This window comes from Triticum aestivum, chromosome 1A (assembly GCF_018294505.1).
Source record: "Triticum aestivum cultivar Chinese Spring chromosome 1A, IWGSC CS RefSeq v2.1, whole genome shotgun sequence".
NCBI classification, from domain to species: domain Eukaryota; kingdom Viridiplantae; phylum Streptophyta; class Magnoliopsida; order Poales; family Poaceae; genus Triticum; species Triticum aestivum.
The window spans coordinates 491,648,317-491,720,405 of NC_057794.1; the positions used below are offsets into that span (position 1 = coordinate 491,648,317).

At 45.6% G+C, this 72,089-nt stretch overlaps 2 pseudogenes; one reads left to right on the forward strand and one right to left on the reverse strand.

Annotated features, from left to right (window-relative positions):
- The first annotated feature begins 13,495 nt into the window (after positions 1-13,495).
- Positions 13,496-17,057, forward strand: LOC123190143 (uncharacterized; annotated as a pseudogene).
- Positions 17,058-32,151: 15,094 nt separating this feature from the next.
- On the reverse strand, positions 32,152-32,290 carry LOC123072683 (uncharacterized; annotated as a pseudogene).
- Positions 32,291-72,089: the final 39,799 nt, after the last annotated feature.

The window sequence follows — 72,089 nt, forward strand, 5'->3', positions numbered from 1 at the left end:
CTAAAGCTTTTCTAATGTCAAGTATCATTTCCTTAGATCATGAGATTGTGCAACTCGCGGATACCGTAGGAATGCTTTGGGTGTACCAAACGTCACAACGTAACTGGGTGGCTATAAAGGTGCACTGCGGGTTTCTTCAAAAGTGTCTCTTGGGTTGGCATGAATCGAGATTGGGATTTGTCACTCCGTGTAACGGAGAGGTATCTCTGGGCCCACTTGGTAGGACATCATCATAATGTGCACAATGTGACCAAAGAGTTGATCACGGGATGATGTGTTACGGAACAAGTAAAGAGACTTGTTGGTAACGAGATTGAACGAGGTATCGGGATACCGACGATCGAATCTCGGGCAAGTATCGTACCGATAGACAAAGGGAATTGTACACAGGATTGATTGAATCCTTGACATCGTGGTTCATTCGATGAGATCATCGTGAAGCATGTTGGAGCCAACATGGGTATCCAGATCCCGATGTTGGTTATTGACCGAAGAGTTGTCTCGGCCATGTCTGCATGACTCCTGAGCCCGTAGGGTCTACACACTTAAGATTCGATGACGCTAGGTGAAAGTGCAACTATCCCTACGTGGTTTTGGTAATTCATAACAACATATAGCTCATTGAGCTAATGCTATTCCAAGATGACTATTTCAGGAAAGCTCAATGATTGGCATGGCATGGATGTGAAAGTGGAACCCTCAAAATGCTAAGGACAAAGGATTAGCTCAAGCTCAAAAGCTCAAGACTCTTCATTTTACATTTTAGTGATCCAAGATCACATTGAGTCTGTAGGAAAAGCCAATACTATCAAGGAGGGATGAGGTGTTGCTTAATGAGCCTCTTGCTTCATGTGCTTAGTGATATGCTCCAAAACCCTCAACTACTTTCCCATATCCACATATGACCTAAACCCTAAGCCAAACTCGGTCCTACCGATTCTTTCTATCCGGCGCCACCGAGTTTCACTTGTCATAAGCCACTGCCAAAACCTAGCAATTCGGTTCTACCGATAGGGATCTCGGTCTCACCGAGATGGGATTGCAAACTCTCTATTTCCCTTTCGTAACTTTTCGGTCTCACCGAAAGAGCGGATCGGTCCCACCGAGATTGCAATGTAAATTCAGTGTTTCCTTTTTGTAACTTTTCGGTCTCACCGAAAGAGCAAATCGGTCCCACCGAGTTTGCCTGACCAACTCTCTGGTTAGCTAATTACCAAATTCGGTCTCACCGAGTTTGTGTAATCGGTCTCACCGAGATTACGTTATGCCCAAACCCTAACCATATCGGTCCTACCGAGTTGCATGTCAGTCCCACCGAAAATCTCTAACGGTCACTAGGTTTACATTTTCGGTCCGACCGAGTTTGTTGATTCGGTCCCACCGAGATTGGAAAACTGTGTGTAACGGTTGGATTTTGTGTGGAGGCTATATATACCCCTCCACCTCCTCTTCATTCGTGGAGAGAGCCATCAGAACACATACACAATTCCAACTCATATGTTCTGAGAGAGAACCACCTACTCATGTGTTGAGACCAAGATATTCCATTCCTACCATATGAATCTTGATCTCTAGCCTTCCCCAAGTTGCTTTCCACTCAAATCTTCTTTCCACAAAATCCAAATCCTATGAGAGAGAGTTGAGTGTTGGGGAGACTATCATTTGAAGCACAAGAGCAAGGAGTTCATTACCTACACACCATTTGTTACTTCTTGGAGAGTGGTGTCTCCTAGATTGGCTAGGTGTCACTTGGGAGCCTCCGACAAGATTGTGGAGTTGAACCAAGGAGTTTGTAAGGGCAAGGAGATCGCCTACTTCGTGAAGATCTACCGCTAGTGAGGCAAGTCCTGTGTGGGCGATGGCCATGGTGGGATAGACAAGGTTGCTACTTCGTGGACCCTTTGTGGGTGGTTGCTTCTTCGTGGACCCTTCGTGGGTGGAGCCCTTCGTGGACTCGCGCAACCGTTACCCTTTGTGGGTGGAGCCCTCCGTGGACTCGCGCAACCGTTACCCTTTGTGGGTTGAAGTCTCCATCAACGTGGATGTAGGATAGCACCACCTATCCGAACCACGGGAAAAACATCCGTGTCTCCAATTGCGTTTGAATTCTCCAAACCCTTCCCTTTACATTCTTGCAAGTTGCATGCTTTACTTTCCGCTGCCAATATACTCTTTGCATGCTTGCTTGAATTGTGTGATGATTGCTTAACTTGTCCTACAATAGCTAAAATCTGCCAAGAACTAAAATTGGGAAAAGGTTAAGTTTTTATTTGGTCAAGTAGTCTAATCACCCCCCCTCTAGACATACTTTCGATCCTACAAGTGGTATCAGAGCTTTGGTCTCCATTTGCTTTGATCTCCATAGCTTTTGGTGGTCATAGCCTTGGTTTCACAACCTAGGAGAGTATGGCGTCTAGCGAGGGAAATTATCACCGTAGAGGTCCTTACTTTGATGGTACTAATTTTGCTAGTTGGAAGCATAAAATGAAAATGCATATTCTTGGACATAACCCCGCCGTTTGGGCTATTGTGTGTGTTGGTTTGCAAGGTGACTTCTTTGATGGGAAAGAACCAAACCGTGAAGCTACCGCGGATGAGTTGAAGATGTTGCAATACAATGCTCAAGCTTGTGATATTCTCTTCAACGGATTATGCCCCGAAGAATTCAACAAAATCAGCCGTCTTGAGAATGCAAAGGAAATTTGGGACACTTTGATTGATATGCACGAAGGTACCGACTCCGTCAAGGAATCCAAGTTGGATGTGCTTCAAAGTCAACTTGACAAGTTCAAAATGAAGGATGGTGAAGGTGTCGCTGAAATGTACTCTAGGCTTGCTCTCATCACAAATGAGATTGCCGGCTTAGGAAGTGAAGAGATGACCGATAGATTCATCATCAAGAAGATTCTAAGAGCCTTGGATGGAAAATATGATACCGTGTGCACATTGATCCAAATGATGCCCAATTACAAAGATCTCAAGCCAACGGAGGTGATTGGAAGAATTGTTGCTCATGAGATGTCACTTAAGGATAAAGAGGAACTTCACAACAAATCAAGTGGTGCCTACAAAGCCTCATGTGAAGCCCCTACATCATCAAGTGAGAAACAAAACTTCAATGAAGAATTGAGCTTAATGGTGAAGAACTTCAACAAGTTCTACAAGAGTAGAAGCAAAGATAGAAGCTTCAAGTCAAGGTCCTACAATGACAAAAGATCTTCTAGTCGAGAGCGAAACTGCTACAGTTGTGGAAGACCCGGACACTATTCCAATGAGTGTACGGCTCCCTACAAGAGAAGAGAAGATTCTCCAAAAAGAAGAAGCAAAGAATCACCACCAAGAGAGAGAAGGAGTAGAGATGATCGTTATGAACGAAGATACTCACGGAGAAGCAAGGATTCGGAAAGGAAGGAAAAATCATCAAGGAGCTACACAAAATGAAGACATCAAGCTCATGTTGGTGAATGGGTATCCGGCTCCGACTCCGACAGCCACTCCGAGAGAAGTTATCACTCCGACTCCGAAGATACTCAAGATGAAGGTGTTGCCGGTCTAGCACTTGTGTCAACCAACTCCTACGACATATTTGACTCACCAAATGAAGGAATTGGAAGATGCTTCATGGCCAAAGGTCCTAAGGTAACACACCCCGAGTATGTTGATTTCAATAGTGATGAAGATGACTTGTTAGGTGATGATTTGCTTGTTGACAACTCTAGTGATGAATACTATGATGAAACGTCAATTAATCATGCTAATCAAGATAAAACGAATGACAATGATAAGGAGAAGATTGAGGCTCTAACTAAAGAACTAAACACTCTTAAGTTAGCTCATGAAACTATCTTCGAAGATCATCGAGAACTTTTAAGAGCTCATGAGAAATTACGCTTTGAAAAGCTCAATCTTGAGCAAGAGCATGAGTTCTTAAAAGCAATCAATGATGATCTCCGCAAGAAAAGTTCTTCTTACATTGCCAAGCGTTTACTCTTATCCACTTACATGCCTCAAGTCAAGTCTAGTAACAAGAACAAGAAAGATTCTTCCTCTAGCAGTAACAATGATCATGCTAAATCCAATATTGTTGCTTCTAGTAGTTCTCTTGATTCCACTAATGATTCTCTTAGCCAAGTTACACTTGAGCAAGAAAATAGCTTATTGAAGGGAATTATAGAGAAAGGAGTGTACAAAAGCCTTGCCGGGAGTAAGCAATTCGAGGAAATTGTGCGCAAGCAAGGAATGCACCGGAAGAATCAAGGTGTTGGTTTTGAACGAAAGTTCAATGCCAATGGAGTTGAGTGGGAAGAAGATCAATACCCCAAGACAAAGTTTGTTCCTCAACAAGAGAAGTATGATACTTCTTTCAAGGGGACACAAGCTCAAGATGATCTTCCACCACAAGACTACAAGCAAAAAGGCAAGGACAAGCTTCAAGAGGAAATTGATGCATTTGAAGAAGCTCCTAAGACCTTAGTCAAGTGGATTCCCAAGACTACTTCAAGTTCCACTTCATCAAGTACGACTACAACTCCAAGGATTCCCATCAAGATGATGTGGATCCAAAAGAAGAAGAACTAGAGAGTTCTTGAGGGTGACTCCGCCAACATACTTCACTCTTATCATTTTGGCAAGAACAAGTGCAATCAACTTCCACATCTTGCACTAGTTCAAGGAGTCACAAACCCTCTTGTTGGTAAGACAAGGGACAAGGTAACCTAAAAGTTTTCATGGACATCATCTTGTGTGTGCATCACTCTATGTCTATGGATATCCTTGTTTGTTCCTTGTGGGACTAACCCATGTAGGTATTGAAAGTGCAATTCACTCAAATGGATAGCTCCAAGTGATCTACATCAACATTGAGCATCCACATCTTCAACATCTACATGAAGTCATCATCGACAAAACCCGAGGTTAGTTCATCCCTCTAAGGGGGGATATCACATCTAGGGGGAGCTTTACTCTAAGACTTGAGCTAAAGCAACTCTAAAGATGTGAACACAACAATGCTTTATGTAAAAGTGGTAACCCCACTTGAGCTTAAACGATGAGTATGACCTATGATCAAGTGTTCTCACTTGACTCCTAAGTCAATATACTCATATATAGATGACCTTGTCATCGCAAATTGCTTGATAGATGCTAGAATTGGTTGTGCATGCCTTGTCACATATTTCATTTGCCATCTTATTGTGTGAGCATGCTGGTTGCATATTTTACTCATTCGAGGACATCCACTTGTTGTTTTGATTGTTTGGTTTTATTTCCTTTTGCCAAGTGGATGGACAAGAATGCCTAAGAACCTCCTCTAGCTATCTATGCTTTTCTCGTCTCAAACTCTATTCATGCTACATCACAAAATTTGATCAAGTCAGATTCGAACCACTCTGTGTGAGGAGCGCTCGGAGTCCCCGATTCGTCATAGACTTAAACTTCCAAAACCTCTTTATGATTCTCGGTCTGACCGATACCCCACTTTCGGTCCTACCGAGATCATTAAGTTGATCTAGGTTTTCGATCTCGGTGCAACCGATTTGAACCTTTCGGTCACACCGAGTTTCAGTAACTGCTTGCAGTTATGAATCTCGATGCCACCGAGTTGTTCCACTCGGTCACACCGACAGGGTCGGGCTATATATAGTCACGGGCAAAATTTTGGAAATTTCTCCAAACCCCTTCGCCCGCGCAATAGCCTGCTCTGCCAACTTGGTCTCCGGATCGTCTCCTCGCCGCCAGCCGCCTCCAGTCGCTGGTCTCCGTCGCCGTCAACGGAATTCTACCCCGCCGTTGCCGCCGTAGCGAGTCTCCGCCGAACTAGGGTATGGGCTCGATCTTTGTGCTATTCTCCAATCTGATTCTTAGCACATTGTGATCATCATGATTCTTGCCACGATTGAAACACTCCTATCCAGTCAATGCGTTCGTAGATTAGTTTTGATTCGAAAATTTTAGGGTTAGGTTTCTGCCGAAACCATCTCGGACCCACCGAGTTGGAAAACTCGGTCCCACCGATTTGGCTTATGCCATTGCACAAGTGAGACTCGGTCTGACCAAGAATTACTTATCGGTGTGACCGATTTTGGAACTCTGTGAAACCCTAGCAGTCTCGGTGCCACCGAACTGTGACTCGGTCTGACCGAGTTCACTAGTTTAGGTTCTAAAACTGCTTCGGTATCACCGAGTTTAAAAATCGGTAGATCCGAGATGATTTCAGTGGGAAACTAAAACTAAGTTTTTGGATCATTCTTTTGCAAAAATCTCTGCATTTTGTGATGCTCATCTATTCTACCTCATCTATAAACTGTTCACAGGGTCAGCAGCCAGCTTGTTCATCATGTCAGACTAGAGTGACAGCCAGAATGTGTCAGAACAGCAGGTGCACATGAGTGAGGGCACTAGTCCCTCCAGCTCTTCAGATGATGGCAGCAGAAGTACTCCTAGCAATCTGCCAAAAGCTGCCACCAGACAGAGGAAGAAGAGAACTTCAGATTCTGAAGACGAAGATTATGTGGCAGAGGAATAGGCCACATCAAAGAGAGTTGAGCCAGCTCAAGGGACAAATCCAGGGATGAAAATTAAAAGGCCAGCAGGCAGGCAACCTATGTCAAAGGCCAGAGCTTCAACTGAAAAGCCTGCACCCATAGAGCCAGTTGCTGCTGAAGGCAAGAAAAGGAAGGAAAGTGTCAAGAAGACCGTAGCTAGAGTGCTTGGAAAGGCTTCCATCATGGAAGAAGAGGAAGAAGAAGAGGTTGCTGCACCAGCACCTAAGGCACCTAAGCTTATGGGTGATGCTATCAGGACAGGGGCTGCCACATCTAAGCCCAAAGAAGCACCCAAAGCTGCCTCCAAGCCCAAGTCTGCACCAAAGAGGAATACAAGAAGCATACCTGCTGCTGAGAAGAACAAGGCCCCAGTGCCTGAAGCTGCAGAAGAAGATGATGAAGAGCAAGTTCTCAGAAAACTCAAGCCCAAGATCCCAGACCACAATGATGCTCATCCTGTGGCTGAGGATATGAAGCTCAGGAGAGACTCAGGGCTGAGGAAGTGGAGAGGAGCAGACCCGTATGCTTCAAGGAGAAGGACTGCTGTGGATTACAGATTTCACACCAAGGAACAGCAAGATTTCTATGAGACAGTGCTGCTTGATAAGAAGCCAATAGTCTGTGACATGAGATGGATTGATTGGGAGTACATCAAGGACAACGAAGAACACTACCCTGGAGTGTATGACAGCTTTAGTGCTTGTGGAGTTGCAGACTTTGTTGGGCAGAAGCTCACAAAGTGGAACGAGGAGCTTATCATGCAGTTCTACTCCACAGCACACTTTTATCCAGATGGTAGGATAATTTGGATGTCAGAGGGTACGAGGTACCAGTCCACAGTTGCTGAATGGGCTCAGCTCATAAATGCCCCAGAGGAGCAAGCAGATGATTTGGACATTTATGCCAAGAAGAAGATGGACCACAACTCAATGTCCAATATGTACAAGGAAATTCCAAACGAGGCACTTGACACTTTCAAATTTGGCTCAGTGCATTATCTTCTATCAGGGCTGCCAACCATAAATTGGATACTGAGGCACACCTTATTGCCCAAGTCTGGAGATCACAAGATGATCAGAGGCCATGCAATCAACTTGCTACATATCTTTGATGTGCCACAGAAGTTCAAGATGATGAGCCTTATGGTAGAGACAATCAAGAGGACAGCGGCAGACCAGAAGAGGAGCTGTGGGTATGCCCCACAAATTCAGGAGCTCATTAACTCCAAGATGGGCACATGCATATACTTGTTGGACAAGGAACACTTGCCCATCCATCTAGATTTTGAGGATAATCAAGTTGTTATGACTGAGAATGAGCCATCATCTGCCCAAGCACAAGCCAAGAAGGAGAAGGCAAGGAAGGAGAAAGCTGTCAAGATGCCAACTCAAGAGGAGGCATCTGAATATTTCCTGAAAACCAAACAAGAGCAGCTTGGTTACCTGATTGCATCCACCCTGCGGATTGAGAAAGGACTAGCCACCCTAACTCAGAACCAGGCAAACCTAGAGAGGATCATGGAACAAAAGTTCTATGACTTGGATGTCAAGGTGACAGAGATTCAGACTGCCGTGGAGCAGCTCCAGGATGACATGCAGGAGAGGAGAGGCAAGACTACAACTGATGCCTTTGCCAGAGTGCCACGAGGTCCGAGGTCGTCTGCCGTGCCAGTTGTTGACCCCAGAGCCACCACGTCTGCACCAGCTACAACCTCAGTTCCACCAGCTCCAGCATCTACTTCAGCCTCGACTCCGACCACGTCTACAGAAGGCTTCGTCCTTGGAGTGCTCCGGACTCCACCACCACCAGAAGATCAAGCCTGAGTGTCGATCTAGCACTATGCATTTTCTAGGAACTTTTTGGTAACTTGTTGCCAAAGGGGGAGAAAAATGTATAGATCATAGGCTTCGAGAGAGAGAGTGCTGCTTGTTTCTCTCTTGCTTTATTTGGTGGTTTTTCGAACTTTATTTTCTTTTGAGTGCTTGAGATACTATGTCATTGCTCGTGAGACATTGATGATCATGTGTTTGATCATAAGCTACACTTAATGTTTGCTTAATATTATCATCTTATCTATCTTATGTGATCATTCACTATTCTTGGTGATGAGTGCATGTATTTCATTCTTATCATTTTAAGCGCTCCACCAACATGTATGTGACATGGAAGAGTATCCCATGACTCTAACTCTTTGTGCATTTGCAGTCCAAAGCAAATTTTAAATATGCACAAATTTAGGGGGAGCTCTTACTTGTCACATACTTCTCAAAGCGACGATATATTTCATGCTTATTATCATTTGTCGAAGCTTTGATCTATATGTTGTCATCAATTACCAAAAAGGGGGAGATTGAAAGTGCAACTATCCCTAGGTGGTTTTGGTAATTCATAACAACATATAGCTCATTGAGCTAATGCTATTCCAAGATGATTATTTCAGGAAAGCTCAATGATTGGCATGGCATGGATGTGAAAGTGGAACCCTCAAAATGCTAAGGACAAAGGATTGGCTCAAGCTCAAAAGCTCAAGACTCTTCATTTTATATTTTAGTGATCCAAGATCACATTGAGTCTTTAGGAAAAGCCAATACTATCAAGGAGGGATGAGGTGTTGCTTAATGAGCCTCTTGCTTCATGTGCTTAGTGATATGCTCCAAAACCCTCAACTACTTTCCCATATCCACATATGACCTAAACCCTAAGCCAAACTCGGTCCTACCGATTCTTTCTATCCGGCGCCACCGAGTTTCACTTGTCATAAGCCACTGCCAAACCCTAGCAATTCGGTTCTACCGATAGGGATCTCGGTCTCACCGAGATGGGATTGCAAAACTCTCTGTTTCCCTTTCGTAACTTTTCGGTCTCACCGAAAGAGCGGATCGGTCCCACCGAGATTGCAATGTAAATTCAGTGTTTCCTTTTTGTAACTTTTCGGTCTCACCGAAAGAGCAAATCGGTCCCACCGAGTTTGCCTGACCAACTCTCTGGTTAGCTAATTACCAAATTCGGTCTCACCGAGTTTGTGTAATCGGTCTCACCGAGATTACGTTATGCCCAAACCCTAACCATATCGGTCCTACCGAGTTGCATGTCAGTCCCACCGAAAATCTCTAACGGTCACTAGGTTTACATTTTCGGTCCGACCGAGTTTGTTGATTCGGTCCCACCGAGATTGGAAAACTGTGTGTAACGGTTGGATTTTGTGTGGAGGCTATATATACCCCTCCACCTCCTCTTCATTCGTGGAGAGAGCCATCAGAACACATACACAATTCCAACTCATATGTTCTGAGAGAGAACCACCTACTCATGTGTTGAGACCAAGATATTCCATTCCTACCATATGAATCTTGATCTCTAGCCTTCCCCAAGTTGCTTTCCACTCAAATCTTCTTTCCACAAAATCCAAATCCTATGAGAGAGAGTTGAGTGTTGGGGAGACTATCATTTGAAGCACAAGAGCAAGGAGTTCATTACCTACACACCATTTGTTACTTCTTGGAGAGTGGTGTCTCCTAGATTGGCTAGGTGTCACTTGGGAGCCTCCGACAAGATTGTGGAGTTGAACCAAGGAGTTTGTAAGGGCAAGGAGATCGCCTACTTCGTGAAGATCTACCGCTAGTGAGGCAAGTCCTTGTGGGCGATGGCCATGGTGGGATAGACAAGGTTGCTACTTCGTGGACCCTTTGTGGGTGGTTGCTTCTTCGTGGACCCTTCGTGGGTGGAGCCCTTTGTGGACTCGCGCAACCGTTACCCTTTGTGGGTGGAGCCCTCCGTGGACTCGTGCAACCGTTACCCTTTGTGGGTTGAAGTCTCAATCAACGTGGATGTAGGATAGCACCACCTATCCAAACCACGGGAAAAACATCCATGTCTCCAATTGTGTTTGAATTCTCCAAACCCTTCCCTTTACGTTCTTGCAAGTTGCATGCTTTACTTTCCGCTACCAATATACTCTTTGCATGCTTGCTTGAATTGTGAGATGATTGCTTGACTTGTCCTACAATAGCTAAAATCTGCCAAGAACTAAAATTGGGAAAAGATTAAGTTTTTATTTGGTCAAGTAGTCTAATCACCCCCCCTCTAGACATACTTTCGATCCTACACTAGGGTTATAGGGAAAGTATGTATGTGGTTACGGAATGTTGTTCGGAGTCCCGGATAAGATCCGGGACGTCACGAGGAGTTCTGGAATGGTCCGGAGGTAAAGATTTATATATGGGAAGTCCCAATTTGGCCACCGGAAGTGTTCCGGGCATCACCGGTAAGGTACCGGGACCACCGGGAGGGTCCCGGGGGTCCACCAGGTGGGGCCACCAGCCCCAGAAGGCTGCGTGGGCCAAGTGTGGGAGGGGACCAGCCCCAGGTGGGCTGGTGCGCCCCCCACCAAGGCCCAAGGCGCGTGAAGAGTGGGAAGGGGGCAAACCCTAGGTCCAGATGGGCCTTAAGGCCCACCCTAGCCCCCCTCTCTTTTCCTCCCCTTGGCCGCAACCCTAGATGGGTTTTGGGGCTGCCGCCACCCCTAGGGAGGGAACCCTATATGGGGGCGCAGCCCCTCCCCTTCCCCTATATATACTTGAGGTATTGGGGGTTGCCCAACACATGATTTGATCTCTCTCTTGGCGCAGCCCTACCTCTCTCCCTCCTCGTCTCTCGTAGTGCTTGGCAAAGCCCTGCAGGAGTACCGTAGGACATCATCATAATGTGCATAATGTGACCAAGGAGTTGATCACGGGATGATGTGTTACGGAACGAGTAAAGAGACTTGCCGGTAACAAGATTGAACAAGGTATCGGGATACCGACGATCGAATCTCGGGCAAGTATCATACCAGTAGACAAAGGGAATTGTATACGGGATTGATTGAATCCTTGACATCGTGGTTCATCCGATGAGATCATCGTGGAACATGTGGGAGCCAACATGGGTATCCAGATCCCGCTATTGGTTATTGACCAGAGAGATGTCTCGGTCATGTCTGCACGATTCCCGAACCCGTAGGGTCTACACACTTAAGGTTCGATGACGCTAGGGTTATAGGGAAAGTATGTATGCTTTTAGTGAATGTTGTTCAGAGTCCCAGATGAGATCCCGGACGTCACGAGGAGTTCCGGAATGGTCCGAAGGTAAAGATTGATATATAGGAAGTATGGATTCGGCCACCGGAAGTGTTCCGGACATCACCAGTAATGTACCGAGACCACCGGAAGGGTTCCGGGGGTCCACCGGGAGGTGCCACCAGCCCCGGAGGCTTTCGTGGGCCAAGAGTGGGAAGGGACCAGCCCCTAGGTGGGCTAGGGCGCCTCCCACCAAGGACCAAGGCGCCCTTAAGAGGAGAGGGGGCAAACCCTAGGGGCAGATGGGCCCTAAGGCCCACTCTAGGTGCGCCCCCTCTCTCTCCCCCTTGGCCGCCACCCAGATGGGATCTGGGGGCTGCCGCCACCCCTAGGGAGGGAACCCTAGGTGGGGGCGCAGCCCCTCCCCTCCCCCTATATATAGTGGAGGTCTTGGGCTGCCCAACACGCGAGTCTCTCTCCCCCAAAGGCGCAGCCCTACCTCTCTCCCTCCTCGTCTCTCGTAGTGCTTGGCAAAGCCCTGCAGGAGTACCGCGCTCCTCCACCACCACCACGTCATCGTGCTGCTGCTGGACAGAGTCTTCCCCAATCTCTCCCTCTCTCCTTGCTGGATCAAGGCATGGGAGACGTCACCGGGCTGCACATGTGTTGAACGCGGAGGCGCCGTTGTTCGACGCTTAGATCGGAATCGACCATGATTTGAATCACCACGAGTACGACTACCTCATCCGTGTTCTTGCAACGCTTCCGCTTAGCAATCTACAAGGGTATGTAGATGCACTCCCCTTCCCTTTGTTGCTAGATTACTCCATAGATTGATCTTGGTGATGCGTAGAAAACTTTAAATTTCTGCTACGATCCCCAACAGTACTCACTGGCGCCGCCGCGTGGTACTGATGAAGGTGGCGGCGGGGATCCAGGCGTCTCCTCCTAGGGCGGGGAGCCTCGGATCCATGGCGGCGGCCCTGGCTGGTGGCACGCGGCGCAGCCTGGCGGCAGGCGGCACCGGCGTGGATAGGTGGGCCACTTCCCTGGCCATGTGGATGGCGGGGAGGTGGTGGGCTTCGGCTGCGGCGGCGGTTCCTCGCTGGATGTTGGTGGCCATGGTGATGTTCGTTCTCGAGCCCCGATCTACTCCGATCTGCAGCGGATCTGGCCCTTGATGGCTTCCGTCACCATTCTTGGGTGCTGGCCTTGCAGATCCGGTGGCTGGAAGGGTTCCGAGGGAATATCTTTGCCGGCGTGGCGGCCACTCCGATGGCAGTGCCTTTGGGTGTTGCTTCCCTCGTTGGAGGCTTCGGAGAGGACCTCCTTCCTTCCACCCCTCCCAGGAGCTCAAGTGAAAACCTCAGACCCCCCTGTTCCAAGCGACGATGACACCACGGTGGCGTGCTCCTTCCTGAAGGCGTTGCTCAGGGGTTGCTCAAGCGGCGGTGGAAGTGGTGGCGGTTCGGTGTCTACACATGCATTCTGGTCAGCTTCATCTTGGAGGCTACGGCGACGTATGCGACACTCGTCCGGTGGAGCTACTGCCGATGGTCGAGGCATCGTCGGCAGTCTGCGCCATCAGGCTCGGGGTGCTCAGGGGGGAACCCCAGATCTGGGTCTTCCGGATCGGATGATGATTGCGTTCTATCGCTTTCCCTTCTAGGGGCATCGTTTTGGAGCAAGTGATGGCTGGAGGGATGGTGGAGCGGTGCTTCATATCACACATTGATGGCGGCGGAGATCGATGGCATGGCGCTGTGGAGACTCGGCGTCCGATGCGCGGAGATGGGCTCGCGCAGGAGGAGGTTGTTGTCTGGCGTCATGGTGACGTCGATGGCAGAGTGGCCAGACAAGGTAGAAGCCTCAATATGATCTGAAGACCTGTGGAAGATGGCGGAGATGACACACGAGTACGTCTGACCGGATTGTGCCCCAGACCTGGTATGTGGCTCGGTTGGAGCTTCCGAATGAGTTTCGGCTTTCGGCTTTTGATGTTAGACTTAGGTGAGTGGTTTGGGTAGTGGCCCAGCTAGCACCCCTTCATCATATTGGATAGGAGTAGCGGCATATGTTGCCAAGATGATGGATTCAGGCACATTGTTGTAATACTTTGTACGGTCCTCGAGAATAATCAATAAAGTGGTCGTATGCATCTCCCAGATGCAGAGGCCGGGGGTCATCCACCTTTTCTAAAAAAACGGATGTATATAGACATATTTAGAGTGTAGATTCACTCATTTTGCTTAGTATGTAGTCACTTGTTGAAATCTCTAGAAAGACAAATATTTAGGAACGGAGGGAGTATGTAATACGGCCTTCAAAATTTCCTTGCATATGGCACCCATATGTCCTTGGCTAACTATTTCTTCTTCAATTCCCCACCCAAGCACAAGATGCAAATTCATTGAAATATAATTAAAAATGATTCACTCAACTAGAACTACAAATGATTCATCGAACTACATTTCATTCATATACAAGGCAGAAAATGAGCCGCACTATGACTTAAATACATATAAAAAATAACTAAAGCGGGACTCGTTGCCGGACTTGTCGGTGCATGACGCATCGACGCGGGCATCGGCAGGAAACACGACATTGTGGGTTTAAGTTTTAGTATTTGAAACTTGTTGAATTCATTCTCCGTTGTAGTCAAGTTTGAACAGTTGAAAGTTGATGAAGATTTTAAAACTTATCAAAAGATATTCAAAAGTGGTCTTGTTTCAAAGGCCTCGTCGCAAAAAAGACTAACATGCAAATGAAACATAAATTGACCCGCACAAAAACATAAATTAGACTGCGATTCAAAAACATAATATATTTAAATATAAAAATCAAAGGAAAAAGTATGGATTGTACCTCGCTAGTAGCCCACTTGAATGTCTCAGCCCCTTCTCAATTTGAACCTTTCAGACTGATGCAGCTACCTCGACGAGATGGGCGATCGTGGGGAGAGATCATGTTTAGTCTAGGTGTAGAAGCACCAAAACTACTCTCTCTGTTTCAAAATACTTCATCCGTCCCATAATATAAGAACATTTTTTACACTAATGTGAAAAACGCTCTTATATTATGGGACGCAGGGAGTAGATGACTCAATTTTATACTAATTTTACAATGCATCAAAAAATGAGGTCCATTTGAATCTTTGAGCCCCATCTCCCCGATTTGAATCTTTCGTTCAACTACCACGATAGAAATTGCCGGTCCATAAAGTTGGGCAGTTGGGACAGACATAGGCCACGCGAGGAAGCTAAGCTAAACTGACAATGGAAAAGAAAGCCTGATTGTCAGAGCCTCAGAGCTGCGGGAACCAGTGCTCGTCAGCATCTCCTTCTCCTTCGCCCGGGCCCCCGCCGTCTCCTACGTCACCATCCCCATCTTCGGCCGGGCCTTCATGTCGAAGCCTCCCCCGGACGGCCGCGTGTACTCCGACATGCTCCGCAGCCGCGCCCTCGCCGCCAGCGCCCACGGCTTCCTCCTCCTCGGCACCCTCAAGTCCCGCTACAGGGCTCACCCGCTCTCCGGCCTGGACCTCCCCGCCGAGGTGCTCCTCAAGGTCGCCCCTTTGGAGCTCCTCTACCGCAAGTTCACGCGCTTCGTCTGCAATCCGGCCAGCTGTTCCGCCTCCCGGAGTTCGAGGAACCGGAGGAGGAGACCTTGACGTTTGCAGACGGCATGGCGGGCATGTGCCTCCTGACCCAAGCCGACGGCGATGGCCTCAACGGGCCGCCCAAGAGGTATGCCGCTGCTCAGCTCACCGAGGTCGACGGCGGGCGGCGCCTCCTGCTGCGCCGGTTCTCCTCCGAGACAGGGGATTGGGACGAGCAGGTGCTGCCGTCCCCGCTGCCGCCTCAGCGGCGGATGCACCTGGGCCACGAGGTGCTGGACTTCGGAGGCCGGCTCTGGTGGGTGGACGTGAGCTGGGGCGCCGTCTGCGTCGACCCTTTCAGCGACCGGCCCGAGCTCTGCCCCGTCGAGCTCCCTCCTGACAGCATGCTTCCGAACCAACAGGGCGAGACAGAGATGGAGCAGCTTGTGCAGCGCCGGCACATGGGGGTCAGCGCCGGCCGGCTGCGCTACGCCGAGGTCGACCCCTTACACATCAGGTCCTTCGTGCTCGACAACCACCAGAGCGGCCGCTGGACACTGGAGCACCAGGTGTCTGTTCCCGATCTCTGGCGCAATGGGGGCAATGCCAAGGCGACGCCTTCGATTGCTGCTATCGACCCACTAAACGCTGATGCTCTGCATCTCAGCGTGGACCAAATCCATGTTAGTTTGGACATGCGCAAGAGGATGATCGAGGGTTCTGTGATTCTTGATGCAAGCCAGTTGGGTTCAGGTTGTTATCTGCCATGTCTGCTCCCGTCGTTTCTCTGGTCTAGCACAATTCCAGGTGATACATTTTATGTTCCTGTTGTACATAGATGCATTGTACATTTTATGAGTATAAGATAGTTATGTTCCAAGTTCTTGTATCTTGATCAACGAACTTTTTGCAGGCAAGAACAAGACTTTGGACACCGCGAAAAACAAGACTCTGGCGGATGTTTTGGTTCGTTCAGACAAACAGCAGGCGAAATGAAGGTGACAAAGTTACCATCCAATGTATCTCTGGTACTGTTTCCTATGTCATGCTTATATTGCTCCACTATTAGATGCATGTCATCCGTTCACATGTTTAGGATGTTGTATTTTCTTAGATATATCTCCTACTCAGTCTATATGCAGTTTATGATCTGTTGAAATAATGTTCTGCTCCTTTTGCGAATCACAACTAGTATGTATTGCTTATATATCATCATCCTCCAGTAAAATAGAAATGTCGTCGTTTTTAAAGTTAGCCTGTAATTGGTTAAGTTCTAAGTTAGTGTTGCAGTGGAACTAGTACTAATATTTATTTATTATAAGCATGCTCGAACTAACAATCGGCACAGGCCGCTCTGTTGAATGCTAGCAACTTGAACTTGTTCCTCCAGTCGTAGTCCTGTGGTAGCAACTTGCAATTCTACTAACAAATATCAACATGTCTTTTAGCATGGACCCTTCATCTAGTAGTATAGTGTTTTCTGAACTAGCTTCCATTATCTGAAGAAAGAAGCGGTTTCTGTCTGCAGCACTAGCTATCATGATAAACAGATAAAGTGCAGAACTATATATTGTGAAACACATTATATCATCACCAATAGATCAAGTCTGAATCTGAAGCTGAAGTGTCATCATAATTTCCAATTGACCATTTTCTTATTATTTTCCTGAAATATCATCACCAATAGATCAAGCCTGAATCTGAAGCTTGTGGTGAAATACCAACACCAACTGATCACCAATGCATGCTCATCTCGGAGCCTAATTATTTTTTCCCGCAATCTCGCTGCCAAGACATGCGTGTCATCGAGGCATACTTTGATTTTTCCATCTCTTTTTTCGCTATGGTGCATTATCTTTACATGTCCTTTATCTTCAGGTTTCTTAAGACTAACAATGAGGTAGCAGCTGATGGCGGGACTCTGAATTTGCGGAAAATATGGAGATGTTTGGGTTTGTGGAAGTGACTTATCTCGTTTTGGGGAAAATCTAGGAGTTAGTTCAGAGTCATAACTAAGGCAAAAGGTGGATGCATCCACATGTTTAACTCACTTGTGAGGAACTTATTTGTATGAGGCATGTGACGAATTGATGATGAGCGTTTCAGTACTGTGCTTATTTATATTCTTTAGTTGCTTAGCTAAAATTCGAACACTTAAAATCTGATCATTTGGTTTTCCTTTCCATTATTTTGGTTTTGTATGAACAAAAATATATATTAAACTGCTAGTTTTGTATATTATGGCTAGTTGCCCCTTTTTTCCTGATCTACCATTCACTTCATTTTACCTGCAAAACATGTTTTGAAGGCTGCACTCCTCCTGGCTTATATTGTTTAGAATGGAGATAACCAATTATTTAGTTTCAAGTTTTGATTTTCATTTGGAGAGGGCTGATGAGAGGATGTGTTAAGACAATCGCAATCGATCCAATCCAGTCTGCTATTTGTGAGTAGAAGCTGATCTGAACTATATCTGGATGATTACAGTGAATTGAGCATACATATCAAGAATTGAGCATTTTCTTCTTTTCCTGAAATATCATCACCAACACCAATTGATCAAGCCTGAATCTCAAGCTTGTGCTGAAATATCAACACCGTACAAACTGATCACCAGTCCATGCTCATCTAGGAGCCTGATTTTTCTTGCCGCAATCTCGCTGTCAGTATGCATATCATACTTTGATTTTTCTATCTCTTTTTTCCCAATGGCTCATTCTCTTTATATTCACACCTGCCGAATGGCTTTTATCTTTAACTTCAGGTTTCTTAGGGCTAACAATGAAGTAGCAGCTGATGACGGGACTCTGAATTTGCGGAAAATCTAGAGAGGTTTTTTTTTTGGAGTTTGCTGACCAACTATCTCGTTTTGATGAAAATATGGGAGTTAATTCAGACTCATAACTAAGGCAAAAGGTGGATGCATCCACATGCGAATCGATGATGAGCGTTTCAGTATTATGCTTATTTTTATGCTTAGTAAAGTGCCAAACCAATTTAGTGATACTATCAAATTCATGGGAAAAAAAATCTGAACCAATCCAATCTGCTATTATGACTAGAAGCTGATCTGAAGTCTAAACTCTATCTGAATAATCACAGTAAAGTGCCAAACCAATTTAGTGATACTATCTGTATGTCTGAAGGACATTCGACTGAACTGTAGTAATATCTAATCTACTCTGGTAGCAATCCTGTATCTACTCTATCTACGAGCTTAATTCCTCTATCATCTACGTGCGCAGCCGAAGCTGCAGAACTAGAACTCACATCTCACTAGTTTTTGAACTGCGCGATGTGGGTCTTGATGATCTGGCCGGCAACGGCCTTGTAGGCGGCCTGCGTGGGGTGCACGGCGTCGAACAACATGTACTGCGCCGGCGACTTGCACTGCGGCAGCAGGCCGGTGCACATGGCCCCCATCTCCAGCAGCCCCGTGCCGCAGCACCCCTGCCCCATATGAAACCATCCTCACCTCACAAAGTGAGCACAACCTCATTTCCCTCGTTCATTAGACAAGCAAAAATGCAATTGTACATATAGTTTGTTTCACCTTGTATTGTATGAAATCACACAGTATAGTATGAGCTATTCCTACCTCGCTGCGGAGTTGTTGAACAAGGCAAGCCATGAACAGAAGCACAAGTGTGTGCAGTGTGAACTGAGTAATATGGTCATTCATTTGGGCATTATGCATGGTGTAAACTATCGATGAACGTCGTACCTCGTTGGAGGCGACGGTTTCGTGTTATATAGGCAGGGGCGTATCCCTGAGATATGCATACAGGCTGTTGAGATTACATCTTGAGAACCAAGTTAAAGAGAGAAGATAGAGATGAAAGAGGTTACAAGAATATTGCCTAACTCTATCTCTAACTAACCTAGTTCGGCCCAGGTGGGACCAGTACGTCTTGCATATCACGTTTAACACCCTCCCATAATCACAACTTGGTCAAGTTGAGATTACGTTTGAACTCTTCAAAACTTCTTGTAGATAAGGCTTTGGTAAAACCATCTGCAACCTGATCTTGAGAGTGAATAAACCGAATGTCCAATTTCTTGGCAGCAACTCTTTCTCTGACAAAGTGGAAATCAATTTTGATGTGTTTGGTCCTTGCATGAAAAACAGGATTAGCAGAAAGGTATGTAGCACCAAGATTGTCACACCATAAACATGGAGCTTGCTTGCAACGTATACCAAGCTCTCTCAACAAGGACTGAACCCAAATGATTTCTGTCGTGGCATTAGCCAATGCTTTATATTCAGCTTCTGTACTAGACCTGGATACAGTAGCTTGTTTCTTTGCACACCAAGAGATTAAGTTAGGACCAAAGAAAACTGCAAAACCACCTGTTGAGCGCCTATGCCCAGTCAGAATCAGAGAATGCACTGACAAGAGTTGATGATGACTTGCTGAATGTTAATCCGAGGCTCAAGGTATCTTTAACATATCTGAGTATGCGTTTTGCAGCTGTCAAATGTACTGTAGTGGGTGCATGAAGAAATTGGCATACTTTATTGACAGCAAAAGAGATATCAGGTCTAGTCAGAGTTAAGTACTGTAGTGCACCAACCATACTTCTATACCTGGTGCTGTCCTCTTGATTCAAGAGGTCTCCTTCTGACAAGGATAACTTTTCTGCACTGGATAAAGGTGTTGGAGCTAGCTTACAGCCCTGCAACCTTGCTCTGGCTACAAGATCAGTTGCATACTTTTCTTGATATAAGTGAAGACTATCTCCATTCTTCTTAACTTCAATCCCAAGAAAATAATGCAAGTCTCCTAGATCCTTAGGAGAAAACTCAGAGTTTAAATCCTTTAGCAGTCCTGTAACAGCCTCATTTGATGAACTCGTGACGATAATACCATCAACATATATTAGGACAAATATGGAGGTATTTGACTTATTGTAAATAAACAATAAGGTGTCAGACTTAGAAGGATTAAACCCAAGTGTTTGAAGTTTTGAGCTCAATCTGAAATACCATGCCCTAGGAGCTTGCTTCAGTCCATATAAAGCCGTATCAAGTTTGCACACATGGAAGGGTTTGTTTTTGTCCTCAAACCCAGGAGGTTGTCGCATGAACACTTCCTCTTCCAGAACGCCATGAAGGAACGCATTCTGTACATCAAGTTGACGTAGACTCCATCCCCTAGACACAACAATAGACAAAACAAGACGAATAGTAGCAGCCTTCACAACAGGACTAAAGGTGTCCTCATAGTCTATGCCATACTATTGCTTGAAACCTTTTGCAACGAGTCTAGCTTTATAACGATCTATGGTTCCATCAGATTTTCTCTTAATTCTGTAGACCCACTTGCAATCAATCATGTTTTTACCTCGACATGCAGGTGCCAGGTTTTATTTTTTCTGAAGCGTCACGTACTCCTCTTGCATAGCCTTCTTCCACCGTGTATCACTCAAGGCTTCAGCAACAGTACTTGGTTCATCTGTGGTACATGCAGGACCAAATTTTACTATGCTTTTATAATTTTTGGGTTGAGTTACTCTCCTTTGAAGCCTTGTTCGTAATGGTGAAGAAGTTGGCGCAGAAGATCCCGCTGACTGCTTAGGAGATCTCGTAGCAGGATCGTCTGTGGATCCTGATGGCGACCTGTCGGGCTGGGGCGACGCGGTGGATCTTCTGTGGCTACAGCAGGCGGTGAGCGAGAGGGAATAGGCGCAGAGGATCCCGCACCAGCCCCCACATCCGCCGCAGGCTCATGATGAGCTGATGATGGCACGGCCCCAGCCAGATCCGGACGGGTTTCCATGCCTTGCCGAATCACCCAGGCCACGCGGCAGGCGACAAGTGGTGCGGAGCGGAGGGGCGCACCAAGCCGCCATTGGCGTCGTGACGCGGCACAAGTGCCGGGGCGGACCGATCTGCTGCACCTGGCACGGATCCCGTAGGAGATTGCGGGGTAGACCTGCAGGGAGAGGATCCCTAGACTGCCATGCTGTGATCCCGAGGCTGATTCGCCTCTGCACTGCTGTTGCTTTGTCCAGGACGCATAAAATATTGATTTTGATCAATTTCTTCAGCATTTTCTGCACCGTTTTTATGTTTCATCACAACACTCATGTTCACCATTAGTAAGAGGATTAGTCAATAATGGATCATCAGTATTTAATTCGTCCCCATGGGCAACGCCGGTGAGATGAGATGGTAAAAAAGGATCTCTTTTTGGAGAAGGGCACCGGCATTTGGATGTAGATGTGCAAAGGGAAAACAGTTTCATCAAACACAACGTCACGGGAGATGTATACACGTCCGGTAGACACATCCAGGCATTTTACACCATTGTGTTGTGGACTGTAACCCAGAAAAACACATTGTTTTGATCTAAACATGAGCTTGCGATTATTGTATGGGCGAAGATTGGGCCAACATGCACACCCGAACACTCTTAAGGAAGTATAGTCGGGTTTGGTGTGAAGCAAGTGTTCTACCGGAGTTTCATTGTTGATGACCCGACTAGGCAATATGTTAATAAGATGAACGGCGGTAAGAAACGCTTCATCCCAGAACTTTAGTGGCATGGACGCAGCAGCAAGCAAGGCAAGACCCACTTCAACGATGTGCCTATGCTTACGCTTAGCAGAGCCATTCTGCTATGAGTATGAGGACAAGACACATGGTGAGATATGCCAATTTGTTGGAAGAATGAGTTTAGATTTCTGTATTCTCCTCCCCAATCAGATTGGAGAGCAAGGATTTTGCAATCAAATTTTCTTTCTACAAGTGCTTGAAAGTTGTGAAACACTTGAAACACATCGGATCGTTTCTTAAGAAGATAGATCCATGTGTATTTGTTGTAGTCATCGATAAAACTAACATAATAAGAGTGTCTTCCAACTGAGGTAGGGGCAGGCCCCCAAACATCAGAAAATATAAGTTGGAGAGGTTTGGTAGAAACACTTGTAGACACTGGATAAGGTAATTGATGACTCTTAGCACGTTGACATGAATCACAAATTGTTTCACTACTACGCTCACCAACAAAAGGGAGCTTATTTTTCCTAAGTGTGGGAGTCCTGGATTAGGGGGTCTCCGGACAGCCGGACTATCTCCATTGGCCGGACTGTTAGACTATGAAAAGACTTCGTCTCGTGTCCGGATGGGACTCTACTTGGCGTGGAAGGCAAGCTAGGCAATACGGATATGTGTATCTCCTTCTTTGTAACTGACCTTGTGTAACCCTAACCTCTCCGGTGTCTATATAAACCGGAGGATTTTAGTCCGTAGGACAACATACAATCATACCATAGGCTAGCTTCTAGGGTTTAGCCTCTCCGATCTCGTGGTAGATCTACTCTTGTACTACCCATATCATCAATATTAATCAAGCAGGACATAGGGTTTTACCTCCATCAAGAGGGCCCGAACCTGGGTAAAACATTGTGTCCCCTGCCTCATGTTACCATCCGCCTTAGACGCACAGTTCGGGACCCCCTACCCGAGATCCGCTGGTTTTGACACTGACATTGGTGCTTTCATTGAGAGTTCCTCTGTGTCGTCGCCGTTAGGCTTGATGGCTCCTACTATCATTGATAGCGATGCAGTCCAGGGTGAGACTTTTCTCCCCGGACAGATCTTCATGTTCGGCGGCTTTGCATTGCGGGCCAATTCGCTTGGCCATCTGGAGCAGATTGAAAGTTACAGCCCTGGCCACCAGGTCAGGTTTGGAAGCTTAAACTACACGGCCGATATCCGTGGAGACTTGATCTTTGACGGATTTGAGCCTCTGCCTTGTGCGTCACGCGGTCACGATGAGTACGATTTAGCTCTACCATCGGACAGTGCTCAGGAGATCGCACAGGCAGCCGCTCCGACCCTCAATTCAGAGCCAGTTGCGCCGTCCATGGACGGGGGAATGGACCCCGCCACGGAGGCCTTACCCTCAGCGGCGATTGAGCCAAACATCGACCTTACCTTGCACGAGAGCCGTGTTGTTAAACTGCCGGATCCTTCTCCGGCCACGGACTCCAAACCGCCTGCGCCCGTTCCTATCGAATCCGATTGGGCGTCGATCATGGAGTTTACCTCCGCGGATATTTTTCAGCACTCACCCTTTGGCGACATACTGAACTCATTAAGGTCTCTCTCCTTATCAGGAGGATCCTGTCCGAACTATGTCTGGCAGGACTGGGATGCGGACGACGAAGAAATTCGTGGCCCACCCACCACCCACTTAGTAGCCACTGTCAATGACTTAACCGACATGCTCGACTTCAACTCCGAAGACATCGACAGTATGGACGACGATGCGGGAGACGATGAGCAACCACTGCCCACGGGGCACTGGACAGCCACCTCATCATACGATATATACATGGTGGATACACCCAAAGAAGGCAATGGCGACGAGATAGCGGAGGATGACCCCTCCACGAAGCAACCCAAGCGCCAACATCAGCGGCGCCGCTCTAAGTCCCGCCAAAGCAAAAGTGGTGATACCGGCACAGGAGATAATAATACTCCAGATAGTGCCGAAGACAACAACAATCCCCTCCAGCAAGATTTAGAGCAGGAGGATGGAGGAGCTAGCCCTCCTGAGAGAGCGGGAGATGGAGAGGAGGAGGATGATAATTACATGCCCCCCTCCGAAGACGAGGCAAGCCTCGACGACGACGAATTCGCTGTGCCAGAGGATCCCGTCGAACAAGAGCGCTTCAAACGCCGGCTTATAGCCACGACAAATAGCCTTAAGAAAAAGCAGCAGCAGCTTCAAGCTAATCAGGATCTACTAGCTGACAGATGGACTGAAGTCCTCGTGGCCGAGGAATATAAACTCGAGCGCCCCTCCAAGAGTTACCCAAAGTGCAGGTTGCTACCCTGACTGGAGGAAGAAGCGTATGACGCGGCTGATCGGCCACCTTGTGGCCGCAATAGAGAGGCATTCCAGCCAAAAACTCAGCCTGCACCCCGACTCCATTCAAATAAAAAGGCATGGGGAGATACGCCAGACCTGCAAGACATATTGGAGGACAAAGCAAAGCATGCAAGATCGATCTACGGATCACGAGGGCGCGCCACTCTGCGAGACGATAAACGCCACGCCGGATACAGTAAAAGCAAATCCGCTCGGGCCGAACACAATGGGCAAGACCCATTCGAGCTGCGTCGCGATATAGCCCAATACAGAGGCGCCGCACACCCCTTATGCTTCACAGACGAAGTAATGGATCATCAAATCTCAGAAGGTTTCAAACCTGTAAATATTGAATCATACGACGGCACAACAGATCCCGCGGTATGGATCGAGGATTTCCTCCTCCACATCCACATGGCCCGCGGTGATGACTTACACGCCATCAAATACCTCCCACTAAAGCTCAAGGGACCAGCGTGGCATTGGCTTAACAGCTTGCCAGCAGAGTCCATTAGCTGTTGGGAAGATCTAGAAGCCGCATTCCTCGACAACTTTCAGGGCACTTATGTGCGGCCACCAAATGCCGATGACTTGAGCCACATAATTCAGCAGCCAGAAGAATCGGCCAGGCAATTCTGGACTCGGTTCCTAACAAAGAAAAATCAAATCGTCGACTGTCCGGATGCAGAGGCCCTAGCAGCTTTCAAACACAACATCCGCGACGAATGGCTAGCCCGGCACCTTGGTCAGGAAAAGCCGAAATCTATGGCAGCCCTCACAACACTCATGACCCGCTTTTATGCGGGAGAAGACAGCTGGCTGGCTCGCAGTAATAACATATCAAAGAACCATGGTACTTCAGATACCAAGGACGACAATAGCAGGTCATGTCGCAACAAACATAAGCGCCACATTAATAGCGATAATACCGAGGATACGACAGTCAATGCCGGATTCAAAGGCTCTAAACCCGGTCAGCGGAAAAAGCCATTCAAACAAAGTACGCTGGGTCCGTCCAGCTTGGACCGTATACTCGATCGCTTGTGTCAAATACACGGTACCCCAGACAAGCCAGCCAATCACACCAATAGGGATTGTTGGGTGTTCAAGCAGGCCGATAAGTTAATTGCCGAAAATAAGGACAAGGGGCCACATAGCGATGACGAGGAGGATCCCCGGCAGCCACACACCGGAGGACAGAAGATGTTTCCCCCACAAGTGTGGACGATGAACATGATATACGCAACCCACATCCCCAAGAGGGAGCGGAAGCGTGCGCTCAGGGACGTATATGCGCTGGAGCCAGTCGCCCCAAAGTTCAACCCATGGTCCTCCTATCCGATCACTTTCGATCGCAGGGACCATCCCACTAGTATCCGTCATGGCGGATTCGCAGTACTGGTTCTGGACCCAATCATTGATGGATTTCACCTCACTCAAGTCCTTATGGATGGCGGCAGCAGCCTGAACCTGCTTTATCAGGACACAATGTGCAAAATGGGTATAGACCCCTCAAGGATCAAACCCACAAAAACGACCTTTAAAGGCGTCATTCCAGGCATAGAGGCCCATTGCACAGGCTCAATTACACTGGAAGTGGTCTTCGGATCCCCGGATAACTTCCGAAGCGAAGAGTTAATCTTCGATATAGTCCCGTTCCGCAGTGGTTATCATGCACTGCTCGGGCGAACCGCATTTGCGAGATTCAATGCGGTACCGCATTACGCATACCTCAAGCTCAAGATGCCAGGACCTCGCGGGGTTATTACAGTCAATGGAAACACAGAGCACTCTCTCCGAACGGAGGAGCACACCGCGGCCCTCGCAGCAGAAGTGCAAAGCAGCCTCTCAAGGCAATCCACTAGTTCGGCGTTTCAAGACCCGGACACCTTCAAGCGTGCTCGGAGCAATCGGCAACTAGATCGCCTGGCGCGATCTGAGCTCACCTAGCAATGCGGCCCCCACCCCAGTCCCAGCCAAACGGTGAAACTCATGCCACGCGTACATAATTACGCATTAAAAATACCAGGGGCACAGGCGGGGAGGGGGGCAAAACTGCGGCACGCCCCAAGACGCGGCTTAAACCGCATTAGGGGATTCTCGTTTGGTTATTTTTCTCTTTTTCAGGACCTTAATCTTTGGAAACCCTATCCGGCAGCACTATTGCCGAACACTTGATGCAGCAACCAAGGAGGCAGAAAGCTACGTCACACCACAGAATTCCCAGGTGGATTACAATAACAAGCGAAATATTTGATTTAATACTATTCCTCAGCTTGCCCTTGGAAGGGACATAGTCCTACTCTTTTCCTATCGCACTATCTGTATCATTCTGCTTTAACGCACCTTTTTGAATAAACAATGCATAACATCACGACTATTATTGCATTCTTGTTATATATATTTTTGTTCATTAACGATGCCTTGCAACCGTACACTTTGGTACGGCCAATACACCAGGGGCTTTCGTACCCCACAATATGGTGTGAAAAATCCGAACACTTTCACAAGTGCGGCACCCCGAACTTATAGCATTATATGCATCAGCTCCGAATCATGTCTTTGGTCAAATGTTGGGTTCGCTCGGCTCCTATGTTTTGGTACCATACATTCCGCTCTATCGGCTAAGGTAGCGCTAGGAGAACTACTGCGATTATGCCCCGGTTCTGCTGGGCTTCGCACCTCAGTAGAGAAAGCTAAAACTGACTGTCATGATAAGGCGAGAGACTGGTCGCTGTTCGGCGAGATTTTCGAGTCCCTAAAGACTTATGTCGCTTAGAGCGAGGGGCCGGCCCTGTCCGACTTAAAGGCTTGTATCGCGCCCCGAATTCGGCCTTCCGCATACCAGGGGCTTCGCCGAAATTTAAAATTATAGAATTCTATGGCTAAGTGAGAGTGATAAAGCATTATTAGTCCGGTTGCCTTGTTCGTTGTGCTGAGCACCTCCCTCGAAGGACCCAAACATGGGAACAAGAGTGCTCAGGTTTATCCCAAACACCCCAGCACTCGTGGCATGGGGGCAGAAGCCGAGGACTAGCCATCTCTCAGATTGGATAAACAGCCAAACAGAAGGTAATATTTTAAATTCACACAAGCGTTGCATAGCGCATATTAAACAAGTTTTCACCATACAGGATCACACGAGCAAGTCTACTCAAATATTACATCCTTTGAACATTCATTCGCTACAAGACGGGCAGCCTTCAGGACACCCTCATAATAAATTTCGGGGGTGCGATGCTCCTTGCCCTGCGGCGGTCCTTCCTTGATCAGCTTCACGACGTCTAGCTTGGCCCACTGCACCTTCACACGGGCGAAAGCCCGGCGTGCACCTTCGATGCAGACGGATCGCTTGACGACCTCCAGTCGTGGGCAGGCATTCACAAGCCGCCTCACCAGGCCGAAGTAGCTGTTCGGAAGGGTGTCGCCAGGCCACAACCGGACTACAAGGCCCTTCATGGCCTGTTCGGCCGCCTTGTGCAGCTTGACCAACTGCTTTAGCTAGTCGCTCAGAGGCATCGGGTGTTCGGTCCCAGTATACTGAGACCAGAACAGCTTCTCCGTTGAGCTTCCCTCCTCAGCCTGGTAAAACTGCGCGGCATCCGACACGCTGCGTGGCAAATCCGCGAATGCTCCTGGAGAGCTCCGAATTCAGGTAAGTAATCAGTAATTTACTTTTACATGCTTGCTCTGGATATAGAATGCCTTACCCGCCTCTATCTTCTTCATTGTGTCGATCTCCTAGAGGGCCTTTTGGGCTTCGGCCTTGGCACTTTTTGCACTCTCGAGGGCCGCAGAAAGCTCAGACTCCCGCATCTTCGAGTCAAGCTCCAACGCCTCGTGCTTCGTCACGAGAGCCTGGAGCTCTTGCTGCACCTCGCCCACCCGAGCCTCTTGATTTTCTTGCTCGGTGCGCTCCTTGGCCGCTTTATCTTTGGCCTCGGACAACGCTTGCTTTAGGGTCGCCACTTCGGTCGTGGCCCCTGGCAAATTCATGATGATCCTGTCATTGTGCAATTGCACTCTTTTTATACATATCCACAGACTAGGTACTACTTACCTTTGTTCTCCTCGAGCTGCCTCTTGGCAAGGCCGAGCTCGTCCTGGGACCCTTTAAGGTCCTGCTTCAGTACGGCAACCTCCGCAGTCAGTGCGGCGGACGCCAACAGCGAAGCCTGCATATGCATATTGACATACTCATATTAGACTCCTGCGATATTGTTTGATCCTCTGTTCGGCTTCTCTTTGTGACCACCGAACAGAGCATCAGAGGCTACTGTCTATGCGGTAATATTTTCCTATATTTTAAACACTTACCTCAAAGCCTGTTAGAAGGCTGGCACAGGCTTCAGTCAATCCGCTCTTGGCGGATTGAACCTTCTGGATCACCGCACTCATGATAGTGCGGTGCTCCTCGTCGATGGAAGCGCTGCGAAGCGCTTCCAGTAGATTGTCCGGCGCCTCTGGATGGACAGAGGTCACCGGTACAGGCGTCTCGCCCCTCTTAGAAGGAGGCTGCCCGCCCGAGTCCGGAACCACTGGAGGTTCCAGCGCGGTGTTCGGCTGAGGACCGAACTCGGAGCTCTCAGGGGCCTTGTCCCCTCGGCTCCCGGAGTCCGGGAGGCCACCTTGAGGCGCCTCCGGGACTGTCTCCCCTTGACCCGGTGCCTCGTGAGATAGCACCTCGGTGTCGTCCGTAGGATGAGGGGAGGTGGCGGTCGGGACTGGATCGCTATCCATATCCGACGAACCCAAGGAGCCATCCAATGATACATCGATACGGGCTCGGGGCGGCCTGCATAATCATATTTCGGCGTTAGGTGAAGTAGTGCGACAAAGGAATACTATGACTTACTCTGGTATCCGAATACTTACGACTTCCCCAGGGGCTTGGCCCTGGGCAGCCACTCGTCTTCGCCACCGGCGGTGGTGGTAGAGTAGCCCGGAAGGAGAGTTCTCCCCTTCTTGGACCCTTTGGCCTCCCCAGTTGGGGCGGCCTTCCTTTTCTTGTCTCCCCCATCTGGAGGGGGAGCATCTTCTTCTGCCTGCTCGTCTTCGGGGGAGGATTGCACCGTGAAGTCCTCAGACGGTGAGTCTAACGATGCCTGGCGTCGGGAACTCTTTCGGGTTCCCTTGGCCTTCTTGGTCTTCTCCAGCACCGTATAAGGAGCCGGAGTCAGCATCTTCGCCAGAAGAGCGTCTGCTGGGCCTTCGGGCAAAGGAGCCGGATAGTTGATCTGTCCGACCGTCTCCTGCCAGACCTGTCAAAGGTACGGGAGTTTAGATCCCGCATGGAGTCAATCTATAAAAAATAAGTATCTTGTGAGAGGTAAAGCAGCCTACCGCATTGGCTTGGCGCTTCGCGCTGAATCCGCGATCCTCAGTAATGGGAGGGGGGGCCTCGGCACTCTTGAACAGCACCCTCTAGGCATCTTCGTGAGTTGTGTCAAAGAGCCTGTTCAGAGTTTGGTGCTGCGCCGGGTCGAACTCCCACAAGTTGAAGTCCCGTTGTTGGCACGGGAGGATCCGGCGGTGGAGCATGACCTGGACTACGTTGACGAGTTTGAGCTTCTTGTTCACCATGTTTTGAATACATGTTTGGAGTCCGGTCAGCTCTCCCGGACTACCCCAGGACAGGCCCTTCTCTTGCCAGGAGGTGAGCCGTGTGGGGAAGCCAGATCGGAACTCGGGGGCCGCTACCCATGTAGGGTCACGCCGCTCGGTGATGTATAACCACCCCGATTGCCACCCCTTTATGGTCTCCACGAAGGAGCCCTCGAGCCATGTGACATTGGACATCTTGCCCACCATGGAGCCTCCGCACTCCGCCTGGCGGCCGCTCACTACCTTCGGCTTGACATTGAAAGTCTTCAGCCATAAGTCGAAGTGGGGCTTGATGCGGAGGAAAGCCTCGCACACGACGATAAATGCCGAGATGTTGAGGATAAAGTTCGGGGCCAGATCATGGAAATCCAGGCCGTAGTAGAACATGAGCCCCCGGACAAATGGGTGGAGAGGAAATCCCAGTCCGCGGAGGAAATGGGTGAGGAACACCACCCTCTCATGGGGCATGGGGGTGGGGATGAGCTGCCCCTCCTCTGTGAGCCGGTGCGCGATGCCGTCGGGCAAGTATCCGGCTCTCCCCAGCTTCTTGACGTGTCCCTCCGTGACGGAGGAGACCATCCACCTACCTCCCGCTCCGGACATGGTTGGAGAAGGTCGAGGTGGGAAATGCGAACTTGGGCCCTGGAGCTCGAGTGTGTGAAGGTGGATGAGCAAAGGAGGAAGAAGGCGTGGATGAAAAGGTAAATCCTTATCCCTTTATATGGGCGGACGAAACTATGCGTCCCCACTAGCTTGGTAAAACTCGCTTGTCCCCCAAGCACCGTGACCGATGGCGCGGTTGGGTTACCCACACCCGTATTGATGAGAATCCCGTGATAAGGGGACACGATCTCTGCTTTGACAAGACGTGTCAAAAAACTGCCTCGCGTTATGTGCGGGGCTAGTTAAAGGAAACAGTTCGAATAATCACTGGGCCATGACATAATGTCGTGTTGCCAAAACAAGTCAGCAAACTGGATTTGTGGAAATATTATTCTCTCTACGGTGGTATGTGGAACTTATTTTGCAGGGTCGGACACTATCTTTATATTCAAATTCTTCCGTGGTATATTCGGAGGGGGGACCCGCCTTGCAATGCCGAAGACAATACTGTGCGCCGGACTCATCGTCTTTGAAAGCCTGGTTCAGGGGCTACTGTGGGAGTCCTGGATTAGGGGGTCTCCGGACAGCCGGACTATCTCCATTGGCCGGACTGTTAGACTATGAAGATACAAGATTGAAGACTTCGTCTCGTGTCCGGATGGGACTCTACTTGGCGTGGAAGGCAAGCTAGGCAATACGGATATGTGTATCTCCTCCTTTGTAACCGACCTTGTGTAAACCTCTCCAGTGTCTATATAAACCGGAGGATTTTAGTCCGTAGGGCAACATACAATCATACCATAGGCTAGCTTCTAGGGTTTAGTCTCTCCGATCTCGTGGTAGATCTACTCTTGTACTACCCATATCATCAATATTAATCAAGCAGGACGTAGGGTTTTACCTCCATCAAGAGGGCCCGAACCTGGGTAAAACATTGTGTCTCCTGCCTCCTGTTACCATCTGCCTTAGACGCACAGTTCGGGACCCCCTACCCGAGATCCGCCGGTTTTGACACCGACACTAAGCACATGATTGATCAAAGAAAAAGATGCATGCCCTAATCTATCATGCCACCGTGTTGACAAGACTTTGGTGACACCATAGGCTTGTTTATTCAGTCTCCTAAGCTCCGGAATCAACGGGTAAAGCCCTCGAACGCATCTACCTCGATATAGGGTTTTCTTCGTGACCTGATCCTTGATCAAAAAGAAAAACGGGTGAAATTCAAGGAAGACATGGTTATCAAGGGCAATGCGATGAACGGAAAGGAGATTTTTTGAGGCACTAGGAATATGCAAAATTCTTCTTAGATGGATTTTTCTATGGGGAGTTTTAAATACTGAACTACCAATGTGACTAATTCTCATACCTTCTCCATTGGCAGCGTGAACTTGGTCCTATCCACGGTACTTCTCACGTACGGTCACCTTCTCCAGCTCACCTGTAATGTGGTTTGTCGCGCCGCTTTCCACATACCAGTTGGTATCGACTCCATAGGAGCCATCTGCCGCTGCTGCAATCTTCTCATCTTGGGAAGATTCCTCATCTTCCTCAAAACGACACCAGCAGTCCCTTGCTGTGTGGCCCGGCTTGCCACAAATTTGACAGCGCGTGACGTCAGGGCCCGCGCGAGGCTTGCCAGAGGAGTTGCGGCGACCCCTGTTGTTGTTGTAGAAGGGCCGCCCACCCGCCTCCATCGCCATTGTTGGAGGAGTTGCCGTTGCCGCTGTTGCCTCCGCCCGATGGCTTGCCCTTGTTGCACCCGCGGTAGCGAGAGCCGCCACCTCCACGGCCACGGACAGCCGCATTGGCAGAGGACTTGAAGCCTCCAACAGAACCCGCCCCGTTGTAGAGGGCAAGGCGCTGATCAAAACTGCTCACCTGAGCAAAGATATCGTCGAGGTTGATGGGCTCGGTGCGGGCGTCGTTGGCGGAGATGAGAGGCCGGTACTCCATGTCGAGGCCGGCGGTGATGTAGGAAGCCAGTTCATAGTCATTGATCGGCTTTCCCGCGGCTGCAAGCTCATCTGCGAGAGATCACATGTGAGCAAAGTACGCCGCCACCGTTTGCGTGCCATTTTGCATCATGGAGAGTGTGGCGCGGATGTTGTTGACGTGGGCTCTGGACTGTGATGAGAACATGTGTGCAAGAGTAGCCCAGAGTTCATGCTGCGTAGCTATGGATGTGACCTGCACAAGGACTTCCTTGGTGAGATTGTCTAGCAAGTATCCAAGTACCTGTTGTCCTTCTTTGAACTAGATCACGTGAAGAGGATTTGGCGTCTGTTCTTCTTTCCCGTCCTTGTCCTTCGTGGTGAGGAACTTGGCAGGCTCCGGCACGGTCTGGTCGACGTAGCCGAAGAAGCCAGCTCCCCTCAGCTGCGGTGTCACCTGCGCACACCACAACACGTAGTTGGTGCGGGTGAGCTTCTCCGTGACCTGCCCAAGAAGGGAGGACTGACCGATGCTTGAGGAGGACGACATGGCTGGCGATGGAGATGGGTTTTTTCTCGATGTAGTGGATAGAGGAGGCTCTGTATACCATGTAAACTATCGATGAATGTCGTACCTCATTGGAGGCGACGGTTTCGTGTTATATAGGCAGGGGCGTATCCCTGAGATATGCATACAGGCTGTTGAGATTACATCTTGAGAACCAAGTTAAAGAGAGAAGATAGAGATGAAAGAGGTTACAAGAATATTGCCTAACTCTATCTCTAACTAACCTAGTTCGGCCTAGGTGGGACCAGTACGTCTTGCATATCACGTTTAACACATGGTATTCATTCATACTATTGGTTGCTCTTGATCTTTAGTTTAAAAGATGAACTTTCATCTGTCCAGTTGAGTTAACAGTGACAGTGGAGTAATCGGCGTTTGATTATCAAATTCTGAATGTCAAGTTCAGTTAACATATGTCATGATGGATCACATGACATCTCTTGAAACTATATTTCATAATTATGGGTTTGTTGGTCTAAATATGGAGTTTCTAGAGAATTGAGCACTCAATAGAACCAATTTTTCTAGAGTAGACGACAACAGAAATGTTAAAGCTGTTTGTAGAGTTGTTGTTTTCTTAATCCAGTGATGTTGGATTGTATGGAACTAACCTACTAGTACCTAGTAAAAATATATGTTCTTGATTTTTAGTTAGAAAGCTTGAAGAAAATATATGTCGAATTGGATGAAACTATTTATTAAATTATCATAAATTCTGAAATAGTTCCTGACTTCCACATTGTGTATAATACAACCAACTTCGAGCTACAGTTTCCAGCTGATGAGGAAGATAAGGACTCTTGGTCGTTGCCTTACAACTTGCATCATCAAGAAGTGCTGCTAGCCTGGACACGATTATTTGATAATTTATAGCTTTTTGTATGGACAGAGAGGTCCACAACAACCTCACAGGTAGCTAAAATTTATTCATTCATATTGGCGTTGGCCTCACAATTCTAAATTTGGGAACCTGTCGAACAATGATGGTCGTTCTTATTCTAGCACATGAAAATAGTCACATGATGTTTTGTTGGTAGATGAGAGATCTTTTCCAGCTACAAAATCATATATATTTCATACTAAATTCTGACATTCGTGTATTGTTGTTCTTATTCTAGCACATGAAAATGGTCATGTGACATTCTTGTTTGCAATGGCCACAACTTGATTGCAGTGTGAGATATTTTCCCAGCCACAAAATCATATATTTCGTACTAAATTATGATTATGGAGTCCCCTCCCCCTCGGTTACCAAACTGACGGACTGAGATCTAGTGACTTGCTGTGGACAAGTCACCGGCGAATAGTATGGTGACTGGCCCCCTTCTTCAAACCGTCCGATCAAGGATCAATGGATGGATCTGCATGAACAACACATGATCTACAGTGGTCCTGTCTACATAAGGTCGTCTACAGTGCTTGATCTACAGTGTTCGTGTACAATGTCAACTACAGTGTTTATTAGGGATGAAAATGGAGTGAAAAGTTTCTGCTTTTCGGGAGGAAAAATGAAAACGGAGAGGAAATATGAAAATGGAAATGGAAATTCGCAAAACGGAAATTGATTTTTTTATGCGGAAGCGGAATCAAAAACGAAATGGTGTTTTTCGGCGGAACATACGTGGAAACTGAACTTTTCGTTTCCGTAAATATGGAATTTCCGTTTCTACTATAGGCCTATGACTGCTTTGTAGCCCAACTACCAAACAACACACAATGAGTAGAATGAGCAGAATGGATAATTTGAGGACCAACTTTTACTACCACACGCGTACTCAACTAGACCCTATACGGAATTGTCATGCACTACTACAATACTATCCTATGTTTCTAACATAACCATATTATTTCGTAGTCAAGTTAACAATTCCACAAATTTGTTTTTTGTCTATATTTCTCTATGATTTAGGGCCTGTTCTGAAGTCCTCCCAACTCTCCCAACTCCAAAAATTCAGCTTCTTAGCTCGCTCCACGCAGCGATTCACGTCCGTTCTACACCGAAAACAGCTTCTCCATCGCAACCTTGGGCTTCCTGCGGCTGTAGCGCCATGTTGGGCTGGATGGAGATCATCAAATGGGCTGCATGCGGCCCAAAATAAAAGGACAGACCTGCTGAGCGTGCTTCGACGATGGAAAACGGGAGGAGAGATATGAAACGAAGCGTTTTCTTCACTTGGCGGTGGCAACCCTTGTAATTTCGGCCAACTCCAAGCTTCAGTGGATTTTTGAAGCTACAATGCCCTAGCTTCTCAAACTCCTTCGGATTTACACTAGGATCGAGAAGGGCTTCTCGAAGCTAGCTTCCTGGAGCTAAAACGTTTGGCTCAGCTCCGCACATTCAGATTGTGAAGCGTGGAGCTGGAGGACTTGAGAACAGGCCCTTAAGGGGGTTGATACGTCTCCATCGTATCTACTTTTCCAAACACTTTTGCCCTCATTTTGGACTTTAACTTGCATGATTTGAATGGAACTAACCCGGACTGATGCTGTTTTCAGCAGAATTACCATGGTGTTATTTATGTGCACAAACAAACGCTCTCGGAATGACCTGAAACTTCACGGAGCAACTTTTTTGGAAAATATAAAAAATACCTGCAAAACATGAAGGCCAGGGGGCCACCACCTGTCCACGAGGGTGGGGGGCGCTCCCCCTACCTCATGGGCCCCCTGGAGCTCCTTCGACTCCAACTCCAACTCTATATATTGTGTTTCAAGGAGAAAATAATCAGAGAGAAGGATTCATCACGTTTTACGATATGAAGCCGCCGCCAAGCCCTAAAACCTCTCGAGAGGGCTGATCTGGAGTCCGTTCGGGGCTCCGGAGAGGGGAATCCTTCGCCATCGTCATCATCAACCATCTTCCATCACCAATTTCATGATGCTCACCGCCTTGCGTGAGTAATTCCATCGTAGGCTTGCTGGACGGTGATGGGTTGGATGAGATCTATCATGTAATCGAGTTAGTTTTGTTAGGGTTTGATCCCTAGTATCCACTATGTTCTGAGATTGATGTTGCTATGACTTTGCTATGCTTAATGCTTGTCACTAGGGCCCGAGTGCCATGATTTCAGATCTGAACCTATTATGTTTTCATCAATATATGAGAGTTCTTGATCCTATCTTGCAAGTCTATAGTCACCTATTATGTGTTATGATCAATTAACCCCGAAGTGAAAATAATCAGGATACTTACCGGTGATGACCGTAGTTTGAGGAGTTCATGTATTCACTATGTGTTAATGCTTTGTTCCGGTACTTTATTAAAAGGAGGCTTTAATATCCCTTAGTTTCCGTAAGGGCCCCGCTGTCACGGGAGGGTAGGACAAAAGATGTCATGCAAGTTCTTTTCCATAAGCATGCATGACTATATTCGGAACACATGCCTACATTACATTGATGAACTGGAGCTAGTTCTGTGTCACCCTAGGTTATGACTGTTACATGATGAACCGCATCCGGCATAATTCTCCATCACCGATCCATTGCCTACGAGCTTTCCATATATTTTTCTTCGCTTATTTACTTTCCCGTTGCTATTCCTATCATCACTACAAAATACCAAAAACATTACTTTTACTACTGTTACATTTTGCTACCATTACCACTACTATCATATTACTTTGCTGCAAATACTAAGTTTCCAGGTGTGGTTGAATTGACAACTCAGCTGCTAACAATTGAGAATATTCTTTGGCTCCCCTGGTGTCGAATCAATAAATTTGGGTTGAATATTTTACCCTGGAAAACTGTTGTGATCCCCTATACTTGTGGGTTATCAAGATTATTTTCTGGCACCGTTGCCGGGGAGCATAGCTCTATTCTTTGAGTCACTTGGGATTTATATCTGCTTATCATTATGAAGAACTGGAAAGATCTGAGAACTAAGATTTATCCCTTAACTACGAGGGGAGGTAAAGAACTGCCATCTAGCTCTGCACTTGATTCACCTTCTGTTTTAAGTAAGCTTGCGACACCTAAACCTGCTTCTGCTATTTGTTCTGATATGTCGCATGTTATTGATGATGCCACTTCTGCTATACATGATACTTATGATGAAACTACTTCTATGCTTGATACTACTGTGCCACTTGGTGAATTTCTTGATGAACAACTTGCTAGGGCTAGAGAGATTGAAAATATTGAATCTGATAATACTGATGAAATTGATGAAGAAGACTTGCATGTTATTCCTGAGGGTTATGTTTTTAATAAAGAAGCTTCTTTAGCTATTTTAGCTTGCAAAGATAGATATGAACTCAAGAGGTTATTAGCTAAATGGAATAAGCAATCTCTAAATGCTAGGATGAAACCTGCCCCTGCTTTTGCTACTTCACCTATCTATGTTACCGATAAGGATTATGAATTCTCTATTAATCCTGATATAATTACTTTGGTTGAATCTGATCCTTTTCATGGCTATGAATCTGAAACTGTTGCAGCACATCTTACTAAATTAAATGATATAGCTACCCTGTTCACTAATGATGAGAGAACTCGCTACTTTTATATCCTTAAAATATTTCTGTTCTCATTAAAGGGTGATGCTAAGATATAGTTTAATTCTCTTGATCCTGGTTGTGTGCGTAGTCCCCAGGATATGATTTATTACTTCTCTGCTAAATATTTCCCTGCTCATAAGAAACAAGCTGCCTTAAGGGATATATATAATTTTGTGAAAATTGAAGAAGAGAGTCTCCCACAAGCTTTGGGGAGGCTTCTCCAATTACTTAATGCTTTGCCTAATCATCCTCTTAAGAAAAATAAAATACTTGATATCTTTTATAATGGACTAACCGATGCCTCCAGAGATTACCTGGATAGTTGTGCTGGTTCTGTTTTTAGGGAAAGAACACCAGATGAAGCTGAAATTCTATTGAATAATATGTTGACAAATGAAAATAATTGGACACCTCCGGAGCCAATTCCTGAGCCTATTCCTAAACCAACTCCGAAGAAGAGGGGTATTCTATTTCTCAGTCCTGAAGATATGCAAGAGGCAGAGAAATCTATGAAAGAAAAAGGTATTAAAGCTGAAGATATTAAGAATTTACCTCCTATTGAAGAAATACATGGTCTTAATTTACCGCCCGTTGAAGAAACATATGATCTTAATCCATTACCTATTGAAGAAACTTATGGTCTTGATAACCCGACACCGGTAGTAAAGGTAAATTCTCTCTATAGATATGATAAAACTGAAATCACATTTACTAAGTGATACGTCTCCGTCGTATCTATTTTTCCAAACACTTTTGCCCTTGTTTTGGACTCCAACTTGCATGATTTGAATGGAACTAACCCGGACTGACGTTGTTTTTAGCAGAATTACCATGGTGTTATTTATGTGCAGAAACAAACGTTCTCAGAATGACCTGAAACTTCACGGAGCAACTTTTTGGAAAATATAAAAAATACCTGCAAAAGATGAAGGCCAGGGGGCCCACCACCTATCCACGAGGGTGGGGGCGTGCCTGCCCCCCTAGGGCGTGCCCCCCTACAGCGTGGGCCCCCTGGTGCCTCTCTGACTCCAACTCCAACTCTATATATTGTGTTTCGGGGAAAAAATCAGAGAGAAGAATTCATCGTGTTTTACGATACGGAGCCGCCGCCAAGCCCTAAAACCTCTCGGGAGGGCTGATCTGGAGTCCGTTCGGGGCTCCGAAGAGGGGAATTCGTCGCCATCGTCATCATCAACCATCCTCCATCACCAATTTCATGATGCTCACCGCCGTGCGTGAGTAATTCCATCGTAGGCTTGCTGGATGGTGATGGGTTGGATGGGATTTATCATGTAATCGAGTTAGTTTTGTTAGGGTTTGATCCCTAGTATCCACTATGTTCTGAGATTGATGTTGCTATGACTTTGCTATGCTTAATGCTTGTCACTAGGGCCCGAGTGCCATGATTTCAGATCTGAACCTATTATGTTTTCATCAATATATGAGAGTTCTTGATCCTATCTTGCAAGTCTATAGTCACCTATTATGTGTTATGATCCGTTAACCCCGAAGTGACAATAATCGGGATACTTATTGATGACCCACAAGTATAGGGGATCTATCGTAGTCCTTTCGATAAGTAAGAGTATCAAACCCAATGAGGAGCAGAAGGAAATGATAAGCGGTTTTCCGCAAGGTATTCTCTGCAAGTACTGAAATAAGTGGCAACAGATAGTTTTGTGATAAGATAATTTGTAACGAGCAACAAGTAACAAAAGTAAATAAAGTGCAGCAAGGTGGCCCAATCCTTTTTGTAGCAAAGGACAAGCCTGGACAAACTCTTATATAAGAAAAAGCTCTCCCGAGGACACATGGGAATATCGTCAAGCTAGTTTTCATCACGTTCATATGATCCGCGTTCGGTACTTTGATAATTTGGCATGTGGGTGGACCGGTGCTTGGGTTCTGCTCTTACTTGAACAAGCATCCCACTTATGATTAACCTCTATTGCAAGCATCCGCAACTACAACAAAAGTATTAAGGTAAACCTAACCATAGCATGAAACATATGGATCCAAATCAGCCCCTTATGAAGCAACGTATAAACTAGGGTTTAAGCTTCTGTCACTCTAGCAACACATCATCTACTTATTACTTCCCAATGCCTTCCTCTAGGACCAAATAACGGTGAAGTGTTATGTAGTCGACGTTCACATAACACCACTAGAGGCTAGACAACATACATCTCATCAAAATATGGAACAAATACCAAATTGACATGACTACTAATAGCAAGACTTCTCCCTTGTCCCCAGGAACAAACGTAATTACTCACAAAGCATATTCATGTTCATAATCAGAGGGGTAATAATATGCATAAAAGATCTGAACATATGTTCTTCCACCAATTAAACCAACTAGCATCAACTACAAGGAGTAATTAACACTACTAGCAACAATCCCGGACTTGGAGACAAGAATTAGATACAAGAGATGAACTAGGGTTTTGAGATGAGATGGTGCTAATGAAGATGTTGATGGAGATTACCCTCTCGCGATGAGAGGAGCGTTGGGGATGACGATGGCGATGATTTCCCCCTCCGGGAGAGAAGTTTCCCCAGCAGAACAGCTTTGTCGGAGCCCCAGATTGGTTCCGTCAAGGTTCCACCTCGTGGCGGTGGAGTTTCATCCCGAAAGGTTGCTTCTTGTTTTTTTCTCGACGAAAGACTTCATATAGGAGAAGATGGTCATCGGAGAGCCACCAGGGGGCCCACGAGGTAGGGGGGCGCGCCCTAGGGGGGCGCCCCCACCCTCATGGACAGGGTGTGGGGCCCCTGGTCTTCATCTTTGGCGAGGGTTTTTCATTATTTATTATAAGGTATTCCGTGGAGTTTGAGGACTTTTGGAGTTGTGCAGAATAGGTCTATAATATTTGCTCCTTTTCTAGCCCAGAATTCCAGCTGCTGGCATTCTCCCTCCTTATGTAAACCTTGTAAAATAAGGAAGAATAGCCATAAGTATTGTGACATAATGTGAAATAACTGCTCATAATGGGACGTGGAGTAACAGGTCACGAGCACATATGTGCCTGATATCTTCTCCGTTCGTTAATGCATGGGGATGTGGGCCAATAGTTTATACGGTGCGTTAAAGGGCTGGTGGTAAAAGAGAACTGTAGTGAAATACGTATGGGTCAGAGGCCATTCATGGGCCAGGCTAGCGGCGTGGGCGGATGGGTTTCTGGATGACCGTCACCGCCGATGAGGTGAGCCGTGGATCATCTTTCTCTATTTCTGTCTGATCCGTGGCTCGGAAAAGTGCTTTCGGTCAAAGGGCGAGTCTGTTCTTCCCCAAACGCGTCCGCCATTTTTGAACTTCAAAATCAAGGGAGTGAGGGAGTGGAGGCCGACGGTGATGGAATTCCTCAAGCAACCAATCAGGAGGTATGTCGATCCGATGCTATTAATCGACCTTATGCATTTTCCAGTGTCGAGTTCCGGCGGTTAAGCTTTTGTGATTTGTCCCTCCCAGTTCCACTCTGATTGAGGAGGTTGGGGAGAGTCTAGTGCCGGAAGGGACGCCGACACATGGCACCAGGTGGACAATGGTCGAGGTGGCGCTAAACGAGGCCACGGGTGTGACCGTCAAAAGGGTGGATCTGCGGCGTGGCTACAACAGCAGCAGTGAGAAGGGGCAGCTCGCCTCCCACTTATGAGCTGTCGACGGGGAAGATGAATCCCCAGGCTCCTGGTTGGAACCAGGGGCGGAGCCAGAAAATTTGGCCATTGGGTTCACTCATTCACTCTTTATGAGAACTTGATACTCCCTCCGTCCTATAATGTAAGACGTTTTTTGACACTACACATTATGAGGCGGGGAAGAACTAATATATGAGATAAATGGCTAATTGCAACAAAAAGTATAGTACCCATAAACAACATAATGGAAAGAAATATACTCTGTTGCATCCAAAACTGAAGAGTGCAAGACAAACCTACGCCTAATGGGTGACCTTGATATGCCTTATTAGATATCTGGATCTGATGACCGAGTTCTCTTCAAATGATACCGTTCGATAGCCGAGATACATCACAAAGTCCATGGCGAAACACTAGGGCAAAAAAATAAATCACACTAGGCAATTAGGCTAGATAGAACATATACTATAATAAAGGGAAGATGTGGCAAGGTAATCACCACAATTTTTGAGCTACAGTTGTCGTTGTGGATCCAGAGCGGCCTGCTTGCCACGGTGTGCTGTGGCCGAGGCACCGAGCAACACGAATATAAGAGAGTCGAGCAGGAGAGATGCGACTTGGAAAACGAACGAATGAGGGGCGAGGTGTTCTGCTGCGTGCGTTTTCTGTTAGGCTAATCAGGGTTTAGGTCTGGGAATGGACTCATTGACATTTGCTTATGGGCTTTTAGGCCCTTTATTTAGCTATATCCACGTGAGGCCCTTTATTTGATGGGGTTAGCGATCACCTTTTACTGGGTTCATTTTTTTAGAAAAGGAGGATGACCCCCGGCCTCTGCATCTGAGTGATGCATACGGCCATTTTATTAATTAAATTATTCTCACAAGACCTTACAAAGTAATACAACAGTAAGACTAAAGCCGTCGTCTAAGCACCTCTATCCAACTAATGAAGGGGCGCAGATAGCCTGGGCCTAATACCAAACAGACATCGCAGCCAAACCTAACATCTAAGACCTGAGAACCCATCCAGGATGCCTGCCGGGCATGGGTCTCATCGGTCCGGCGTGCACTCAGATGCCGCCGCTGCCAACTACCACTGCTCCATCTTCAGAACTGTACTGATGCATCAACCTTGCTCGGTCTAGCTATCGTCGATGCCACCACGGTGCCAAATGGCACCTCCTCCCTGCGCGCAAATAGCTGAGCACGTCGCAGTCGCCACTGATACACCTCAGCGCCATGCTGCCAGGTATCACCAGCCGACATAGCTTGAAGTCCTTGGAAGATCTGTCGTGCGTAGCACCTGCCGACCAGGCATGACAAAGCGTAGCACCTGTCGGTCAGGCATGACTTGACATCACCACCGAAGCTCCGTGCAACACGAAGCCGCTCCACCTCCTGCCTCTGACATCCAACGCTGATCCGCAAACGATGCTCCCAAGAGAGAAACGACACCGCAGTGCCGCCATCGTCCGATCTGGAACACCAGATCCTAGGGTTTCCCCTGGAGCAGCACGAGTGGGTCGACAATAGTTACACGACAATGCCTTCATCAAGGTAACGGCGAGAACGCCGCCATCACGTGTTGTCGGTTCGGTTTTCACCGGCAACCATGTCTCCCCTACTCGCCGCCGGGACAAGATGATGGATCTCGAGATCTGATCACCAAGCCTCTAGTCGGCCATCTTGGGAAGAAGATGACCACCACGTCCACCAGTGTCACCATGTCAGGCACGCGTCGCCGCCGGCACCCCCATGGTGCCTAGAGGCCGACAAGCCCCGACGAAACCCCTGCCTCGCCAGCCGCCATGGCCCAGACCCCGGCACCACCAGATCCAGATCGGATCAGGGTCCAGGTCCCCAAGCTGCAACCGCCGTGGAGGCAGCACCACTGGACGGTGCCTAGCCCTCCAGCCCGCCGCCGAGTCATCGCCGGAGCTCCGCCGCGCCACGCCGCCAAGCCGCCGCCGGGATACCTCGCGCCGCCGCCAGAGAAGCCACAGCCGCCGCACGTTGGAGAGGCCTGAAGCCGCAGCTGCACCGCCGCCAGGCAGGGGCGCCGCCACCCAGCACGCCCTCTGCCGCGCCGCTGGGCCCCGCCTAGCCCAGCGCCGTCTCGCACCGCGCCGTCCCGCGTCGGACGCCAACCGCGAGGAGAGGGGCAAGATCCCCGCCGCCACCAACGCCGGCCGGTCTTTGCCCGGCGGCGCTGTGCGGTGGCGGCGGGGGGAGAGAGATCGACGAGGGAGGACGATGGGCGGCGGCTAGGGTTTCCCTCGAGGACGCTCGCGGGAGCGGCTCGGGGGTCCGAGGGAGTCTCAATTGGTATCGAAATAAGTACCTACATGCACGTACCGGCCAAATTCCATTGGGTTCACTTGAACCCAATGCTTATATGTTGGCTCCGCCACTGGTTGGAACAAGAGGTCAGTGTCTTGGCGATAACATTAAATTCAGCATTCATAGGAAGATTTTCAGTACTATATTTTCATGCTTTGTAAGGTCAGTTTGGTTGAATTTCCGGTGAAGTACTCCATGGTGCGAGACGAATTGGTGTGCAAACTATCTGTTATGAATTGAAGTTAAACTCAGCATTGCCATGAAGATTTACAGTACTATGTTTTCATGTTTTCTAAGGTCATACCGTTTGGTTGAATTTCTGCCGGGAGTACTCCATGGCGTGACAGGAATTAGCGTGCAAACTGACTGTTCTGAATTGAAGTTAAATTCAACATTGCTATGAAGATTTACAGTACTATGTTTTCATGCTTTGTAAGGTCATACAGTTTGGTTGAATTTTTGTTGGGAGTACACCATGGTTTGACAAGAATTAGTGTGCAAACTGTCTGTTTTAAACGGCTAATTTTCTCGCAGTTCAGTAGTTTCATGTGCAACTTGATATTCAGTGGGTTAAATTGTTTGACACAATCATAGTAACTGCATTTAGGTTGAGGATTGGAGCCTCTGCCCGAAGCTTGACACCTTGCCCAACCCGCATAAGCGCTTTTGAGAAGGTCGTGAGTGTGTACGTAGAAAACCCAATTGAAGATGAGCCGTGGCTCGTAATTTGGATGGACTAAGAGGTGCGTTCCATAGTTGAACGAGCCCGATGCATTACAGTTAAGTTGCAGAAACCATAGAATGCCTGATAGTGTTGTTAGCTTTGCATCACTCGCTCTGGCAAAATTCAAAAGTGTACTCAGTGTCTTGCTAGTGTTTCTGTGTTGAAATCATATGAACCGCCAGTTCTTTGCTGGAGTAAATAATAAGACAAACAGTGGGTAGGGGATAAAACATAATCCCAGGATATGGGAAAAACATGGAATAAATAAAATAGGGGTCGTGGTATTAACCTAATCCACCTGCAATAAGAACCTGTATTGATTTTGTGGCAACACACTCTCATTGCTTGGCTGACCACGTGTAAACTAGTTCCATGATTTACCGCAGAGCAATACAATTGGGATTGTTAGGTAAACAAGAACGAATGTATCACTAGACGAAGAAATGACCTTGCCGTATGGTAGTTTAATTTTGTCTGAGACTACTCCTGTTGAGAAAGTAAAATTATTGGATGCTTAATAATGTACTCCCTCCATCCCAAAATAAGTGTCTTAAATTTGTAATTGCTTTATTACAAAATTGTACTAAGCTTGAAACAGTTATTTTAGGACGGAGGGATATGGACTCTGTAGTTTAATTTTATCTGAATCACTTAGTGCTGAGAGCTGGTAATATTTGCAGGGTGAGTATAGATGCAGCGTCGCCTTGCAGGGCGTCTGTGGGCTTGGCTAGTGACTGCCTTCGAGGAAGTGGTGAAGGGTTTTACAGAGAACCCTCAAAAATGCGATTGCGCCGACACTAGGGACAAGTTTCGACTCACTCGGGGAGGCGGATGATTTTTACAACTTGTATTCTTGGGAAGAAATATTTCAGAATAAGATATGGGCAGAGCGGGCTGAATGTTGAGAGAACGAAATGCATGCAGAAAATTGTGTGTGCCTGCTCGGTAAGCACTAATTAGTCCAGTGACAAGTTTTGTTAGCAGTTGATGCTTTGTTTTCCATTGGATGTATTATTTTTATTTTGCAAACGCTGGTCTGATTTGTAATAATTGACCCAATGTTCAAGGTAAAGCTAGAGTCAAGAATACTAGATCCTATCGCTGTGAGTGTCCTGTGTCGATAAGATTGCCTAGAACAGAGGGCAATGGATGGTACAGCTCTGAACACAGGGAGAAGCACAATCACTCGCTGTTGCCGAATTTTGGAGAGACGATTCACTGGTCATCTCACAAAGCACATCTATGTGTTTTCCCGAGACCTGATCAAGCAATCGAGACAGAACAACGTCAACCTTGCCAAGGTGTACATCATTATCAGGAGTCATTTTTGGATTAATCGAGAATGTGTGATTGTTATCTGGGCGGTCGAGTACAGCGTCGGGATGTCATGCATTCAATTCCTGGTCCACATACGGGTTCGGTTTTATTAGCGGAAATGCCGATGTATGTATGGTACGAACCTTAAAACGCCCGGATGAACATAAAGGTATGGCAGTACACATACTTGCAATTCTTGCTAGTGCTCTTAGAAGAAAGGGATAGTGTTTACTGGTAGAACTTGACAAGAATTAGAACGGTAACTTGTTGAGTCAGGAAGTGATGTAAAAAAAGATTCGAAAAGGGAGGATTCCCCGGCCTCTGCATCAGAACGATGCATATAACCACATTTATTAAAAAGAGTAAATAAGGTTAAACAAGGTCTTAAAGTCGGTAGACAAAAGGAGCGGCAAGCTCACACAGAGCCTCAATGCCAAAACAGAAAGCCTAACAAGCCACAACCGGCTGCCAAATTAACAGATAGGTAAACTAATCGCCTATCCTATTACATGACCGCCATCCAAACCGGTTGAAGATATCCCGCGCTACCATCTCCCATCGGACAGATCCAGTAACCAAACGCTCCCTGGCCTCCGTCGGAGTGAGTAAGGACCACATACGGATCAGCGCAGTAGTCCGGAATAAAACCTGCAAAAAATGAATAGTTGCTGTTCTGTTAAAAGCCAAATCATTTCTGCAGTTCCAAATTGCCCATAACAACGCACAAACTCCTACACGAATGTGTCTAGCTGTTTCGGAGTCTATCTCAGCAAGCCACGTCCCGAATAACGTGTTGACCAAAGTCGGGGGAGTAATGTTAAAGGCAATTTGCACAGAGCGCCACAAGCCTCGTGCCAACGGGCAGTCAAAGAAGAGGTGCTTGATGGTCTCCTCCCAATCACAGAAACTACACCTAGTAGAACCTGTCCAGTTACGCTTAACTAGATTGTACTTTGTTAAAATTACTTGTTTATGTACAAACCACATAAACACTTTAATCTTTAAGGGGACCTTAACTTTCCAAACCTTTTTAGAACTAGGAATCACACTTGAGTTAATGATATCAATATACATCGATTTAACTGTGAACTCCCCAGATCTAGTAAGCTTCCACCACAACTGATCGGGCTGAGGATTTAACTGAACCCCCATCAATCTCCGAACCAAGTGAAGCCATGCTTCCCATCGGTCATCCACAAGCACCCTCCTAAACTGAATGTTGAGCGGAATGGACTGCAGAACCGTGGCAACAAGAGCCTCACGGCGCTGAACAATACGATAAAGGGACGGATACTGGGTCACCAAAGGCGCGTCGCCAAGCCACGTATCCTCCCAAAATCGAGTGTCACTACCATTACCGACAATACACCTAGTTCTGTTAAAGAAGGTAGCTTTGATTCTCATGAGCCCCTTCCAGAACGGCGAATCAGTTGATCTCATAGTGACCTGGGACAGGGTCTTGGACTATAAATATTTACTACGTAAGATCTGCGCCCAAGTTGCCTCCGTCTCAAGTGCCAACTTATACAGCCACTTACTGAGCAGACATCTATTCTTGACTTCTAGATTTTCAATACCAAGCCCCCCCTGGTCCTTTGGTCGACAGATAATATCCCATTTGGTCAGTCGGTATTTTCTCTTAAGTTCATCACTCTGCCAAAAGAATCGGGATCGATAGAAGTCCAGCCGTTTCCTAACCCCAACTGGGACCTCAAAGAAGGATAAGAGGAATATAGGTAAACTCGTGAGCACCGAGTTAATAAGGATCAACCGGCCTCCATAAGACATGAGTTTTCCCTTCCAGCAACTCAGTTTCTTCTCAAACCGATCCTCTATGCACTTCCACTCGCTGTTTGTTAGCTTACGATGGTGAATGGGAATACCTAGATACATAAAAGGTAGAGCCCGAACTTCACAACCAAACAATTGTCTATATGCCTCTTGTTCATCTTTGGCTCTACCAAAGCAGAACAGCTCGCTTTTATAGAAATTAATCTTAAGCCCCGTCAATTGTTCAAATAAGCATAACACTAACTTCATGTTTCTCGCTTTGGCCAAATCGTGTTCCATAAAGCAGTGATGTAATTTTAGGTAGTGTGATTAGCTATTTGCTCATTAGTTAGCGAGTCAGTTCCCTTGTACCAAAAACTGTATGGAGTTTGCGCTGAAGATGCAGACTGGAAGTGTACTACACTCTGAATTACACTGGGTGTGTCCAGAAAAAATGCACCTGCAGCATACATTACCGATTCCTGGTGGTACCTTGTGCATTGGAAAAGTTGTGTTTTAGCAACAAATTCGTATTGTAAAAATGTCTTGCCTTGAGCAATGCAGCCCATGCCATGGGATGGTTGATTTGAACAATAGTATCTTAAGCAATTAGTGTCATGCAGGTGAAATGACTCAAGTCAGCTTGCCATACAGCAAGGATGGCCTAATTACATGACTGCTGTGGATTATGGATGTAGTTCGATATGAAATGACAAATTGGAGATTTGATTTGAAATTACTTGTAGAGTATGAGTGGTATGTAAATTCAGAATTTGGTCTGCACTCTGCAGTACACATGAATGATTTGTGGCGGCCTTGCTGATTGAGAAGTTGGGGCACAAAAATGCAAACGGAAACATTATGTACTCCAGAAGAATCAATTTTGGTGGTTACGATGGCTTTAGAATAACTGCTCCGGCCAGGTTAATAATAATACAAACACTAATATGAATGATTATGTGCTCCACACAGCTTAGTATGGTTACGATGGCTTTACTCTCGCCAGATTAATCTCCTCTGTGCCGGCGGATGAGGAAGAGGTGAATCATGTAGGGGAAAGCTGGTGGCTGCAACTGGGATACAATAAACACCGTTAGTCCAGAATCTCGAGTTGTGACGGCTCGTGTCGTCAAAGGACTTCCGAGCCGACCTAGGAGCACGAAACAGCATCATATTTATTACTCATCAGATGTGGGCCATGGGTCCAGCTAAAAAAAGATACTGACGGAATACCAGGGCCTATACGTGCGGTGGTGAGAATCTCCTAGCGATTGAACGAAAGAGATAACGAGCATACATGTGCTCGAGCTCAGAAGAGCACTTCCGCCCATAATGCAATAAATATCGATATAAAAGCATGATGCAAAATGTACATATCAACTCCCCCAAGCTTAGACCTCGCCTGTCCTCAAGCGAAAGCCGATAACAATAAATATGTCCCCATGTTTAGAGGTAGAGGCGTCGATAAAAATAAAATACGGACATGAAGGCATCACGATTATTCTCATAACAGCAACATATATAGATATTGTCATATGATTACTTATGTTCAAGTGATGATCTATTCACAATGCAAAAGTATGAATCAGAAACCTTATTGAGAACCAACAAACTATAACCTCAGTCATTGAAGCAATTGCAATTTATCATAACATCAGAAAGAGTCTATGTCAGAGCTAAAAAACAAGTCCAAATACTCAACTATCATCTAGTCCTTCATAATTGCTAACACTCACGCAATACTTGTGGTTACGGAGTTTTAATCGGACACAGAGAAAGATAGGGGCTTATAGTTTCGCCCCAACCTTTTACCTCGAGGGTAATGTCAACAATAATAACTCATGCCCCCCTACATCCAATTAGATATATATATCAGGTTCTTTCCAACATGCTGGGCTTTGCCAAAGGATAAAATGAAAAAGGAAAGGTGAAGATCATCATGACACTTGCATAAGGTAGAAGATAATAATAAAAGATAGGACCTTCGCAGAGGGAAGCAGAGGTTGCCATGCGCTTTCATGGTTGGATGCACAAAATCTTAATGCGAAAGAACGTCACTTTATATTACCCCTTGTGATATGAACCTTTATTATGCAGTCTGTCGCTTTTATTACTTCCACATCACAAGATCGTATAAAGCTTATTTCTCCCACACTAATCATACATATTTAGAGCAATTTTTATTGCTTTGCACCGATGACAACTTACTTGAAGGATCTTATTCAATCCATAGGTAGATATGGTGGACTCTCATGGCAAAACTGGTTTAAGGGTATTTGGAAGCACAAGTAGTATCTCTACTTGGTGCTGAGAATTTGGCTAGCATGAGGGGGAAAGGCAAGCTCAACATGTTGGATGATCCATGACAACATACTTTATCTCAGATATAAGAAAACATAACCCATTACGTTGTCTTCCTTGTCCAACGTCAACTCTTTAGCATGTCATATTTTGATGAGTGCTCCCAATCATAAAAGATGTCAATAATAATATATTTATATGTGAAACCTCTCTTTCCTTATTACTTCCTATTAATTGCAACGATGACCAAAGCTATGTCTGCCAACTCCCAACAACTTTTAATCATCACACTCTTTCTATGTGAAGTCATTACTATCAACAAGATCAATATGAACTTTTGTTTCTTCTTATTCTTTTTCTCTTTTCTTTTATTCACCCAAGATCATAGCAAGAAAATCAAGCCCTTGACTCAACATCTTTATTATATAGCTCACGGACTCGATTACAAAGAGAGACCATAAGGCAAAACTCAAAACTAGATCATGCCGTAAACTTTATTCTACTAGATCAAAATACTACTAATAGGATCGAACTAAGGAAAACGGTAAATATAGGAGTTGTAATTGTGAACGATATCGGGGCACCTCCCCCAAGCTTGGCGGTTGCCAAGGGGAGTGCCCATACCCATGTTATTATATCTCCTTCTTTGTTGTTGGTGAAATATTCTTGGCGATGATTCCTCTCAGGATACGATTCTCCTCCTCGATCGTGTTGACTTGCTTCTTGAGGTCCATTGTTTCCTTATGAAGCTTTCCTGTGACGGCTAAAGCTCCTTGCACCCAAGGGTGTTTCATAGCTGCGGGAGAACAAGTGACACTCCTCTTCATATTTTCATAAGAAAGAAATCTAACATTGGAAGGGATAACCGAGTTTGGAATAGCTGAGCTCTGTAGTTCCCCCATCGTGAACCCAGCTCGGAAGCGAGAGGTGACTTCTTGATCCTCCATGGCATCTACCCTCATTAAGTCAGCCTCCATCTCTTCCTCCGTTGCTGGCCCAAAGTGGTCAGGGTCACTGTTTGCTCTTTGTTCCGGTGCCGGATTAGATACCCGGCTCTCCCCGACTGACTCTTGAGAAGACATCTTTCTCTAATCTGCAGCAGCAACAGCTCAAAACAAAAACAGAGGATATTTGCATGATATGGGAGTCAAAACCTTCGGGAGAATATATAGTGAATTTTTACCGACCAAAATATGTATTGTGCAGGAAAATGGAGTCCAGAAGGCACACAAGGTGCTCACGAGGTAGGGGGCGCGCCCAGGGGGGTAGGGCGCGCCCTCCATGAAGGAAATATGCCCTAGAGGCAATAATAAAGTTATTATTTATTTCCTTATTTCATGATAAATGTTTATTATTCATGCTATAATTGTATTAACCAGAAACATAATACATGTGTGAGTACATAGACAAACAAAGTGTCACTAGTATGCCTCTACTTGACTAGCCCGTTAATCAAAGATGGTTATGTTTCCTAACCATGAACAATGAGTTGTTATTTGATTAACGGGATCACATCATTAAGAGAATGATCTGATTGACATGACCCATTCCATTAGCTTAGCACCCGATCGTTTAGTATGTTGCTATTGCTTTCTTCATGACTTATACATGTTCCTATAACTATGAGATTATGCAACTCCCGTTTATCGGAGGAACACTTTGGGTACTACCAAACGTCACAACGTAATTGGGTGATTATAAAGGAGTACTACAGGTGTCTCCAAAGGTACATGTTGGGTTGGCGTATTTCAATATTAGGTTTTGTCACTCCGATTGTCGGAGAGGTATCTCTGGGCCCTCTCGGTAATACACATCACTTAAGCCTTGCAAGCATTGCAACTAAATGAGTTAGTTGCGGGATGATGTATTACAGAACGAGCAAAGAGACTTGCCGGTAACGAGATTGAACTAGGTATTGGAATACCGACGATCGAATCTCGGGCAAGTAACATACCGATGACAAAGGGAACAACGTATGTTGTTATGCGGTCTGACCGATAAAGATCTTCGTAGAATATGTAGGAGCCAATATGGGCATCCAGGTCCCGCTATTGGTTATTGACCGGAGACGTGTCTCGGTAATGTCTACATTGTTCTCGAACCCATAGGGTCCGCACGCTTAAGGTTACGATGATAGTTATATTATGAGTTTATGCATTTTGATGTACCGAAGGTTGTTCGGAGTCCCGATGTGATCACGGACATGACGAGGAGTCTCAAAATGGTCGAGACATAAAGATTGATATATTGGAAGCCTATGTTTGGACCCGGGTGAAATCGGGATTTTACCGGAGTACCGGGAGGTTACCGGAACCCCCCCGGGAGCTAAATGGGCCATGATGGGCCTTAGTGGAAAAGAGAAGGGGCTGCCCAAGATGGGCTGCGCGCCTCCCTCCCTCCCCTAGTCCTATTAGGACAAGGAGAGGTGGCCGCCCCCCCCTCTCTCTTTTCCCCCCTCCGTGAATCCTATTCCAACTAGGATTGGGGGGGGGGGGGAATCCTACTCCCAGAGGGAGTAGGACTCTCCTGGCGCGCCTCCTTTAGCCGGCGAGCCTCCCCCCTCTAGTCCTTTATATACTGAGGCAGAGGCACCCTAGAACACACAAGTTGATCCACGTGATCTATTCCTTAGCCGTGTGCGGTGCCCCCAGCCACCATAATCCTCGATAATACTGTAGCGGAGTTTAGGCGAAGCCCTGCTGCTGTAGTACATCAAGATCGTCACCACGCCGTCGTGCTGACGGAACTCTTCCCCGACACTTTGCTGGATCGGAGTCCGGGGATCGTCATCGAGCTGAACGTGTGCTCGAACTCGGAGGTGCCGTAGTTTCGGTGCTTGATCGGTCAGATCGAGAAGACGTACGACTACTTCCTCTTCGTTGCGTCAATGCTTCCGCAGTCGGTCTGCGTGGGTACATAGACAACACTCTCCCCTCTTGTTGCTATGCATCACATGATCTTGCGTGTGCGTAGGAATTTTTTTGAAATTACTACGAAACCCAACAGTGGTATCAGAGCCTAGGTTTATGTGTTGATGTTATATGCATGAGTAGAACACAAGTGAGTTGTGGGCGATATAAGTCATACTGCTTACCAGCATGTCATACTTTGGTTCGGCGGTATTGTTGGATGAAGCGGCCCGGACCGACATTACGCGTACGCTTACGCGAGACCGGTTCTCCCAACGTGCTTTGCACAAAGGTGGCTAGCAGGTGACAGTTTCTCCAACTTTAGTTGAACCGAATGTGGCTACGCCCGGTCCTTGCGAAGGTTAAAACAGCACCAACTTGACAAACTATCGTTGTGGTTTTGATGCGTAGGTAAGATTGGTTCTTCCTTAAGCCCGTAACAGCCACGTAAAACTTGCAACAACAAAGTAGAGGACGTCTAACTTGTTTTTGCAGGGCATGTTGTGATGTGATATGGTCAAGACGTGATGAGATATAAGTTGTTGTATGAGATGATCATGTTTTGTTGAAGTTATCGGCAACTGGCAAAATCCTTATGGTTGTCTCTCTATTGCATAAGATGCAAGCGCCCAATAACTGCTTTACTTTATTGCTATGCGATAGCAATAGTTGCAAGAGCAACTGTTGGCGAGACGACCACGTGACGACACATTGATATAGATCAAGATGATGGAGATCATGGTGTCAAGCCGGTGACGATAGAGATCATAACAGTACTTTGGAGATGGAAATCAAAGGCGCAAGATGATGATGGCCATATCATGTCACATATTTTGATTGCATATGATGTTTATCTTTTATACATCTTATTTTGCTTAGTTTGACGGTAGCATTTTAAGATGATCTCTCACTAATTATCAAGAAGTGTTCTCCCTGAGTATGCACCGTTGCGAAAGTTCTTCGTGCTGAGACACCACGTGATGATCGGGTGTGATAGGTTCTACGTTCAAATACAACGGGTGCAAAATAGTTGCACACGCGGAATACTTAGGTTATACTTGACGAGCCAAGCATATATAGATATGGCCTCGGAACACGGAGACCGAAAGGTCGAGCGTGAATCATATAGTAGATATGATCAACATAGTGATGTTCACCAATGAAACTACTCCATCTCACGTGATGATCGGACATGGTTTAGTTGATTTGGATCACGTGATCACTTAGAGGATTAGAGGGATGTCTATCTAAGTGGGAGTTCTTAAGTAATATGATTAATTGAACTTAAATTTATCATGAACTTAGTCCTGGTAGTATTTTGCAAATTATGTTATAGATCAATAGCTCGCGTTGTTGCTTCCCTATGTTTATTTTGATATGTTCCTAGAGAAAATTGTGTTGAAAGATGTTAGTAGCAATGATGCGGATTGGATCCGTGATCTGAGGTTTATCCTCATTGCTGCACAGAAGAATTATGTCCTTATGCACCGCTAGGTGACGGACCTATTGCAGGAGTAGATGCAGACGTTATGAGCGTTTGGCCAGCTCAATATGATGACTACTTGATAGTTTAGTGCACCATGCTTAATGACTTAGAATCGGGACTTCAAAGACGTTTTGAACGTCATGGAGCATATGAGATGTTCCAGGAGTTGAAGTTAATATTTCAAGCAAATACCCGAGTTGAGAGATATGAAAGTCTCCAACAAGTTCCATAGCTAAAAGATGGAGGAGAATCGCTCAACTAGTGAGCATGTGCTCAGATTGTCTGAGTACTACAATCGCTTGAATCAAGTGGGAGTTTATCTTCCAGATAAGATAGTGATTGACAGAATTCTCTAGTCACCATCACCAAGTTAGTAGAACTTCGTGATGAACTATGATATGCAAGGGATAACGGAAACGATTCCCAAGCTCTTCGTAATGCCAAAATTGACGAAGGTAGAAATCGAGAAAAACATCAAGTGTTGATGGTAGACAAGACCACTAGTTTCAAGAAAAGGGCAGAGGGAAGAAGGGGAACTTCAAGAAGAACAACAAGCAAGTTGCTGCTCAAGTGAAGAAGCCCAAGTCTGGTCCTAAGCCTGAGACTAAGTGTTTCTACTGCAAAGGGACTGGTCACTGGAAGCGGAACTACCCCAAGTGATTGGCAGATAAGAAGGATGGCAAAGTGAACATAAGTATATTTGATATACATGTTATTGATGTGTACTTTACTAGTGTTTATAGCAACCCCTTAGTATTTGATACTAGTTCAGTTGCTAAGATTAGTAACTCGAAACAGGAGTTGCAGAATAAACAGAGACTAGTTAAGGGTGAAGTGACGATGTGTGTTGGAAGTGGTTCCAAGATTGATATGATCATCATCGCACACTCCCTATACTTTCGGGATTAGTGTTGAATCTGAATAAGTGTTATTTGGTGTTTGCGTTAAGCATGAATATGATTTGATCATGTTTATTGTAATACGGTTATTCATTTAAGTAAGAGAATAAATTGTTGTTCTGTTTACATGAATAAAACCTTATATGGTTACACACCCAATGAAAATAGTTCATTGGATCTCGATCATAGTGATACACATAATCATAATATTGAAACCAAAAGATGCAAAGTTAATAATGATAGTGCAACTTGTTTGTAGCACTGCCGTTTAGGTCATATTGGTGTAAAGCGCATGAAGAAACTCCATGCTGATGGGATTTTGGAATCACTTGATGCTTGCGAACCATGCCTCATGGGCAAGATGACTAAGACTCCGTTCTCCGGAGCGAGCAACTGACTTATTGGAAATAATACATATTGATGTATGCGGTCCGATGAGTGTTAAGGCTCACGGCAAGTATCATTATTTTATGAACTTCACAGATGATTTGAGCAGATATGGGTATATCTGCTTGATGAAACATAAGTCTGAAACATTTGAAAAGTTCAAAGAATTTCAGAGTGAAGTGGAAAATCATCGTGACAAGAAAATAAAAGTTCCTACGATATGATCGCAGAGGTAAAATATTTGAGTTACGAGTTTGGTCTTCAATTAAAACAATGTGAAATATTTTCACTACTCACGCCACCTGGAACACCATAGTGTAATGGTGTGTCCGAACGTCATAACCGTACTTTATTAGATATAGTGCGATCTATGATGTCTCTTACCGATCTACCACTATCGTTTTGGGGTTATGCATTAGAGACAGCTGCATTCACGTTAAATAGGGCACCATCTAAGTCCGTTGAGACGACACAATCTGAACTGTGGTTTGGCAAGAAACCAAAGTTGTCGTTTCTTAAAGTTTGGGGTTGTGATGCTTATATGAAAAAGTTTCATCCTAATAAGCTCAAACCCAAATCGGAGAAATATGTCTTCATAGGATACCCAAAGGAGACTATTGGGTACACCTTCTATCACAAATCCGAAGGCAAGACTTTTGTTGCTAAATTCGGAGTTTTTCTAGAGAAGGAGTTTCTCTCGAAAGAAGTGAGTGGGAGGAAAGTAGAACTTTATGAGGTAACTGTACCTGCTCCCTTATTGGAAAGTAGTTCATCACAGAAATCTGTTCCTGTGACTACTACACCAATTAGTAAGGAAGCTAATGATGATGATCATGTAACTTCAGATCAAGTTACTACCAAATCTCGTAGGTAAACCAGAGTGAGATCCGCACCAGAGTGGTACGGTAATCCTGTTCTGGAAGTTATGTTACTAGACCATGACGAACCTATGAACTATGAGGAAGTGATGATGAGCCCAGATTCCGCAAAATGGCTTGAGGCCATGAAATTTGAGATGGGATCCATGTATGAGAACAAAGTATGGACTTTGGTTGACTTGCCCGATGATCGGCGAGCCATAGAAAATAAATGGATCTTCAAGAGGAAGACGGACGCTGATAGTAGTGTTACTATCTACAAAGCTAGAATTGTCGCAAAAAGGTTTTCGACAAGTTCAAGGTGTTGACTACGATGAGAGTTTCTCACTCGTATCTATGCTTAAGTCTGTCCGAATCATGTTAGCAATTGCCGCATTTTATGAAATCCGGCAAATGGATAAACAAAACAACATTCCTTAATGGATTTATTAAATAAGAGTTATATATGATACAACCAGAAGGTTTTGTCAATCTTAAAGGTACTAACAAAATGTGCAAACTCCAGCGATCCATCTATGGACTGGTGTAAGCATCTCGGAGTTGGAATATACGCTTTGATAAGTTGATCAAAGCATATAGTTTTATACATACTTGCAGTGAAGCCTGTATTTACAAGAAAATGAGTGGGAGCACTACAGCATTTCTGATAAGTATATGTGTATGACATATTGTTGATCGGAAATAATGTAGAATTATTCTGCAAAGCAGAAAGGAGTGTTTTAAAAGAAGTTTTTCAAAGAAAGACATCGGTGAAGCTGCTTACATATTGAGCATCAAGATCTATAGAGATAGATCAAGACGCTTGATAAGTTTTTTCAATGAGTACATACCCTGACAAGATTTTGAATTAGTTCAAAATGGAGCAGTCAAAGAAAGAGTTCTTGCCTGTATTACAAGGTGTGAAGTTGAGTAAGACTCAAAGCCCGTCCACGGCAGAAGATAGAAAGAGAATGAAAGTCATTCCCTATGCCTTGGCCATAGGTTCTATAAAGTATGCCATGCTGTATACCAGATCTATTGTATGCCCTACCACTGAGTTTGGCAAGGGAGTGCGATAGTGATCTAGGAGTAGATCACTGGACAGCGGTCAAAATTATCCTTAGTGGAATAAGGATATGTTTCTCAATTATGGAAGTGAAAAAAAAGGGTTCGTCGTAAAGGGTTACGCCGATGCAAGTTTTGACACTAATCTAGATGACTCTAAGTCTCGGTCTAGATACATATTGAAAGTGGGAGCAATTAGCTAGAGTAGCTCCGTGCAGAGCATTGTTGACATAGAAATTCGCAAAATACTTACGGATCTGAATGTGACAGACCCGTTGACTAAAATTATCTCACAAGCAAAACATGATCACACCTTAGTACTCTTTAGGTGTTAATCACATAGTGATGTGAACTAGATTACTGACTCTAGTAAACCCTTTGGGTGTTGATCACATATCGATGTGAACTATGGGTGTTAATCACATGGTGATGTGAACTATTGCTGTTAAATCACATGGCGATGTGAACTAGATTATTGACTCTAGTGCAAGTGGGAGACTGAAGGAAATATGCCCTAGAGGTAATAATAAAGTTATTATTTATTTCCTTATTTCATGATAAATGTTTATTATTCATGCTAGAATTGTATTAACCGGAAACATAATACATGTGTGAGTACATAGACAAACAAAGTGTCACTAGTATGCCTCTACTTGACTAGCCCGTTAATCAAAGATGGTTATGTTTCCTAACCATGAACAATGAGGTGTTATTTGATTAACGGGATCACATCATTAAGAGAATGATCTGATTGACATGACCCATTCCATTAGCTTAGCACCCGATCGTTTAGTATGTTGCTATTGCTTTCTTCATGACTTATACATGTTCCTATAACTATGAGATTATGCAACTCCCGTTTACCGGAGGAACACTTTGGGTACTACCAAACGTCACAACGTAACTGGGTGATTATAAAGGAGTACTACAGGTGTCTCCAAAGGTACATGTTGGGTTGGCGTATTTCGAGATTAGGTTTTGTCACTCCGATTGTCGGAGAGGTATCTCTGGGCCCTCTCGGCAATACACATCACTTAAGACTTGCAAGCATTGCAACTAAATGAGTTAGTTGCAGGATGATGTATTACAGAACGAGTAAAGAGACTTGCCGGTAACGAGATTGAACTAGGTATTGGAATATCGAGATCAAATCTCGGGCAAGTAACATACCGATGACAAAGGGAACAACGTATGTTGTTATGCGGTCTGACCGATAAAGATCTTTGTAGAATATGTAGGAGCCAATATGGGCATCCAGGTCCCGCTATTGGTTATTGACCGGAGACGTGTCTCGGTCATGTCTACATTGTTCTCGAACCCGTAGGGTCCGCACGCTTAAGGTTACGATGACAGTTATATTATGAGTTTATGCATTTTGATGTACCGAAGGTTGTTTGGAGTCCCTATGTGATCACGGACATGACGAGGAGTCTCGAAATGGTCGAGACATAAAGATTGATATATTGGAAGCCTATGTTTGGACATCGGAAGTGTTCCGGGTGAAATCGGGATTTTACCGGAGTACCAGGAGGTTACCGGAACCCCCCCCCCCCCCCCGGGAGCTAAATGGGCCATGATGGGCCTTAGTGGAAAAGAGAAGGGGCTGCCCAAGATGGACTGCGCACCTCCCTCCCTCCCCTAGTCCTATTAGGACAAGGAGAGGTGGCCGCCCCCCCCCCCTCTCTTTTCCCCCTCCGCGAATCCTATTCCAACTAGGATTGGGGGGGGGGGGAATCCTACTCCCAGAGGGAGTAGGACTCTCCTGGTGCGCCTCCTTTAGCCGGCTAGCCTCCCCCCTCTAGTCCTTTATATACTGAGGCAGAGGCACCCTAGAACACACAAGTTGATCCACGTGATCTATTCCTTAGCCGTGTGCGGTGCCCCCAGCCACCATAATCCTCGATAATACTGTAGCGGAGTTTAGGCGAAGCCCTGCTGCTGTAGTACATCAAGATCGTCACCACGCCGTCGTGCTGACGGAACTCTTCCCCGACACTTTGCTGGATCGGAGTCCGGGGATCATCATCGAGCTGAACGTGTGCTCGAACTCGGAGGTGCCGTAGTTTCGGTGCTTGATCGGTCAGATCGAGAAGACGTACGACTACTTCCTCTTCGTTGCGTCAACGCTTTCGCAGTCGGTCTGCGTGGGTATGTAGACAACAGTCTCCCCTCTCGTTGCTATGCATCACATGATCTTGCATGTGCGTAGGAATTTTTTTGAAATTACTATGAAACCCAACACTCCACCCTCGTGGGGCCCTTGTGTCCTTCCCGGACTGCTACTTAATTTTCTATTTTTCTAAATATTCCAAAACGGAGAAATATTGCCTTAAAAATTGTTTTGGAGTCGGTTTACTTACCGTACCACATACCTATTCCTTTTCGGAGTCTGAAACATTCTGGAAAGTGTCCCTTATGTATTCCTCCGGCGTTACGGTTTCAATAATATTGATTTCAATATTTATGGGATTACCTGAGATATAATGTTTAATTCTTTGACCGTTTACCACCTTCGGATTTGTGCCTTCGAAGTTGTTAATTTTTATGGCACCGGAATGATAGACCTCCTCGATAACATAGGGGCCTTCCCATTTAGAGAGAAGTTTCCCTGCAAAAAATCTTAAACGAGAGGTGTATAGCAATACATAATCACCTACATTAAACTCACGCTTTTGTATCCTTTTGTCATGCCATCTTTTAACCTTTTCTTTAAACAACTTGGCATTTTCATAAGCTTGGGTTCTCCATTCATCAGGTGAGCTAATATCAAATAACCTCTTCTCAGTGGCAAGTTTGAAATCATAGTTGAGCTATTTAATAGCCCAATATGCCTTATGTTCTAGTTCGAGAGGTAAGTGACATGCTTTTCCATATACCATTTTATATGGAGACATACCCATAGGATTTTTATATGCAGTTCTATAGGCCCATAATGCATCATCAAGTTTCTTGGACCAATTCTTTCTAGACCTATTGACAGTCTTTTGCAAAATTAATTTGAGTTCTCTATTACTCAATTCTACTTGACCACTAGACTATGGGTGATACAGAGATGCAATTTTATGATTGACGTCATATTTAGCAAGCATTTTACGGAAAGCACCATGAATAAAATGTGAACCACCATCAATCATTAAATATCGAAAAATAACTGCTTTAAGCATTTTAATAGAAGTGTTATGATCAGCACTACTAGTTGGAATAGCTTCTACCCACTTAGTAACGTAATCAACATCAACTAAAATATGTGTATATCCATTACAGGCAGGAAAATGTCCCATATAATCAAAGCCCCAAACATCAAATGGTTCAATAACAAGTGAATAATTCATAGGCATTTCTTGACGTCTACTAATATTACCAATTCTTTGACATTCATCACAAGATAGGACAAACTTACGGGCATCCTTGAAGAGAGTAGGCCAATAAAAACTGGATTGCAATACCTTATGTGCACTTCTATCTCCCACGTGGTGTCCTTCATAAGTTTCGTAGTGGCACTTGCGTAGGATTTGTTCTTGTTCATGCTCAGGTACACAACGTCTAATAACACCATCTACTCCTTCTTTATAAAGATGTGGGTCATCCCAAAAGTAATGTCTCAAATCATAGAAGAACTTTTTCTTTTGTTGGTATGTGAAGCTAGGTGGTATGAATTTAGCAATAATGTAATTAGCATAATCAGCATACCAAGGAGTACTACAAGAAGTACTTATGACATTTAATTGTTCATCACGAAAGCTATCATCAATAGGTAGTGGGTCATCAAGAACATTCTCTAACTTAGATAAGTTGTCTGCAACGGGGTTCTCAGCTCCTCTTCTATCAACAATATGCAAATCAAATTCTTGTAGCAAGAGAACCCATCTAATAAGTCTAGGTTTAGCATCTTTCTTCTCCATAAGATATTTAATAGCAGCGTGATCAGTGTGGATAGTTACTTTATAATCAACAATATAAGGTCTGAACTTATCACAAGCAAATACAATTGCTAAAAGTTCTTTTTCAGTAGTAGCATAATTTCTTTGAGCATTGTCTAGATTCTTACTAGAATAATGGATAACATTTAATTTCTTATCAACTCTTTGCCCTAGAATAGCACCTACAGCATAATCGCTAGCATCACACATAATTTCAAAGGGTAAATTCCAATCAGGTGGCTGAACAATAGGTGCAGAGACTAATGCTTTCTTAAGTATTTCAAATGCTTCTACACAATCATCATTAAAGACAAATGGTATATCTTTTTGTAATAAATTAGTCAGAGGCCGAGAAATTTTTGAGAAGTCATTAATGAACCTCCTATAAAATCCGACATGACCAAGGAAACTTCTTATACCTTTGATGTCCTTGGGACATGGCATCTTTTCAATAGCATCAACCTTGGCTTTATCAACTTCAATACCTCTTTCAGAAACTTTATGCCCCAAGACAATACCTTCATTAACCATACAATGACACTTTTCCCAATTCAAGACAAGATTAGTTTCCTCACATCTCTGCAAAACTCGATCAAGATTGCTCAAGCAATCATCAAAAGAAGATCCATAGACGGAAAAGTCGTCCATGAAAACCCCACAAATCTTTTCACAAAAGTCAGAGAATATAGCCATCATGCATCTTTGAAAGGTAGCAGGTGCATTACATAAACCAAAAGGCATACGTCTATAAGCAAAAGTACCAAAAGGGCATGTAAAAGTAGTCTTTGATTGATCTTTAGCCGACACAGGTATTTGAGAGAAACCAGAATAACCATCTAGAAAGCAGTAATGTGTATGTTTGCATAATCTTTCTAGCATTTGATCGATAAAAGGTAAGGGGTAATGATCTTTCTTAGTAGCCTTATTTAATTTGAGGAAATCAATTACCATCCTATAACCTGTAATAATTCTTTGCGGAATCAATTCATCTTTATCATTAGGAACAACAGTAATACCTCCCTTCTTAGGGACACAATGAACAGGACTTACCCACTGACTATCAGCAACGGGATAAATTATACATGCCTCCATAAGCTTTAGTATTTCTTTTCTTACCACTTCTTTCATTTTAGGATTCAGACGTCGTTGAGGATCACGAACTGGTTTGGCATCTGCTTCCAAATTTATTTTATGTTGACATAGAGTGGGACTAATGTCCTTAAGATCATCAAGAGTATATCCAATAGCAGCACGATGCTTCTTCAGAGTTTTCAATAATCTTTCTTCTTCATGCTCTGAAAGGTTAGCACTAATCATAACAGGATATATCTTCTTTTCATCAAGATAAGCATATTTAAAATTATCAGGCAACGGTTTAAGCTCAAACACAGGATCACCCTTAGGTGGAGAGGGATCCCCTAGGATATCAACAGGCAAATTGTGTTTCAGAATAGGTTCTTGTTTAAATAATACTTCATCTATTTCCCTTCTTTCATTCATAAACATATCATTCTCATGGTCTAGCAAATATTGTTCTAAAGGATCACTAGGAGGTACGGAAATAGAAGCAAGACCAATAATTTCATCCTTACTAGGCAATTCTTCTTCACGGTGTTGTTTACTAAATTTAGAGAAATTAAATTCATGAGTCATATCATCCAAGCCAATAGTAACAACATTCTTTTTGCAGTCTATCTTAGTATTAACAGTGTTCAAGAAGGGTCTACCAAATATAATGGGACAAAAGCTATCTTGTGGGGAACTAAGAACAAGAAAATCAGCAGGATATTTAGTTTTCCCGCACAAGACTTCAACATCTCTAACAATTCCCACTGCTGAAATAGTATCTCTATTAGCAAGTTTAATTGTGACATCAATATCTTCTAACTCAGTAGGTGCAATTTCATGCTTGATTTCCTTATACAAGTCATAAGGTATAACACTAGCACTAGCACCCACATCACATAAGCCATGATAATAATGTTCTCCTATTTTAACAGAAATAATAGGCACGCCTACCACAGGTCTATGTTTATCTTTAGCACAAGGTTTAGCAATTCTAGTAGTTTCACCGCAAAACTGAATAACATGCCCATCAATATTATCAGACAAGAGATCTTTAACAATAGCAACATTAGGTTCAACTTTAACTTCTTCAGGAGGTATATAAGTTCTAATATTGCTTTTACGAACCACAGTTGAAGCTTTAGCATGATCCTTTATTCTAACAGGGAAAGGTGGTTTCTCAACATAAGAAGTAGGAACAATAGGATCATTATAAGTGATAGTCTTTTCTTCAACTTTAATAGGTGCAACTACTTTTACTTCTATGGGAGGATGATATTTAAACCACTTCTCCTTAGGGAGATCAACATAAGTAGCAAAAGATTCACAGAAAGAAGCTACTATCTCAGAATCAAGTCCATATTTAGTGCTAAACTTACGGAAAATATCGGTATCCATAAAAGATTTAACACAATCAAACTTAGGTGTCATACCTGACTCCTTACCTTTGTCGAGATCCCAATATTCAGAGTTGCATTTAATTCTATCCAATAACTCCCATCTAAATCCAATAGTCTTCATCATAAAAGAGCCAACACAAGAAGTATCGAGCATGGTGCGATTGTTTTCAGAAAGCCAAGCATAATTTTTTTGAAGAATTGTTTCTCTTGGGAGCTCATGATTGGGGTATGAATATAACATTGATTTAAGCCTCCCCCAAGCTTGAGGGATGCTTTCTCCTTTGTGAGGCCAAAAATTATATATATAATTGCGGTCACGATGAACAAGATGCATAGGGTAATACTTTTGATGAAATTCCAATTTCAATCTCCTATAGTTCCATGATCTCGTATCATCACATAGCATATACCATATCAATGTGTCTCCCTTCAAAGATAAAGGGAATACCTTCTTCTTAGCAACATCATCGGGTATACCTGCAAGCTTAAATAATCCACAAACTTCATCCACATATATTAGGTGTTCATCAGGATGCTTTGTTCCATCTCCTGTAAAAGGATTAGCTAGCAGTTTTTCTATCACACCCGAAGGATACTCATAAGGAATTTCATTTTCAATAGGTTCAGTAGGTTGAGGAGCAACTCTTTGCTCTACTAGTCGGGGTCAAGATACCCCGAACAAGCCCCTCAGAGGATTACTTTCCATAGTAACAAGTGACAGTAAATTTCAGCACACTATATAAATTTTTCCTTACTGAATTCCACCTACCAAAGGCGCTTCACTCCTCGGCAACGGTGCCAGAAAAGAGTCTTGATGACCCACAAGTATAGGGGATCTATTGTAGTCCTTTCGATAAGTAAGAGTGTCGAACCTAACGAGGAGCAGAAGGAAATGATAAGCGGTTTTCAGCAAGGTATTCTCTGCAAGTACTGAAATAAGTGGTAACAGATACTTTTGTGATAAGATAATTTGTAACGAGCAACAAGTAACAAAAGTAAATAAGGTGCAGCAAGGTGGCCCAATCCTTTTTGTAGCAAAGGACAATCCTGGAAAAACTCTTATATAAGGAAAAGCGCTCCCGAGGACACATGGGAATATCGTCAAGCTAGTTTTCATCACGTTCATATGATTCGCGTTCGGTACTTTGATAATTTGGCATGTGGGTGGACCGGTTCTTGGGTTCTGTTCTTACTTGAACAAGCATCCCACTTATGATTAACCTCTATTGCAAGCATCCGCAACTACAACAAAAGTACTAAGGTAAACCTAACCATAGCATGAAACATATGGATCCAAATCAGCCCCTTACGAAGCAACATATAAACTAGGGTTTAAGCTTCTGTCACTCTAGCAACACACAGCAACACATCATCTACTTATTACTTCCCAATGCCTTCCTCTAGGCCCAAATAATGGTGAAGTGTTATGTAGTCGACGTTCACATAACACCACTAGAGGCTAGACAACATACATCTCATCAAAATATCGAACGAATACCAAATTCACATGACTACTAATAGCAAGACTTCTCCCTTGTCCTCAGGAACAAACGTAACTACTCACAAAGCATATTCATGTTCATAATCAGAGGGGTAATAATATGCATAAAGGATCTGAACATATCTATAAGGAGTAATTAACACTACTAGCAACCTACTAGCACCAATCCCGGACTTGGAGATAAGAATTGGATACAAGAGATGAACTAGGGTTTTGAGATGAGATGGTGCTGATGAAGATGTTGATGGAGATTGCTCTCTCTCGATGAGAGGAGCGTTGGTCATGACGATGACAATGATTTCCCCCTCCGGGAGAGAAGTTTCCCCGGCAGAACAGCTCTGCCGGAGCCCTAGATTGGTTCCGCTAAGGTTCCGCCTCGTGGCGGCGGAGTTTCATCCCGAAAGGTTGCTTCTTGTTTTTTTCTCGACGAAAGACTTCATATAGGATAAGATGGTCATCAAAGAGCCACCAGGGGGTCCACGAGGTAGGGGGCGCGCGCTAGGGGGGGCACCCCCACCCTCGTGGACAGGGTGTGGGCCCCCTGGTCTTTATCTTTGGTGAGGGTTTTTCATTATTTATTATAAGGTATTCCGTGGAGTTTCAGGACTTTTGGAGTTGTGCAAAATAGGTCTCTAATATTTGCTCCTTTTCCAACCTAGAATTCCAGCTACCCGCATTCTCCCTCCTTATGTAAACCTTGTAAAACAAGAGAGAATAGCCATAAGTATTGTGACATAATGTGAAATAACAACCCATAATGCAATAAATGTCGATATAAAAGCATGATGCAAAATGGACGTATCACTTACCGGTGATGACCGTAGTTTGAGGAGTTCATGTATTCACTATGTGTTAATGCTTTGTTCTGGTTTTCTCGAAGACAAGGAAGATCATGCCAAGCACTTGCGTTTGGTACTCGATAAGCTGAGGGAACATCAGTTCTACGCCAAGTTCTCCAAGTGTGAATTTTGGCTCGATGAGGTTCTTTATCTTGGTCATATCATCTCTGCCAAGGGCATTGCAGTGAAACCTGAGAAGGTGTCTGCAATTGTGAATTGGGAACCTCCTCAGAACGTGAAGCAACTCCGTAGCTTCCTCGGTCTCGCAAGCTACTGCCGAAGATTCGTTGAAAACTTTCCTAAGATCGCGAAGCCTCTCTCAAATCTTCTCCAGAAGCACGTCAAGTATGTTTGGTCTCCGGAGTGTGACATTGCTTTCAACACCTTGAAAGAGAAATTGATCACTGCTCCAGTTCTCACTCCGCCTGATGAATCCAAGCCGTACGAGGTCTTTTGCGATGCCTCTCTCCAAGGTCTTGGCACAGTATTGATGCAAGAGAAGAAAGTTGTGGCTTATACCTCTCGCCAGTTGAAGCCCAATGAGAAGAACTACCCCACTCATGATCTCGAGTTGGCGGCAGTTGTGCATGCTCTTTTGACTTGGAGACATCTCTTATTGGGAAGAAAAATGGACATTTTCACTGATCACAAGAGTCTCAAGTACATCTTCACTCAGCTTAATCTCAACCTCAGGCAAACTCGATGGGTCGAAATGATTCAAGAGTATAATCCGAGTATCGAGTATACTCCAGGCAAGGCCAATGTGATTGCTGACGCATTGAGCAGAAAGGCTTATTGCAACAGTCTGATTCTCAAGCCTTATCAACCCGAGCTTTGTGAAGCTTTCCGCAAACTTAATTTGCAAGTTGTTCCTCAAGGTTTCCTCGCCAACCTTCAAGTATCTCCTACCTTGGAAGACCAGATTCGCCAAGCCCAGCTTCTTGATGCTATGGTGAAAAAGTTGAAGATTGGGATTGCCAAGAGTCAACCCAAGTACAAGTGCTACCGACTTGATGACCAGGATACTCTCTTCTTCGAGGATTGTATTTTTGTGCCCAAAGGTGACCTTCGTAAAGTGATCATGAATGAGGCTCACAATTCTCTCCTCTCCATCCACCCTGGGAGCACGAAGATGTATCAGGACCTCAAGCAGGCTTATTGGTGGACTCGAATGAAGCGCGAGATTGCTCAGTTTGTGAATGAATGTGATGTCTGCAGAAGAGTAAAGGCAGAACACCAAAGGCTACCTGGTCTCCTCCAACCTCTTGCCATTCCAGAATGGAAGTTTGACCACATTGAGATGGACTTCGTGACTGGGTTTCCAAAGTCCAAACATGGCAATGATGCTATATTCGTTGTCATCGACAAACTCACTAAAGTGGCTCACTTTCTGCCTATCAAAGAGTCAATCACTGCAGCTCAATTGGCGGAACTCTATACCTCTCGGATTGTCTCTCTGCATGGTATTCCACAAGTGATCTCTTCAGACCGTGGCAGCATCTTTACCTCCAAGTTTTGGGATTTTTTCAGAAGGCCATGGGCACTAACATCCGCTTCAGCACAGCTTTCCATCCTCAAACTAGAGGTCAAGTCGAGCGTGTCAATCAGATTCTTGAAGATATGCTCAGGGCTTGTGTGATCTCCTTCGGCATGAAGTGGGAGGATTGTCTTCCATATGCTGAATTCTCCTACAACAACAGTTTTCAAGCAAGTTCGGGCAAGGCCCCATTTGAAATTCTGTATGGCAGGAAGTGCCGTACCCCTCTCAACTGGTCTGAAACCGGTGAACGTCAGCTGCTGGGTAATGACTTAATCACAGAGGCAGAGGAAATGTGCAAAGTCATTCGAGATAACCTCAAAGCAGCCCAATCCCGCCAGAAGAGCTACTATGATAGTAAGCACCGTGATTTGGCTTTCGAGATAGGAGATCATGTTTACCTCCGCGTCTCTCCTATGAAAGGTACTCATTGCTTCGGTATCAAAGGGAAGCTCGCCCCTAGATACGTGGGACCTTTCAAGATCGTCAGCAAGAGAGGCGATCTCGCCTATCAACTCGAGCTTCCTTCAAACTTTGCAAATGTTCATGATGTGTTCCATGTCTCTCAGCTCCGAAAGTGCTTCAAGACTCCTGACCGCACCGTCAACTTCGAGGACATTGAGCTCCAAGAAGATTTCTCTTATCGTGAGCACCCCGTTGCTATTCTTGAAGAGACTGAACGCAAGACTCGCAACAAGTCAATCAAATTCCTCAAAGTCAAGTGGTCACACCATTCTGACCGTGAAGCTACCTAGGAACGCGAGGATCACCTCCGTTCTGAGTACCCAGCGTTCTTTCAGTCCTAGATCTCGGGACGAGATCCTTTCGTAGTGGTGGAGTGTTGTAACACCCCGGATGTAACTTACCCTATTTGTACTCCAACTCTTGCCGTTTCCGGCCTTAAGTTATTTTATTTTCTCGGGTTTGGGTTTTTGTCTCCGTGTGTTGTTGTTGTTGTCATGCATCTCGTATCATGTCATCATGCGCATTGCATTTGCATACGTGTTCATCTCATGCATTCGAGCATTTTCCCCGTTGTCCGTTTTGCATTCCGGTGCTTCGTTCTCCTCCGGTGGTCATTTCTACCTTTCTTTCGTGTGTGGGGATTAAACATTTCCGGATTGGACCGAGACTTGCCAAGCGGCCTTGGTTTACTACCGGTAGACCGCCTGTCAAGTTTCGTATCATTTGGACTTCGTTTGATACTCCAACGGTTAACCGAGGGACCGAAAAGGCCTCGTGTGTGTTGCAGCCCAACACCCCTCCAAGTTGGCCCAAAATCCACCAAAACCTTCTCCATCATCTAGAGCGTTCTATAACGATCGCGTGGCCGAAAACCGCACCTCATTTGGACTCTCCTAGCTCTCTCTATGCCTATTTAAAGAACCCCCTCCGAAATTCTCTTTCTCCTCCCCTGAAACCCTAGATCCATTTCATCCGCCGCCGCCGTACAAAAACGGCCACCGACGGACATGTTCGGCTAGCCCCGCCGCCGCCACGTGTCGCCCGCGGGTTGGCAGCGTCGCCGCCCCACTCCCCCGTCGCCGCCGGCTCGGGAGGCCCAGGAGGGGCCCCCGAGGCCCATTGCCGCCTGCCGCCGCTCGGGACCTTCTCCCCCGGCTCCGGCCGCGTCGCCGGTCGCCGCCACCGACGCGCCCCGCACCAGCCCGAGCTCGTCCCTCCGCCCGCCGGTGCCCGCGCCCGCCGCCGCCTCGCCGTCCTCCTCACTCCGGCAAGCGCTCCGGCCCCTCACCACCCGGATCCGGCGCCCCGGCAAGTTCGTCGACGATTCCGGGGAAGTTCCGGCGAACCTCGTTTCGTGTGAAGCCCGGATCTAGATCTGAGATTTAAATCTCGGTTGACTTTCTCCTGAAACCCTAGTTCATCTTGCCATGTTCTTCATGCCGTAACTTTGCATCCGTAACTCTGTTTTGGGCATATAGCATATCAAAATGTTCGTCTCAAAGAGTACATCATTTTGTTCCATTGCATCATTTTCATTTGAGTTCACCTTGATGACCGAAATGCTGTTAGAAGAGGGCTACTTGAGATAATTGTCAGATCTGCTGCTCCATTTAGATATTTGACATTTTTGCCATGATTATTGTGTGCATGATATGTCCATGAGCTCTACATATGTTTTGTTAAGGGTTTTGCCATCTTTCCAGAGGTACAACCCATATTTTTTTTTGTGATGTGTATGGTGACTAGCACAAGCTTGCAAAGTGAGGCACTTGGTAATTCTGTTTTCAGGGACTTAGCATTTCCACTAAGTCCTTGAGCTGTTTATCTCATATGGCCATATGTTCATGTTGTTTCCTAGTGATCCGTGTCTCTTTTGAGGATGATCAGTAAGGATGTTTTATTAATCTTGTAGTGCTCTATCCATCCATGTCTTTGTTTGCAATTATGGAGCACCCTAGCTTGAGTCAATCGAGCTCTACTTTTGCTACTTCGTGATTCCGTGCAGATTGTCTACTTGTTAGCAATTTTGCCGATGATGTTGTAATTGATCCGTGCATGCTATGCTATTGTTCTTGCCATGTCTAGCTTGCATTTTGTGTATTCTTGATGGATGTATGCTTAGACTTGCTCCGTAGTGAGTGCATCGAGCTCATAAACATGAGTACTTGAGATATGTTTCAGGATGTGCCAGTTTTCACTAAGTCTGAAAACTGATTATGTTTTTGCTATGTTCACATGCTTGCTAATATGTTTTCTGATCCCTTTTGGCTCAAGGTCACTAAGGGACTTTTGTTAAGCTTTTTGAGTAGCTCGATGCCATGTTTTACCTTGTCATGTTCAGGTTCTGTAGCATGTAGTTTTGTTGCTCTAAAGAGTGCTACCTGATCTGAGATTTCAGACAAGTGTTAATTTCACTAAGTCTGAAATTTGTTTGCCATATGCATTTTTGCCATGCTTGTTTGAACCTGTTAATGGATGATTTGTCTGTAGCTTAGTGCTAGACTTTTGTTAAGCATCTTGAATGCATCCCTGCCATGTATTTTTTTGCCATGTTTGAGTGCTGTAGCATGTTCATCTTGTTGGATTTAGATGGCTACTTGCTGTAAATCGCAGATCGTGGTCATATTTGAATCGCTTGCCATTTCCAAACCGTAACTCCGATTCTGGCGTTCTTTATATCGTTTTCAAGCTATTTCATCACATCTTTCGAGTGGCACACTTGGATTTCCAAGTTGAGGCCAGGTGCATGCATTCCTTGTCAAATCTTGCATATGCATCACATATTGCATCCCGCATAGCATACCATGTTTGCATCATATTGTTTGAGCTTTGCACGTGGTTGATTGTGTCCTTGTTGCTTGTTTGTCTTGTTTGGGTAGAGCCGGGAGACGAGTTTGCTAACGAGGAGCCCGTTGAGTTTGCTTTCGAGGATCCAGGCAACCCTGACAACTTTGCAGGCAAGATGATCATACCCTCGAAATCACTACTATCTTTGCTTTGCTAGATGCTTGCTCTTTTGCTATGCCAATGCTATGATGCCTACCACTTGCTTTCAAGCCTCCCAAATTGCCATGTCAAACCTCTAACCCACCATGTCCTAGCAAACCGTTGATTGGCTATGTTACCGCTTTGCTCAGCCCCTCTTATAGCGTTGCTAGTTGCAGGTGAAGATTGGAGACCGTTCCTTGTTGGAACATTATTTACTTGTTGGGATATCATTATATTGCCATGTTATCATAATGCATCTATATACTTGGTAAAGGGTGGAAGGCTCGGCCTCTCGCCTAATGTTTTGTTCCACTCTTGCCGCCCTAGTTTTCGTCATATTGGTGTTATGTTCCCGGATTTTGCGTTCCTTACGCGGTTGGGTTATAATGGGAACCCCTTGATAGTTCGCCTTGATTAAAGCTTTTCCAGCAATGCCCAACCTTGGTTTTACCATTTGCCACCTAGTCTCTTTTTCCCTTGGGTTTCTGGAGCCCGAGGGTCATCTTATTAAACCCCCCCCTGGGCCAGTGCTCCTCTGAGTGTTGGTCCAAACTAGAGTCCTGTGCAGCGCCCCCTCGGGGAAACTCGAGGTTTGGTTTTAGTTGTATGGAGCGCTCATCTGAGTGTGCCCTGAGAACGAGATATGTGCAGCTCCTATCGGGATTTGTCGGCACATTCGGGCGGTGTTGCTGGTCTTGTTTTAACCTGTCGAAGTGTCGTGAAGAACCGAGGTACCGAGTCTGATCGGAACGTCTCGGGAGGAGGTCTATTCCTTCGTTGACCATGAGAGCTTGTCATGGGCTAAGTTGGGACTCCCCTGCAGGGATTTGAACTTTCGAAAGCCATGCCCGTGGTTATGGGCAGATGGGAATTTGTTAATGTCCGGTTGTAGATAACTTGAACCTTAACTTAATTAAAATGAATCAACAGTGTGAGTTACCATGATGGCCTCTTCTCGGCGGAGTCCGTGAGGTGGACACGGTGTTGGAGTAATGCTTGCGCAGGTTGTTCTCTAGATTCTCGCTCGCGCTTTGCCTCCTCTTCTTGCTCTCTTTTGTGAACAGGTTAGCCACCGTATATGCTAGTCGCTTGCTGCAGCCCCACTTATATTTACCTTGCCTTACCTATTAAGCTTAAATAGTCTTGATCGCGAGGGTGCGAGATTGCTGAGTCCCTGTGGCTCACATATTACTATCACACCAGATGCAGGACCCGATGATTCCGCTCCAAGTGACGCGCTCGAGCTCAAGTGGGAGTTCGACGAGGACTCTCAGCGATACTATGTTTCTTTTCCTGATGATCAGTAGTGGTGCCCAGTTGGGGTGATCGGGACCGTGTCGCATGTTGGGTTGTCTTTTATTTTGGCGCCGTAGTCGGGCCATGAGTGTCTG